We start from the raw sequence: 72,089 nt of genomic DNA, 5'->3' as shown, positions 1-72,089 counted from the left end.
TCAGGAGAGTATAATTCTATCATCTGATGGGTGTTTTTCTTTCCAGTGGCAGTGCCTGAATAAACCAGTGAAATTATTTGATTTTTTTAATCTGAAAACACTTTGGAATATAGTTTGCCTCCAGAACCTGGAAAAGGGATCTCTGTTTATTTACCGGGATATTTGGTAGTGGATAATATGATAATTTCTTGAGCTATAAACTAAACTGAATATATTAGTCTGTCAAATATCAGTATGTTTGTCATTTTAAAATACAGTCTATTATCTCCATATTTATTTTCTACTAATCCTGCTGGTCAGATTTGATCAGATCACTATTATTCTGAAGTCTTGTGTGGTTCCATGTTAAATAGATGTATCTCCTTGTGTGTGTAGGTTTACACAAAACATCCTTCTTTTCTCTAAGTTGTCACTTTCTGCACCCATCAGATGTACAATAGGTAACTGAGAACACAAAATATAACACAAAAGATACATACATTGCTTCTCTGAAAGTGGTAATGCACAAAGAAGCCTTTTACTTTATTTCATAAGGGTTTTAATTTCACCATCTCTCTCCATACATAGCCAGTCCTATCAAATTGTTTCTATTTCTAATCTGAAAATAGGAACATGCTTGTATATCTTATGAAACAAATGTGCTGTATTTCCCCCACACCCCAAAACACTCCATCTACTCTTTGTTCCAAATGTCAAGGAAACTGACTGTTTATAGGAAAGTAAGCACTATACAAGGTACAGGATGTGGACCCACAATCTGCATGCAGATTTAATGCATGCCTAGAGATGCCAAGAGGGTGTCATCCTAGTATGGTAAAATCCTGGCTCCACTGAAGCCTGTAAATTTCCATTGATTTACATGGAGCCTGGATTTCTTCTACATCATTTTCTTGTCGTATTATATAAACACTTAGCAAAACAATTGAATTTTAGAAAATTAAAGTAGTTCTTTAACTATATTGATGGGATAACTGAGCATTTCTTTGAAAAGTTAGGTTTGCAGGATTGTTTTTTAAAAAATTTTTCTTTCTATTTAGAGCCTACAGGACTTCTACCAACGTTAATGACATTAGCTAATAATACTAACTTTTACTAGAGAAAAAAAAAGGATAATTATTTGAGTTTATGGATATTAAGTTAAAATATTGGTGTATAGTTTAGTTACCTTAATAAGAAAAGAGAATTTATTATTTTTTTTTCATTAGAAAAGGATACCACTAGTATGAGTTTCTGACTATGCATGTAACAAACATTGAATTGCTCTTTTGGGGAGTATCCCCCATCACCTCCTTGACTCATCTGCATTAGTTGGGTGGACAAACAAAAACATTTTGGTAGGCTTGCTAAAATGATTACTTAATTCTTTCCAGAGTGCTTCAAATATAGCATTGCAGAGATGTGTTGTAATTTTATTGTCAAAAACTGGGATGGGTTCCCCAACAAACCAGCTGTCACATACAAGAAACACTTCTGCAGTGCCACGCAAATCTGTGGTCTTGTGATTACTTCTGAAGTTGTGTTCACCAGCAGTAGCAACAAAACAATTAATTATGGCTGATAAAATGCTTTTGCACGTGAAGCCATCTCCTCAAGAGATGGCTTTTTTGTAAAGAAAAAAAAAGCCAAAACTTTTTTGTGAGGTGATTATCTAATTCATATGCCATTTCTCTAATTTTTATATCAATTTGTCACTGAAATTATCATCTTAATCATAAATTTCTAAGTAATAGAAATTATGGTTTGGTGAGTAAAATAAATCTAAAACTATTCTTCCATAAGTTTGAATTAAAAAAAAATAAAGTGGGATATCATTTCTCTGACCCCTGTGCTAGAGAATCTGAAAAAATATCACTGAAGTGGCTTTTGTCTATCTTAAACTAGTAGCTGCTAGTCCTAAATCAATTACCTACCTAACCACCAAAAAAATTTGACCTGAATCAGTATAAAGCTTGGATTTATTTTAAAATATTTTATTTAAAATATTTTGACTGACGGAATTGCTCAGATCAAAATGATGGATTGGACACAGCTCTAATTTATTTAGAAGGACTCAATTAGTGAGGACCTGAAGACTTGGCAGAAAATATACTTAATTCTATAATTTTTCAGGAATGCTTTCATAGCCTGCTATTTTACTTGCTTGCATACTGTCTCTTTCTCATTAATAAGTTCAGAAGTAGAAACCCTCAGCCATTCTGCAGCCATAGGCTTGCAGAGTTGACAGTATTCCTATATAAATGTTCTCCCTGTGCAAGCATTCACTTTGGTTCCTTGAAGGGGGTTTTCCAGCCTGTCTGGTGACGCATGCCATGTGTTGCCAAGCAATAATGGAAATGAACCCATCAACTCATGGTTGCCTTCCCAGGATAATCTTCCACCCCATCTGCGCCTTTGCAGCAAACTTCTGCTCTTCCAACATCTGCCCAATGGTTATTATATAATCCATTTAATATATTCCTGAGGAGCCATAACCACTGCTGTGCCTGGACGGGAGACCAATGAGGCCTCAGCAGACATGCCAGAGCAACCTCTCCAGGGGATTGAACAGGAGCCAGATTCACCACAGTCAGTTAAGTACACATTCCTTTGGTACATGTGTGGCTAATCTACTTTTAATTGAGCTCCATTGTTTTCATATATTTAGTAAACAAACATGCATAGGTACAAAAGCTGCTGCTTGTTGACAACACAAACAGTATGCAGCTTGCTGGAGCTTTGAGCAGGCACCCTTGGCAGTAGATGTGGTAGAGCATATTTCATGAGCAGACATATTTCTTTGTGCTTTTTGCCTTTTTCTTTTTTCTTTTTTTTTTTTTTTTCTTTAACATTTCCTGCATCTTTTTGTCCCAGCAGCCTATTCTATGTGATTATCACAGCTCAGTGTAGGTGCAAACACAATGTCCTGCTCCATGCAGAGACATCTGTGTGCCAGCATTGTTAAAGGGTATGAAGTGGGTTTTGTCTAGGTTTGCTCTCATTTTTTTTTTTTTTTTTATTATTATTAAGCCTCTTTAGACTAGGCTAAAGAGGCAGGGTTCTGCCACTGTGGTGACTCTTATTGCCTTACTGGGAACAGAGACATGTCATTCACTTTTCACTTACCTTTAAAAGAACAAGCATTATATATATTTCCCTTCCCTATTGTAATTCACTATTCTGCATATGATATTTAGAGAAATTTTGTCATCCTTTGTTTGGTGTGTTAGATAAATGGTCAGTTGCCAAAACAACAGGGCAGCTCCAAAACTATGTTCAGGTCATTTAATTCCTTTTTTTGGCGACGGTTTTAATTTGCTTTCTATAGCAAGTAAGGTGATCTGAGAAGACATGCCTACCTCAGGGCTAGTACCTGGCTCCTGTTGGTGAGGGATGAGAGACATTTGGGGCAGCTTCTGAATCAGTACTTTGCTTGGGGCCATCAGATCTCCTTTGGAAGCCCCGGGGAGTTGCCCAAAAGCCATCCCCTTTCCTATCAAGCCTGACCCCGTTCTCACTGTCATTGCAAGGGAGGACAGGATGGATTGTTGGCAAAGACAGCGGTCTCCTCACTCCTTCCTTTGAGAGCAGTAAAAAAGATTTTAGTGGTTGAATAATCTTTGCTAGTACACATGTCTAGATGGCAGCTCTTCTCCTGGCAGGTGGTCATGCATCTGTAAGCAGTCTCATTGTGATGAATACACCCCAGTGTTACATCCTGACCAGGGGCTCCTGCTGCAAGACAGCTCTCAGCCCTTTGCAGGGGGGTGCTGCATCCGTTCATCAGGATGCTGTCCTTCATCTTAGCAAAGTCTCAAAGTGACATCTAGTGGAATACCTAGTCTCTGTGGGGAAATTTAATTAAACCACAGTCCCTTTATACCAGCACAAATATTGTGAAGGAAAACAACTCAACTCCTTTGACATTTTTACAAATAGGTTCAGTGGAAACTGCTGTGTTTACTTTAACTGACATTTGTTTTTTCAGTCAATTATCCCTCAGCCTTTTTTTCTTCCATAATTTATTACATGCTGCTCAGCCATAATAATAAATACAAAGTTGTTCCCCCTTTCTGTTGTTGTCTTGCAGGCTATGCTATGAACAAATGAAATAAAAATGAGTGTCCCTAATCTCCCTTGCTTTTTCATCTCTGTGGTAGCCTCAAAGTATTTATTATGGACCTTAGCAGTCTCATATGGAGCAGAGTTTAATCCCAAATGTGAACAGAAGATTAGTCTGAAACTCTAGTGGTTTTTTTCCTCATGCTTATGTCCTGCTTCAAAATGCATGAAAGACACTAAGGGTTGTTTGGGTTGTTGGTTTGTTGGGTTTTTTTTCATTTCAGTGGTCTTTTGAGCAAGACCTTTAACCATGACACTTAAAAACATCTTTTAGCCAGATGACATCTTTGTTCCTTAGTTCCTCTCTCTGAACTCAGACAAACACTCCATCTTTATTCAGTTCTTTACTTCCCACTTCTATTTTTTTTCCAAGAATTTCAAGAAATCTTTAGGACTCTCCAAAGAAAATGTACCCAAAAATCCAGTTTATAAAACAAAGGCCCTTATAACAGGGGGTGGAATCATAGGCTGGACTTCTGTGACTGTTTCCATTGGTTTCAATGCTTGGGATGTAGCCAAAGCTTCAATGAAAAATTATTTTTCAGGTTTTTCAATGAAAAGCTGTATGAATAGAGAAGAAACATGACCTTTCTTTTTTTTTCCTAACTTGCTTTTTAGAATGAAAAGAATATGACTGCAAGTGCAGAGCATGTTCTTCTCAACTCTGGCCTGCAGCAGCTGTGCTTTAAGTGATTTAAGAAAAAGCAGTGAAACAACAGAGTGCACTATGCACTCATTTAATCCATCAGGTACTGTCATGCTGCTAGCTTTCCTTTGTGCAGGGAAATAATCTGATCTTTAGTTAAAATCTTTTATTGAAACAAACCAAATATTTTACAACCAACATTCTTCACCTGGCCATTTTATCTGAAAATGTTTCCATTTTCTGAACAGTTATTTTTCATAAAATCCTACCAGTTGAAAACTAATTTTCTTCCTTTATTTTTCTTCCTATTGCTCTTCCTTTATAAAGAGCAAAAGGAGAACCTCAAGAGCTACATAAAGCTTTATGTTCCATCTGGGAAGCTCATCAGCCATCCACAGAAATGAACCTATTTAAAGTAACAATAAATAGAGATGTGAACATTTGGAATTTGGAAAGCTGAATCCACTGGAAATAAGTTATTTTTCAAAGTACTTTTCAATATGGCTTTTGCCAATAATACAGTGGATCTGGGACATACCTAATGATTCTATAATTTTTTTTATGTTCAGTCTACCAAATACTTAGGAAAACAGGAGAACAAAAAAAAAAAAAAAAAAAAAAAAAAAAAAAAAAAAAAAAAAAGAGGAAATTTTATACCAAATCAATATGGAAATCAGCTGTATTTTATCAGGATATGAAAATGTTATTTTTTTTTATTTCTTATGCCTAAAGTTTAGGTGCATCTTGCTTAGAAATGCTTCCTTGCAGTAAAATGCTTTCCAATGAAATATTTAGAAAACTAGTTAGGAAGAGGGATTTCCTTTAATCAGATTAGAATTTAACTGTTCACTTATGTTTTAATTGGGATATGCTGGAAAATGCCCTTCAGATTGCAATTGTCCTTTTGAGCTGTAGGTTTACTTTGATTTCTGCAGTAAGTTCCACAGGTGTCAATGGAAAGGGCTTAGTATGGCCTTTAGAGGAACCAAAATAAGGGGGAAAAAAAAACGAAAATCAAAACAAAAGCTCGAAATGTGGTATGGACTTACTGCACTGACTTTCCTATGAGTCTGTTTTTCCTGATCTGATTCTAAACCTGGGTGAAGAGCTTAACTTCTCTTACTCTTGACTGACTCTGCTGGGGCTCCAAAGAAATCCTCTGACTCACATTAATATAAAAGCAAAAAAAAAAAAAAAAAAAAATTACTAACTATGACATGTATAATTAAGTTCACCACACAGAATGCCTGTGGTCACACTTTTGCTAACATAAATTCCCAAAGGAGCTTTTTAACTGGAAAGAGAGACAAACTGTGTGAGTGCAGCACAATACCCTGGAGAAAGCTGAGATGGGTAGTCCTGCTCAGAGGAAGAGTGAATCAGCCCAAAGGCTGAGGGTGTCGTCCCAGGTAGAACACTGAAGCAGAGCAGTTGAAAAGAAGAGAAAGGGATCTATGTCTGCACTGCCATATTTCCATTTAAACACCTCAAATCAGCTTGCTTTCTTTCTCTTTCTTTCTTTCTTTCTTTCTTTCTTTCTTTCTTTCTTTCTTTCTTTCTTTCTTTCTTTCTTTCTTTCTTTCTTTCTTTCTTTCTTTCTTTCTTTCTTTCTTTCTTTCTTTCTTTCTTTCTTTCTTTCTTCCTCCTTCCCTTCCCTTCCCTTCCCTTCCCTTCCCTTCCCTTCCCTTCCCTTCCCTTCCCTTCCCTTCCCTTCCCTTCCCTTCCCTTCCCTTCCCTTCCCTTCCCTCCTTAATTCATAAAGAAGTTGGCCAGCTTCTTAAAGGTTGGTTTCATTGAAATTAAGCATTTGAACAGGTCTAAAAATGTGACTCAGAAAGGTCACCTCCATTGACATTGCAAGCAAAGCAAAATAGCTGAGATATCCTACTGCATTTTTTGTGAAAAGATGAGTTCAAACCTTGAGACTGAATAGCTAATTCTGTATTAAATTATGTAAAATGAAAGAACCTATTTGATAAGGATATTTTTATCAGTTTGAAGTTTAAGGTAATTCAATTGAATGTATTCATTGAGATAGGATTTTTAAATTGTCATTCCATGTTTCAGGTTACCTCCTGAAATAAATAAATGAATAAATTATCTTTACTTCAAATACAGATGTTTATCCAAGTATAAGGGCCAGATCTTACCAGTTCAGCCCAAATTAGAGACTAAAGACAGCCTTCTGAATGTGACTCTGGCCCTGCTAACAAAATTTGGGAAAAAAAAAAAAAAAAAAAAAAAAAAAAAAAAAAAAAAAAAAAAAAAAAAAAAAAAAAACAACCCAAGAGAGAACTAAGAGAACTACACCTGTGCTTGTCAATAAGCAGTTTCTTCAGAGAAGTTAGACAAGCATGTGACACAGACACTACTGCATATAATTTCTAATTTCCTGAGAACCAGTTTACTTTTGACCACCAGCAGGGTTTCTTTGTTTTTCATTAGGACATGGCTAAAGCTCTCTGTGTAACCATATCCAGATTGCTAATGAAAAAATATTGTCTGGAGTCACACATGTAATCTGCAGACTGTGGGTATAATGAGGGTAGGGAGCAATGTATCAACCTGTGCATGTACTGAGTGGCTTTGTTACCACACCAACGCCCCAACTGAGCCTATATTGTGCTGCTTATTTTGACAGATGTGTGTGAAAATCTGCCTCTAGGTGGAGTTTCCATAGACTAGTTCTTTTGTAGACTTTGGGCCCTTTCATCTTTCCTTCCTTGACTAAGTGCCCTATCCACACTAGTGAAAATTGAATTGAATTCTAATTAACTTAATAGAAATAGCATAGATTCTCATATTCTGAGAAATGTAATGCATTGTAACAAAATTGCCTCCATTTTTCATGTTATGCTTCAATTGCAAATGATGCTCATAGTGTACTGTAATATTTTTTGGTGAGGACTGACAGATTTCCTGAGACAGCTCTGTGCAGTAAAAGCTGTATGATAAGGCAGGCTGGGCTGGGCTATGGATAGTAACAAATCTGTCATTGCTTGTACAGCCACAAAAGCACAGACTCCTTCACAACTACAAAACCAGTGTGGTGCAAACAAAGGACAGATGCTTCTTGAAACCAGAATAAACCTGATTCTGATGATATGGGGCCATCTGAACTTACTCTCCATTTTTCCATCCGATGCCAGGAAGGCTGTAGTTATTGTAAGATACACCATGTGCTTCTAGGGTGCTATCCTGTCTTCTTATTTGCCCTCTGCTCTCCCATGCATTTCAGCCAAAGTTTTATCTACAAATGACTCCTTACAGATCAGACTTCACCTCGTTCTTATGGTGGTGTAAAGTTGATGCCCGGGGCACAGGGGGAGAAGAAGCAGAAGAGGGAAGCAATTATTCTCTCCATACGTAGGCGCTTCCTCCTTCCCTTCCACCCCTTAGAAGCACAGGAAGTTCATCCTCAAACCATATGGTACCTAGAGATATGCTGTCTTGGGGGAATGCCAAGGGCCCAGCAGCACCCTCAGGGGCCAAGGGGGTCCTTTGCCTCACCTCCTCTCCCCAACTTTCCATGGCGTGCTTTCCTTCACAAGTTCCCTTATCACGCTTCTGCCAGTGCATCTCCTCCTGGCCTGCAACACCTGTGCTGCATTACAGTGCAGAAAACAATACCCACACTGAGACAGGCAAACTGTATTTCATTTGTCAGCCTTGCTCAGCTCCAGAAAAGCCACTGGAATTAATCCACTCTGCAGCCTTTGATAGCCTGTTACTGAGAGGCTGGGTGAAAGTACTGGGGGCACTGCCGGAAGGGTCAAAGCCTTTGAATCAATGTTTGAGTGCACCAAGTTGTGCTTGAAGAAACCAGCAGTAATGATTTAATTCCTGTGATGTGCTTGTTCTCTCTGAGCTCTCCATTGGCAGTGATGTAATCAAAGTCACTTGGCGTGGAGTTGGCGGACACGATGGTTTGTCTGCTTTGGCATTTGTGATCCGCTTTGTTAGCAGGACCTGCTTATAATTTGAAATATATGATTTCCTTCAAAGTGGCATAGTTTTGAAAAATAGCATATGACACACTAATAAATTATTCAGCCTTCTGAACTGGCTACATGAAAAGCACATTTCTCCATCTGCATCTGGCTAGGCATTTGCAACTGTTTCTCTTGGATCTGTACCGCAGCCCACTTAGCCATGGTTTTGTGACCTCCAGAAAGGATTAATGCAATATGTTGTGCAGGGGCCTGCTAGTGAAGGTCACTTGGAAGTGTAGGCTGGTGTGACATGTGGCTGCCCACCTGCTCAGTGCTGTTGGCCCTGTTATCCTATGTCTCCAAACTGCAGTGAGCTGAGGCATGGCACACAACAGTCTCCTTTCTAACCATATTCCAGTTAAGTGCTACAGGACTCAGTCCTGCTGAGTTTGTTGGGGCTATTTCTCATGGGACCAGTAGTATGAAAATACCTACAGTCATATCTACAGCTACAGTTAATGCAATGCCTCTTACAAAAGTCAGAACTTGAGACCAAACCCTTAACACCACATCTTGTGGAGGAAAAGAACTTGCCGTGATTGCTGCCAGTAGGGAGGTCCTTTGTCATTCCTGTTGAACTTACACAAGGGTTTTGTACTACTCAGTCATTAACAAAACCTCATCCTTTGTGCTTTGATTAGTTCTCAATAAGTCAATTGGATTAGACACCGTTTTTGTGGAGTTCAGCTGCAGCACTCAGGACTCCAGTCTAAACCCAAGATGCTCCTAGAAGAGGGACATAAGGATGGTATTAGTCCAGGGGAACCGCAACCTCAGCAGCTCAAGACTCCTTTTTACTTTCTCTTCTGTCAGAGAAATAGCATTGTGCAGCCTGCTCTGAGATAGGAAGACTTATGGGGAAGATGGCTTTTTTAGGATTTTATTAATTTTTTTTCATTTTGTTACCTGCTTTCTGCACTTGGAGGTGTATTTCATCAATCAAAGAAGAAGCATTTGTATGTGAAATGGAGCAGTTTGCAACAAGCTGTAGAAAGCCAAAATGATCCCTGTATCTTAAGCACACTGGTTTTCATAGGCTGTATACTCTGTTACTGGGCACAGGATAAACAATGAAGATACAGGACTGAAAACAGAGCTACATAAACATTTTATTTTTGTGACAAAAGCTGCTCGGTGTGCCAGAAACATAATCATGATCATATTCAGCTAAAAAATATCAGGATTTAAATGCCCTGGGCCTTAATTTTGATGAAAGACTTCTGCATACCACCAAAAAGAGACATAATCAGTACTGCCTAGGGTCTGGCATCAATCAGGCTCAAAATTATTCCTTTGCCAAGGAAAATACATCTTCCATATCTTGGGCTAGGCTGGATGTCTGATGTGTTGGTACTAGAAGAAAATAAAAATTGGGCATGTTTAGACTAAGATGAGAAGTGTGAGTCCTACATGACAAGGAAAAGGTGCATATTCTTGTTAAGTCTGACAAAACTGAGAAGTCAGATTTGAATCCTCATTAAATGTAAAAAAAAATAAAATAACATCGAGGAAGAAAGATTTGCCAGATTATGTCTTCCTATTATTTTAATGTGTGATTTAGTAGAAGAAGGAGTATTAAGATAGGCCATGAATGAATATGATATATTGCACTTTGGCTAAACAAATCAGGGACAGATTTAAATGGAGAAAAGTAGGGGAATGAGTTATTGCTTTTTCCCCACCACGTGTATCACCACAGTAGGGGAAATGCCAACAGCACAGTCAAGATCATGCCTTTACCTCCCAGCTCAGACAACTGGTCCTCAGCACTTGCCCTCCCATGGCCCTCCCCTCCTTCTGTCCCAGCACCACGCTGTCTCTTGCTTCAGTCCCACATCCACTGTATGGAAAGGCTTTGTCAGTCACTCATATAAGTGCACTCAAGTTCCAAAAAAAGCTTCCAGAAAGGCATAGTTACCCAGCTTCCACCAGTATTACTGTCTTTCCCCGTTACAAGACCTGCCTGTGCATGGATTGATACACAGGATCTCACATGCAGGCAGAGAACACCTTGAGCCACTTGGCCACATGTTCTTCTGGAGTCTCCTGCTACTCCTTTTGCCTTGCATCCCCCCCTGCATGAAACACCCAGCATCATGAAAAGGCCTTAGCCTGGCTCACACGGACACAAGGAACATATATTTGGGATAGAAGTGGCTGAATCCAGTGAGACTCAGGAGGGAAGAAAACTTATGGGATCAAGGCTGAAGAAGGGTCTTACCCCTCAGAAGCTGTTATTGCCCCAGCAATTTTGGTGGTTGGGAAACACAACGTTTTGTTGTCTTCTGATTGGTGAGGCTTGCATTGCCCATATCACACAACTCAGCCCCTGCATGTGTGTCAGCAGATAGCCAAAGGATTAAATTTCTCAGCTCTGCAGTAGCTGGGCTAACCTTCTGCAAGGCACTTAACCTTGAGCTAATAAGTAGTGTCCTTCAAGGGGTAAAACATTTAACTGCAGCTGTTTACTATTTACACAAAAGGACTGACATGCGGGCCTTCCACTCATGCAGTTGGGCTCATGTGAACGCTGTTCAAAAAGAAAGGAGAACAAACATTCAGATTTTATTACATTTGCAACTTACAGAGGGCAGACTGTCCTCAGCTGTGTCACTTGTGAACTCTTTCTTGAGCTTTGCTCATAGTCAGAGACCATATTAATTTTTTCAGTCATTTTCTTTTCCATTTGTTGTTCAACACCAAACCATGAAAAACGAGCACTGACGTAATGATTGATCATGAAGCTGGGGGTTGAAAGTGAACACTAGAACTGTTGGGCTGTATATGAAAAGGGGTTTGGGGTTTTTTCCTTTTTTTTTTTTTTTTTAGATGATAATATATTGTTTGTGAATGGGTTATTTATTAGAGCCATGTGTAGCCTAAAAGTTTTGTAAAGATGATTACTAAAGCATATCCATATGTGGAATGTGTGTGCATATTTGTAAACTTGGCGATTTCTCCAGAATTTTTTTAAATGTTTGTAGGAAAAAGGTCTCTGAAATTGTGTAGGGTCATTCTTTTTCTTAATAGTAGGCACCATATTTTCAAAACTATTGCACTTTGCATAGCTAATACTTTAGTTCTGGTATCACATGCTTATGAAGTGTTATATACTTATAAAATAATGAATTATCTAAATATTTGATAGTCTGGCATCAACCTTAGCACAAAATTTCTTCTTTGCCAGCATATTGTATTCTCCAAATACTGTTTTCAAACAGATACAGACTTCTTAAGGCATCTCTGTTGGAAGGTAACAAAAATTGGGCATGACTAAACTACTGTTTAGTAGATTCGGAGTGCTTTATCACAATGGAAATTGTCATGGTTTTTGTTAAATTTTGGAATCCTGGAGTATCAGATTTTTCTTAAAGGAACATTTGGCCAGATCACACTCCTGTGACTTTTGTAAATAGAAACTGTGGAGGTTCAGGCAACAAACCAATATTCTTGTTTCCTGCTCTTACCTAGTGGGTCTAAATGCAGAGCTTTTCCACTACAATAAGCAGAAAAATTCAGAGATAGGCCTGGTGGGGCTGAGAGCAGGACTTTTTCTGTCATATGTTCCAAGACACTCCAAATGGTAACAGGGATGGGTTCTGTTGGGTCTGACAGCATTAAATCAGGCTTTTACAAGATCTAAGCTTTGTAGAAAGGAGACCGTCCTGCCAAGTGCCTCAGAGGCAGGCTGCTATCTATTAATCTCATTTTAAAGGAAATGAGGAAAGCAGCACAGACAGGTGCTCCCTAGCAAGGAATCACAAACATAAAAGGAAATCCATGAGCTGATACTGCAGAGAGGAAATGGGCTTGTAACTCAACATTGACAATACACAACCAGCGGAGACAAACCCAGGTACTTCTGCATGCAGCTAAATTCAGGCCCAGGGCTTTGCTGAGTCTCCACAGCCTGGAGAGTTTGCCATCAATGTGCAATAATCTCCCCTCATGGCTTTTTGGAGCTGTGCAAATGCACTTCTCTCTCCAAGGTGCCCAGAGCAGCACTGTGCTGTCACACTGTGGATTGCCCTGTGAAATCCATGTCTTGAACAGATTTGTGAATATTTCCCAGTACCTGTTTAAATTTCAAAGTAAGAAAAGGAACAGGTAAAAGCAACTTGGGAAAACAGACTTTTTCCACATAGTTGAGAGTTTATATTTCAGGAAATAGGGATGTAATTAAATTAAGCAGTTATTTAAGGGTCTTGTTTTAACAAGGCATAAATATTGATTTACATTACTCTTAAAAATGAAGGCATGGATCATTTAAATTCATTATTAGGTTGCTAGAATGCCTCTCTGGTTTGAACTGGAATTTAAGAAGATCAAAAATTCATGTCACAAACCCAGAAAATATATAGAATACAGGTTTACTAGAGAAAAAGATCTAGTAAACAGAACAGTCTGAAACTAAATGAGAAACTTAAAAGGGATTTGGGAAGTCAAGCACTGGAAGCTATGATTTGCTTCTCATGTTAAAAATAGCATCTCCTTCACATCTCTTTAGGATCAGGCTTATTTCAAACAATTCTAGTTTATGGAGACCATTCTATGGAAAAAATATTTAATATATTAATTTTCCTTTAGGCAGACATTTCAGCTGCAATAATAAACCATACCTAAATTTCATGGATGAATTAATTTCACATCAAAGCTACGGTTTATGCCCATAAAAATTTTTGTGTTATAGCTCAATGTGGAAAAACATATTTAAATGACCTGGAAGCATTTAATTCCTAAAATATGCAATAAATGTACTTGAAAAAGGTATACAATTGTTGTCAGTGATGCTGTAATTTATCTTCAGCTAACTAAAATAATTGTAGATTTTTTTTAACTGCAAGTTATGAATATATATAACTAGCTTCTTATTCTTCACCTTGGTCATAAATAGACTCTAATTTTGTCCCAACAATTTTATGGAGGAGGTTTGGAGGAGAGTTGCGGTAACTCTGTGTGTGATTGATGCCAGTTTAAAAGTCTACAGAGCTGGCTTGTTTCATTTTTGTCAAAGATCAGCAATGGTTACACAGGGTTTAAACCATTACTGAGTACTTAAAAATTTCTTACCAGATGTCTGTATGATTGTGTTTTCTAGTCTAATATTTATCTGGGCATCACAGCAGCCTCTAGGATTTTCAGAAATGAAAATCAAATCCTTACTAAATTCATTAAATTAAATCCTTGATATGTCCCATTGCTTGGTGTATTGCTCTCAATTTACTTACATAACTTTTTGCTTCATTATTGTCTAGAGCTTCAATAAATTCTTTGGATTCTTTAGGGATCATTAGTGTTAAATCATTTCAGGTTGTCCTCTGTACACTGTGATGTGAACTTGCACAAGACATATTGGTGGCTACTGTACTGTAATAGTTGATCAACTGCTCCTCCCCCAGGCTTTTGTACCTTCTGTCTGAACTTTTATTACTGCCTGTTAAATTATGGCAGTCCCATTAGTGCTTAACAAACGTCTTTGTTCTCCTGCAGTTGTCACCGTATGTTGGTCTTCTCCCAGCTGCTGGTTACGAAGTTTCCAATTTTCCCAGACCATTACCTCAAATGCAGCTCTGGCTTGACTTTGGTTAAATGCTTGATTTTGCAGCAGCACAAGTTCTCCAGTGTCAAGGTATTTTCCCATCTCTTCTACACTGTTTATTGTCTATTTTTCCTCTTGCCTAGATGGCCTTGTATGCTAGGGAAGAAATGTAACAGAAATTACTTTAGAAATGTTTTCACAAATCCTGTTATTCATTCATTCAGATTTACCATTGTTACCAGTATGAACTCTAATCACTCACTGTATGCATTTCTCCCTTACATACCACTCCTCCAGCACACATGTATGATTTATTTTATTAGTTTTGCTGACAGTTATAGCTTTCTGGCATTTGAGAAAGTAAGTGCTGGCATTCCCAGTCCTGTGATCGTCAACTATAGATAAGTATTCCCCTGTAGATATTCAGGGAGAGTTGTGTTACTTGCTACCTGAGCTGATAGGGTTGCAAATATAAATGCAATATAAATGTAGGTTTTGAAAGCATTGAGTGAGCAATTCCTTCCATTTCTAATTCAAATTATATGTGAGAATGTCTGTGCCATTGCCAGTAATTCTTGCACAAGAAATACCAGATTTTTTTTTAGACAGAAGTGGTATAGAGTAAGAAAGATAATTGAGTAGTGTTATAATCTAAGAATGCTTGCTAAAGCATCATATCAGTATTTCTCAGAAGAATGTGACTTCATTATAAGGTGGCCTTTTGGTATCTATTGTATTGCTGGTAGGCTACTATCTTCTTGCTCTGTCATTTGGCAATCTTTTTATACACAGCTGCATCTTCAGTAGAGTAACAAACACCAAAAGCAATGAAATACAAAACACATGAGATACAAAGGTTTTTCCAGTGAATTGTTTTACTTTCAGTGTCTATGATCTGTACTGCATGTTTGAACCAAAGTGATGTGGCCACACTTTTGCCTATGTCCTCATGACTGATGAGGACAGATCACTGCAGAAGATAAAAAGCAATGCAATTTTTAATTCCTGGTTACTACACTGTGATTATTTGCTCTAGCTGGTTTCTAGTCAGTGTCAGTCTTGCTTGGCTGAGTATTAGTGCTGTAATTTTAGGGCCATCAGAGGGCTGAGAATAAGAAGGAGTGAGAGGAAAAAGGAATCACTTTGCATCTTTATGGATGACTGTTTGGCAGTTGTCGTCCAAATAACCACAGAGTGTAAACTACTCGAGCTGCACCACACTTTTCTAGGCACCCCTATAAGCAACACTCATTTCATTTAATTAAATGATAAATAAATGAATCAGAGGGATAAACTGAACATGTCACCAGCCTTCCTAAGAAGCAAAATATTTTTGACCCACTTGCTTTCACATTCTCCAGTGCTAGTCGAAACATCTCATCTCCACTTCCCTACCAATAATTATTGAATCCTAGATAAGAGAAAGAGTGTGTCAGGCCCAAGCACAGCTCATATACTTTGTGCAAATGCTGGAGGGAAAACTGGAGAATACCCGAATGACTGTTTTATTACTGAACAGGACTCTTTGTTTAACCTGTCAGCTACCTGGCTGGGAATCTCTCATTTTGACACAATAACGAGAAAACCAGTATTACAAATGAATGTTCAGATGCTGAAAAAAGCAAGTCCCAACTCATATGCTCCAAATGTCACCTTTTTGTTTAATAAGGTGTAATTTAGATGCCAGTTCAGTGGAGTTTTCACCCCTTGCTTTTCACTTCCAGGTAAGCATGTCAGTGGGTTGAGATGTACATGCCCTGCAGCTGTGGCAATCTTCCCTGATGAAGCATAAAAAGGATTAACCACAAACACTATTTTTAAATATTCTTCCCCTTGGTTGTTTAATTCTCCATGTAAAGTTCTCATTTTATTCATTTGACTCGCTCAGACACTGCAGTAAGGTTTAGCATTGCAGTAAGGCATAAAACTCACTCCTGTGAGTGTGATAATGTAGATCTCACTATTGCAACAATACTGTCCCAAGTTACATTTCCCCAGGCTCTGTCCCTTCATTTTCAGGAAATCAGACAAAACTGCAAATCTTTTCTCCAAAGTCTGATGAGCCTTCTGCATGTGTCAGCTGTCTGTCAGGTTGCTCCATTCAAGTCTGTAGGATTTATATTCTTCTCTAGAAAACTGATCCCACTTGTTTTTCCTTTTACACCCTCAGTTGGAATAGGTGTGCATGGGCAATCCCTGTGATTTTAAATGTCAAAGAAGAGAGCTGTTGGATGTGGGCCCAGCTTTAGAAAAAATAGCTCATCAGTTATGCAGGTGATTGCAATGCTTATGAGGGTTTGACAGCTCTGAAGCCAGAGATCAGGTTGTGGCTACTACAGAGGTGAGTGATGCAAAAACCTTCCATCAGCCCTGCCTGGGGCAATGAATGGTGCCTACACAATAGCAGTGCCCAAGAACTTTGAAAATGGGCAGTGGTTCTCCCTTAAGGAACCAATTCTTTATCAACAAAATGAGTGGAGCTATAGAGGGACTAAGAAAAATCTGGGAAAAGCCAATGATGCTGAACATAGAGTCAGTTTCTGTGCTACTGAATGAAACAGATCAAGGAGACAGTAACAGCAGCCTGAGTCAGGGCAGTTTCTTGGAGAGGAAAGGGCATGCCATCCCAATGAGAATGACAGACTCTTGGTGACAGAAGCACTTTTCCTGACTGATTAGTTGATCAATTAGGTAGCTTTACTGCAGCTTTTCTATAGATGGATGGAGCAATAGCCCAAGGTAAATCAATTGCTGGCAGAATCTGTGTCCTTCCTTAGATGCTGGGAGACATAGCTGTGCCTCAATAGGGAAGGGAACTTTGTCAGAATTTGAATTAAGCCAGTGGCCGCCTGTTTCTCTACCTGAGAGATCTTTTCGTTTCACATATGGCCCTTACTCAGTTTTATTCCCATCTCTCAAATTTTTATTAATTGTTCTTCCACTGCCCTTCAGGTTGATCTTGGACACTACATACCTCAGTTTGTACATCTTTAAAGTAAGCCTAAAATAACTCATCTAAAGATGTCCTATCCACTAATATGTGGGATCTGTGAACTTATAAGAGGGAAAACATATTTTAATTAAATTAATTTACCTTTATAAAAATCAAAACAATCTTGTAATACATTTCCTTTCCATTTGAAATCCATTTTAATAAGTGTTGCATCCAAAATGTGAGTTGTCACTTATCTACTTTATTTTAGTTTTTTGCTTTAGTTGACTGTAGAACAATTTTAATAGAATCCAGAAAATACCAAACATTTGTCTGATCTGTTTCTGATACTGAACAGCCACACTATAGGGATTGTGCCTAGCAAATCAGGAGATGTCTATAATGATGACAGATTCTGACTTTTTGAAAAACAAGGTTAGCTTATCTGACACTAAAATCTCTGGCTCTTACACCCAAAATTGAGAAGGACACAGAATGTCTGAGTAGCATATGTTCCAAATCAGCTGTCAGTAAACGACCAAGCAAATGCATGGAACAACTTAAACATTCTTCACACTTTGCAAATGCATAGACACTTTCTCTTATTTTCAAGTTTTTCCTTTACACTCATGTTCAGATGGAAACCTCTCCAAAAGCCAGGTAATGTGGTGCACAATGGGAAAATAGCACTGAAAGTGATTGATTGCAAAAATGGAAGATGAATTGTGTAATCATATGCCAGGAGAAGGAGCAGGCAACATGATTTGGTTTCCATTTCAAATAAATAGACAGTGGAACAATCAAAAAACTGCCAAAGTAAATTAATTCAGTATGGTTGGAACACCAGCACATTGCTGCCTCAGAGAAGGTTTCTGTCACAAGTAACAGCATCAGCAGTGAAAGACACAGATCTTCTGTTTTATTTTTCACTTCCTGAGCCACACTCTGCTCTCTGTTATTCTAACTGACATGTGGAGGAATGCCTGCTGGTGAGTTCACTCAAATTAGTCACAGTTTAAATTATTGTAAAACAGATCAGACTCCTACCCACTGTCCTTGAACCCCTGAGATATGCAAAATGTGTGATGGACTCTTTCCCGTGGGGATTTACACACTGATTTAACTATTCCCAACAACTTCTTTACCACATGAGCTTTAGGCGAGAAAGAAAAAAATCTTTTAACTATGAAAAAGTGATGGAAATAAAGAAAAATTAGTAGCTCTCCATGGAAATTTTAAGAGGTCCTAAGGCGATATCAGAGCATATTATTCAAATTCTTTTAGCTTTCACCCACAGAGTTGAACTTCTCTTCCAACATATTTAAATCTGCATTTGATCTTGTAATTTGAGATACGCTAAGCTAGAGGTTATCATACTCCTTTGCTTTGAAATCTGTCACAGTGCTTCTTGTAAAAGACTTTGATTTTGCATAAGCTGAACGTAAAATCACAACATACACAACATGCTTGACTTGCACCAAACACTGTCTTACAAACTTCAACAGTCTTGCAGGTGTGAGCAAGGATTTACAAATATACAACATTATACACAGCTTGTGTCAGAAGGACAGAGCACTCAAACGGTATCACAGCCTAATACCTGACATGCTTTATGTGAAAGCAGGACACTCCTTCATTAGCTGAAGGTCACAGATTATAATAATGCTTGGCACTTACAATCCTGGAGGCGTTGTACTCCATCTAATTAAAATTGGCAGATACGTAGGCTTTTATGCATAGGGAAAATAAAGTCGAGATTTCCCTAAAGGCAGAGATAGAAGAGGAAATAATTCATAGGCACAGAATCCTAATTCTAATTCAGTTCCTTGGTACCCAGTTCTTCCTCAGATTTCTGACCAAGCTTTCTAATAATAAGGGAGAAAATTGAATTTCATTTTTAAAAAATTGAGGAATAAGTACTAAATCTATCATTTATGCTAAACCAGGGCACAATATTTTGAATAGCAAAGAGCTTTTTCAGGAAGATGAATAGAAAATCAAAGCATAACTCACCCACTGGTGTTAAAATTTTGGCCTATTACAAGCCAAAAGTTATGTTTTCTAAAAGCTTGCTTTTCTTACTATTACACAGGTTCTTTCCAGAGCAAAATCTTGGCGTATCAGCAGAAGCATTAAAGAATATTCACCCTTCTGCATTTGTGAACATCTAACATATTCATCTTATACAGAATTTGCATGTCAATGCATTTATTAATCTGGACACCATAGTATTACTCTTTAGCTTATATTAAGCATGGAAGCAGAAGGGAAACCCAAATTTGACCAATTTAATTTTTGTATTTTTTATTCTTTTTTCTACCAAGTTTTTCTAATAGATGCATACTTCATCATGAAATACCCAATTCTTCAGAAATCACAGTTGCATGAAGCTCACTTCAGCTGGGAGTACAGCTATCTGTCATTCTTTACACTGGACTATGTGATGTGAGAGGTCTCCACAAAAGTCAGATCCCTTGCTTGCTCTCCATGCTCATTTGAGGCTGGCTGTTACTGGTGTTTGGAGCAGCAATGGTCATATGCCTGAGCTGCCAACTGAAGGGACACATCTCCTTTGCTCTCCATGACATCTAGAAAAGTAAAGAAGCATTTTGGAATGTCTCTGCAAGTACAGACTCAGCTCGCTCTGGTGGAGTAACACCACTGATCTCCAGCAGACCCACTTGCAGGAGTGGGAGCAATTCCCAAGCATTCTCCATCTTTGGGATGTAACCTGGCAGTGTTAACCCATGAAAAAAATGCCATGGAACTTGGTTTAAGTACCAATGTATGTTAAGGCCTATGTATCTTATGTATCAATGAAGAGAGAGGCTGTAAAGTGCAGAGTACATGCAGTTGACTGGCTGTAGCTTGCAGTTTATAGAATCTGTTATTCTGTGTGGCAACAGCACTAACTAGAAATGTTTAAATGATCACATGTATTTTAGTGTGTCCACTTTTAAAATTGAACACAAGAAAAATTCTTCTAGGGACTTTCTCCATCTCATTGCACACTGGCTTAAAAAATGTCTCAACACTTAATAAATTCTGTGGACTTTTCAAACCATACTTTTCACTCTTAAACATCGTGCAAGTATTGTCTAGCAACATCTGAAATATATGGAGAGATCAAAGTTCAGTAAAGTGCATTATACATGCCTCTTTACCCTTATTCAGTGGCTATGATTTCAATCCTGGAGATAAAGAACATGCAAAGCAGGCTACCACCCCCACATAGTTGATTTGTTGCTACCAACTTGATTATTTTGTTCAAACTGGAACAATCAAGAAGGTAATTCTTAATAAAAGCAACAATTGTGGACATAATCAAATGATTAATTTTTCAGGAAAGCAGAATGTTCACTCACAGTGTCTTGTATGTCCTTGTTTTTAAAACAGAATAGAATATATACTATACTCTAGAATAGCTTTTCTTAATAGGCCACATGTGCTTTAGAAAATAGCGAAAATGATAGTGTGGAAAGTTGAGAAGTTTTCTTCCTCGAAGCAGTAGGTAGAAAAGATTTCATGTAAGACTTCATGTGGAAGATAGTTTCTCGGTAGAATAAGCAGGGCCAGTTATTTATACTGAAAAATTCCAAAGATTAAGCTTCTGCTCTTTAATGTCTCAGCCCTAAAATGTATGTGATAAATGTGTTCAGTTTGTTCCTTTTTACATTTGCCCTTTAAGTGCAGCTTCCATTGATAGCCATTTAGAAAGCACTTGAGTGCCATGTGTTTTAGCAAAGCTAACAAAAGAGACAGTTTAGATATAAAGACTAGTGTTTAAAACAACCTTGTGAAATTGCTGGTTTCTGTGCACTGCCAGGAGCCAACCCAGGGTGGGAGGGGAGCAGGGAAGCTTCAGAGGAAGTCTTAAAGAAATGAGCCATAGCCAATGCTGTCATCAATGCCAGTGAGAGTCAGACTGGCAGTTTAGTCAGGGTTTAGCTAGTGTCTGGAATTTGGACACCCCTGAACACAAATCCTTCATGCCAGGGAGCTCTGTAGCTTACTGGCACTTGAGCCAGACATACAGATGTGGAGTGCTTATCCTGCTGCAGATCACATGTCCAACCTTTGCAGAAAGTAAGGGCTCAGATGGATATAGAAATGGCAACTATCTGCTTGTTTCATCCTGTCACATAGGATGGCCAGAATCACATTTATCTTTCTCTAACAGTGGATTCACAGATTTATTTTTTTTTCTCCATCTTACTCCTGCAAGGGGTCATCCTTGTTGCTGAACAAGGCAGGAGACGTTGCAAAAGTATCCAGTACCCTAGACAGATGTTTAAAATGTAAGCCACCAGGTTTAATGAGGGGTCAGGCTTTTTCCAGCAGCCACCAAGTCACTGAAACTTTTCCTTTACCTTGTCTGAAGCAATACAATTTTGCCTGGTCTTGCAAGACATCTTTTATGGCAAAGGTTGCATGTAACACAAGAGTTTCCGGAGAGGAGTGCAGTGCCACATTTGACCCACTGCAGTGATTTGATTGCCGTGACTGCAGTGTTCATGGAGGCTGAGTATGCCTGAAATGCTTGAAGTTATAGTTATCTTCTGTGTTATTATCTGAATTTGTCTGCCAAAGTCATGAAATTGAGGTTGGGGTTCAGTGAGGCTTGCCAGAATCTTTATCAGCTGCTGAGGAACAGAATTCCAGAGGGATTGATGGCAATTGGTGGGTCTTGATGTTTTTTCAGCATCAGATCCACATCCCTTTCAGGATAATTATTTTGCCATTATTGATACAGCTTTCAAAAATTTAGAATATATTTGCACCCTTTTTTTTAACCCAAACTACAAGAGCCTTGGTCTGAAACACTTCAATGGCATGAGAAGCTGCCAAGAACTGGTGGCCTAGGGCATGAACTTGAACTATTAACCCATAGTTAATAGTCCCATTAGTTCCCAAGAAATGTCCAGTGATCAGTATTGCTTAGTTAATTTGTAGTAAACTGACAGGAAGTTTCTCCCAAGCATGTTACTTTCCAAACTGTGTCCTTTAAAAATCTTATTCACATTATTCTTTAGATTTTTGACCTCCCATTCATCTCTCTCCTGCCATAAAACAGATGAACTTCAATCTAGCATGAATGATGACAAGTGTTGATCTAGCAGGAGTCCTTATCAGCATTGCTCTTACTTGTTTTGCCTTGAAAATGCCATGTTTCAATAGAAATGAGAAAAATGCCTTTATCCTCATTTCTCTATGAAACAAAATTTATTTGGAGGATAAGCCCAGACCTGTTATTTTAATCATAAATCAATTATATTTATTCAAAACCTGGAAAGCAGGAAAATACCATCTTTCCTTATTGCAAAATCTAGTAAGATATTCACAGTAATTATGGCTTGTTTTGTACAAATCATAAGCTTATATCATAATCATCAGAGCTACTACAGAGTATTTGTCTATCTTAGAATATTTGAAATGTCTGTTTCAATTTCAGTGAAGGTTTGGAAATTTATTTGTTTTTGATAGCTAAAGTAAATCCTTTCACAAACCAGGTGTCCCCTTTATATTCCTCATGTAGCCTTTTGAATTTAGTCAGATTTTACACGACTTGAAGGAAGTGAGAACAGAACTTTGAGGTTAAGCCTGTAAAATACTATCTCTGCCCAGTACCATTGGCCATTGATTTGGCAGATAAACACCCTGCAATATTCCTCCTTACACCTTTAGTCTGTAAATAGATTATGTCAGTCAAGCTGTCTCCACTGTTTGTTATTATTAGCACTTGAACCATCCCTGTTTATCAGGTTCAGACCTCCCCAGTGTTAAGGAATATACAAGGAGAGTGAAAAAAAATGGAAATAAAGAAATATTCTCAATTCTGCTATATGCCTAAGTGGCTGAGATACAAAGTAAAGACAAGATACTTATTTGTCTTCATGATCCTTATTTTTTGCAGTAAGGTTTTTTGAGGGTGTTTTTTTTGTACGTTCATTGGGTAGCTCTGGTGTTTGGGGTTTTTTAGGGGGTGAGGTGGGATTTAGGGATGGTATTTATCATTCTGATCCCACCTGTTAAGCAGAGATTTTTAGCTTATAGGAAAACAGGAAAAATTGATTGATCTATAGCTTGCACATACTATTCCCCAACCATGTCTAAAAACTGGCTAGGTTCATTGTGGGCTTCTACACCCTTAAAGCAATATACCTCATTTGATACTGAGGTACTGGGTTTAGCTCACAGTGACTATCAGCTCATTGTGACTAACAGTGCCAGAGAATAAATTCTCTGCAGCTTTCCTTACAGTTTAGTTGGCAAGATATCAAATAACTACACTTCTGCTTATGAGAGTGCACATTTCATCGTCAATGTCTAGAATTCAAGCACCAGAAATATCCCTTTATTCTGTGTTCATTATTAAATAAGTGTCATGGACTCATTTCTCCAGTTCGTCTCGGACTCTGTGGAATGTAAGCATGATCTTATGGTCAGGCCCTGCTGCCCTTTCCACATTAAGTACTAAACTGTCAGAGTGAATGGAAACAGGTGTATGCAGAGAAAGAGAGATGGCTATATCTGAAAGAATGATTTTGATTGTTGTAGCCATGGTTGAAATTACATCTGGCTGAGAAGTGCAAAAATTTTCAGGCTCTTTTGTGCACCATCATGACTACTGACCATCATGCCAGCAAGCATGTTACTAAAAGAGCATTTCTAAAATTTCCTCTTCATGACAGTACCCATTTCAGTTGTACATTATTTCTTTTTGAAGCCTCTGGAATATTCTGTCTTTGTTGTGTCAAAACTTCCTAATAAGTAGGTGAAAAGACCTTTATATTTCTTTCAATTCCTAAAAAATAGCAGACTAAAATCAATCCCAGTGAGTTTGCATGGAATTGTCAGTGCTGGAAAACAGGCACCTGAAGCATCCCATCATTTCTCATGCACTGTGAGATCTGCTCTGCCTGCCTCAGGCTCTCCAGGTATAAAGTACACTTTGAGGTTATGTGCTCTCCCCACAGGCTGGTGCTATTTTGGTGCCATGCATAAAAGCAGCTGCAATTTGCATCAAAGTATAGGTATGATAATTAATTTTACAGGATATATAGCATAATGAAGAACTGAATCACTACAGATGGGTTTAAATTCACAGTTCAATGATCTTTTATTATCATTTTGGTGGGGAAAGGGGGACATCTGGTGGGAGGTCTAAAAAAAATTGGGCAATGTAATTTTCTATTTGCAGTAGGATACAAATCCATAGGGAAGTTGTATATTGTGCATAACCTGTAGACTTTGCATAATTTCTAAGCAGGAGAATTGATTAATAGATTTGTATCAAACCCACAAACAATAGGATGTTTTGCAGTGGTGCATACTGTAAAGCCCCCACTTCCTTTTATCAAGTTCACAAAGTATAGGTAAGGCTGGATGAATGTCCACTGCCCTCTCAAAATGAGATTTTCACAAAAGGTCTGGGAGAAAAGTGGTGGGATGAAGACTCATCCAGAAAAAGCACTTAATACTTTTTGCTCAGAGTTAGAAAATAAATATTAGGAATCCTCCAGCTTGCCTGAGTACATAAAAAAGCAAGACTTTGTGGCATTACTAAGCCTTGAGCAGACATCTTCTGAAGGATTGCAACCTGCTTAATCAACCTTTGGGAATGCAACAAGGCAGGAGGCAAAACATACAGTAGTACTTGGGCATGACACTTAAGAAAAGTGCACCAGATTAAAGGAAGACATAAGAATGTGGCACACCCAGGTTTAAATGCCCAGTATGCATGGGTCCATCAAGTAAATAATAACTAAATATTGCATTTATTGATAAAGAAGAGGACAACTACAATTCTTTGTTGTTTCCATCTTCTCTGATTCTTCCCTAGCAACAGTCAATCTGCAATATGCAGCTTAGCTCCTTCTGCTGCCATTTCAGAGCTTCTGTCCCATTTTGTGAACGATCCTCTGCAGAAAACATCCTACAAGAAGGTGGCTCCAGGGTCACAGCAGCCCTGGAGAGCTTCAGTCATGCTGTGGGAGAAGCAATGCTGGAAAATCATTCCTTGCACAAGCATTGCTGCACAGGGCTTTGAGGAGAAGGCAGCCAGCATGATGTGAGACCTTGTCACAGCTGCTCACTCTGCCAGGCTTCCTTGCTTTAGAGCCGAGCTATCTCACCCACTGCAAACTGGGTGAATTTAACTTCATGGGAATTCTGGGACAGACACATTTCTTTTCAACAAAGTCAGCACAAGGGATCTGTTGCAAGCTGAGAATTGAAATCAGTGTACTTCTTTTTCTCCTACTCAACTGCTATATTTCATTTCTTTGTTTAAATCATTTCATAGTCTGTGTCCCATGGCAGCACTGTTACAAATTCAGGGTTTTTTTAATATTTGTCTGTTCTCACTAAAAGTTTTTCTGAGTGCATTCCAGATTTATCTGCAGCCTTTAAAGTGCAGTAAGGGACTATCAGTGCATCTGATTTATGCTTGCATTTATATTTAAGTTATCATTAGCATAAGGTATTAAATCAGATTATGATTAACTTGCTTTTGAAAAGCTAAAGCAGAACTTTCTAAGATCAAATGTAACTTACTACTCTCCAAAAAGTTATTTCCATATAAAGTATGTTTATTAAATGTGCTGAACTGTTATGTAGTTCCTTTAAATTTATGAAAATGCTCAGAAACTGCTTGGCAAGACTACTTGAAATTACAATATATATCCCAAATGCCTTTCATATTATATAAAGAAGAACATGCATAAAGAACAACTAAAAACGTTTAGCATGTTCACTTATGCTCTGAGTATAATATAAGCCAAGCTAACCTCATTTTATATGAGGCCCTTTTTCACTCAAATATATCACTAAGCTTTATTTTATCTGTTGCATTTTCATTATTTTTGGCCAAATCTGAAGTGTGAGCATTCAGGCTTCTAAGCCGCCTGATAGACAGGAATTTAAGAATGGAACAACATTCAGAACTGATGGATACATAGCTTATTTTAAAAGATGGGCTCCTGAGCTAGCACAAAGAAGCAATGCTAATCTGAAATGCACATTGTAATTGTCTGGACTTTCACTGCAAGCAAATTTTCACTTCTCCCTTTCAAAAGCGAGTGATGGCATAGTTTGTTAATTTTGGCAAACACTCAGAGCAGTTTAGTTTTGAAACATGCTACAACTGGCAAGATAAGCCATGAGGAAAATTATTAGAGCTAAGTGCCCTTTTACTGTCAAACAATGAAGAATACAATTTGCTGCACTAAATCTTCAATTCCCACTGGTTCCTGTAAGGTTTTGTATCAGTAATGCAAAGTCATTTTCAAAGGCAAGGTCTCTCAGCCAATGGTGGACAACAAAGCAGCCCTGTGAAACACCATTACTCAACAGTTACTGCATTGATGACTCTTCATCAGTGCTGTGTGACAATGGTTGTGCAACTAACTTTTCCATTTCAAGATGGGCTCAAACCAGTATTCTGGATTTAAATGACCATTAATCAAAGAATAAAGTTTTAGCACTGAATCTGAACTCACTCCCACACTTGACAAGTGAAAAGGGAATGATAGGTTATCCATGCTGTTTTTGAGAAAATCTCTGTGAGATTGTTCTCCAGGGGAGAATAGATTGGCTAAGCTGTATAACTACATTTTCAAGACTTGACCAGTTCAATTGCCTGTAATCATGGAGTTTTTCATTCTTAGAAGGATAGTTGATTTTCATGAGCAGCCTGGTGTGTGCTTCTATGTCTATCCCGTATTAGTATAATGGGATTTTCTACTTTTCTGTGGGACATTGAGATTATTTATGATTTGCTAGCTAAAAATACCAGCCTTGATGGAAAAATCATCTAGTATCTTGTGGTAGATCTGCCTTTCTGAGAGCCACAGTAGCTTCACATCCAGGGTAACTTCTTGCACTACCAGAGGCCAAATGAAGGATCAGCTAATGCTTGGTGAGGTGTGTAAATGGCATCATCCCTAAGGATTGGTGGGAGTTTCCTTACAGAGTCCAAAAATTAAAAGGTTTTCATGACTCTCCATTGTGTATGTGAACATACAAATTTTCAAAATACCTTCAGATTATTTTTGTGGAAATTAATCCATCTGTAAACCTGTTCTTTGTCTTAGTTGTGCAATCTTAATTTTCCCAGACTGTTCCATGAAATAACAGGTGGCGAAGATGTAGTCGCATTAGGAAAAAAATAGGTCCCTTGTGGTAGTAGATTGCAGAAATCTCCAGCACAAAAAATAAATGACAAGTGTTTGCAATAGACAAGTTATGGATATAAAAGAGATATTGTTAGTGAGTTGGGTTTAAATGATACTAGAGTTAATGCTTACCCACTCTTTTCTTAGGAATAGGGCAATAAAGAAGATACTTTTTTTAAAATTTGAGATAATGTGTCAAATCTTGAAGAAACAAACTCTGTTGAACTCTACAAGGAGAATCCATGCCACATTAGGTTTTGGTACGGATTCTTATGAACATCACACAGAACTGGACCCTCTTTTGCAGACTGGCTGCCCAGTGTAAGGCTGTTGACAAATTACATGACCTGTGTGCAACATGCACACTGCTGAAGATGTGCAATGCATGCATCCATACTTTTCTTTATAGACTCTGCATAGGAGTCTTCCATCTTCCTGGAGACTTAACTCTTTTTCTTTGGCTGCAGAAAGGTAAAAGACACCCAATGGGAGAATTCAAAAAAAGGAAGCATTCATTTGAATTGAAAGCACAGACAGGAAAATACATGACATCTATAGCACAAGAGTTTATTTCTAAAGGATTAGCTGATGAGATTTTTAGGAATAAATACAATGTACATTAGGTTTAGAAAAGGCTTTTCCCTAGATTACTATAAAAACATTATGCCATTGATTTTTGACACTGGATTTGTAAACTTAAAATGTAGTGTTGAATCAGTAAGCACAGCTTTCATGGAACTTAAAAATCATCTCATGCAGTAATTGCTGTAATTCTGACACCAGTAGATGCGTGGGAAGTGTGTTTGTTTTTTTTCTAATTGTATGACCATTTGGCTGAATGTATTAGTTTCAATGTGATTCCATAGAATTAATGAAGGTGCACAAGAAGAAAATTCTTTTCTGGTCTAATTTTCAACTGGATATTTGTTTTCTTTTTTTTACCCAAAGGTAATTGTGAGATGGCTGTACTGGTTGCATCTGCAAACGTTCATGCTAATTTAACACCTGTATCATATTCTGCACTCATGTTTTTTATCAGGAGGAGGAGAACTCAAATACCTTTGAGATAGTCTTATGGTAATTATTTGTCAAGAATTAGGATTGACACATCAGATTGTTTATGAGAGTGCTGGCAAAAGGGCTTGTGAAAACATCACTGAAACCACTTCTTAAAGCTGGAATAGTTTTTTGCAAACAGGTCTGCTTAACACATTTTAAGCTCTCCTACTTGGCAGACCAAAAACCCTCCCTTGCTTGGTCTTGGTTCAATTTTTTTTTTTTCCATTTTAATGAAAAGAACAGTCATTTCCACATCTCATGTGGAAGTAGCAATAACAATTCAATATTTCCAGTAATACTACCAGCAAAGGAGATGCACGAATGATGTCCTGACACTGAAAACTCTCTTATGATGTTTCTGTTTAGATAGTGCATAGTGAAGAGATAAGGTTCAAAGTATGCACCCAGCTCTCTTCCAGCATAGGAACACTAAACACTGTTCTTACTGGTCTGTTTCTCAGGCTTATCTCATATTGGAAGAATATATAGGAAAATGTGCTGTTTATAATCTTGGAACTGATACAATGAAACAAAACCCTGATGTTTCCCACTGTTGCCAAGTCTTCACTGTCAAGACAGAGTTGACTTTTGGAAAACCAGAATCTGATATTTCATCATTTTTTGAAATATTTCTGTTTCTTTCATTTCTCCTTCCTATTCCTTCCCTCTTTCCTTTGGTCACTATAGAAACAGGTATCAATCTATATTTCTACGTATGTATATGAGCCAGCCAAGAAGGCCAGTGGTATTCTGGGATGCATTAGGAAGAGCAATGCCAGCAGGTTGAGAGACATGATCCTGCCCCTCTGTTCAGCCCTGGTGAGGAACATCTGGAGTTCTGTGTCCAGTTCTGGGCTCCTCAGCACAAGAGGGACATGGAGCTCCTGGATCAGGTCCAGCAGAGGGCAACAAAAATGATGAGGGGACTGGAACATCTCTTTTATCCAGAAAGGCTGAGGGAACTGGGCTTGTTCAGCCACAAGAAGAGACAGAGAAATCCCCTGAGAGGGGATTTCATCAGTGTGTATAAATATCCGAAGTGGGGGTGCCAAGGAGATTGGTTCAGGTTCTTCTCAGTGGTGCTGAGCAATGGAAGAGGCAATGGGCAGAAACTGATCCCACGGGAAGTTCCACTTAAACATGAAGAAGAACTTCTTTACTGTGTAGGTGACCAAGCCCTGACACAGGTTACTCAGAAAGGTTGTGGAGTCTCCCTCACTGGAGATAGTCAAGAAGCCTCTGGACACAATCCTGTGCCATGTGCTCTAGGATGACTCTGCTTGAGCAGGGTGATTGGCCCAGGTGACTACAGTTGTAGCCTCTTCCAAACTCAGCCATTGTGTGATCCTGTGATATGTGTTTAAGTCTATGTATAAATAACCTTGCAAAATCATCAGTAACTGATATTCACTTCTCTGGATCAGCTATGCTGAGTTCACCCATCAGGAATGAGTGAATCACAAAGCATAAGAGAATTGACAGACTCTTTGAAGGCAAATCAGTCAAAGCAGACCATGCACTCTCTCAGTACCAGCTCCCAGGATACAGACAGAGAAGGTGCTGGAGTGCCTTGCCCTGCCTCAGGATTCCACCAATGCTCTGAATCATTCTGACTTGCCAATACATTGTTAGGAAATATTTATATTTCAGTGGTGGACAGGGGCACAACTCAAGATAAGGCACTATTGCACAAGGCTCTATGGCAAACTTAGCAATAGCACACAGACTGCTTAGGAAAGCTCACATCAATTTAGAGAGCCCTCAGGAAAATCACTCCTGTAACAGAAATTACTCATCCTCTGAACACCAAATGCTCCGTTAAGCTCTGAGATGTGCAGTAAGACACAGTAATCGCATTTTGCCCTGAAGCATTTGGGAGTTAATAATTCTTGTAGAGAAAATCCACCTCATTCAATTCTCAGAGGAGCTCACTGTCCACACAGCCATCAGATCAGTCCAGTTTTCATCTAGAGATGTTGCTTCAGAGGGACAGCAAGTATTTCATGCTGTATACTGGAATGTAATTCTGCATCGCTCACTCATAAGAAGATAATAATCAACAGTGACTTAAGTGACAAGGACAACAGCGATGGATAATATTGGCCAATACAAATGTGGGGTACAGAAGTCTCAGTAGCTCCAGTTTTGAGGGACACTCTGCTTTCCATGTACACAATGCTGGGTCCTATTTCTGACACTCCCAACTGCCCCCAAAAGAAGCAGGAGCAGGCACAAGCTGGGGGCTACTCAAATCTCCCACTGCTCTTGCTGTGAACAGGAAGCACTTTCACATCCACGACTCTGTAATTGTACAAACCTACTTGAAGGGAAATGGAAATCAAGCTTTCACCGGCCCTGTAGCTCAGTTCCTTCTCTTTCAAAATATTGTGAAGGTGTATTTCTTTAAGTATTGTTTTAAGTGACAGAAGCTTTTGACACAAATACTTGGAAGCTCTTTTTATGCAAGCTTTTAAAACTTAACTTCTCTTAGAGTACTCCAGGGGTCCAGACAGATTTATTTCCTCCACATATGCTTTCTTTCTCTCTTTCTCTGTTCATCTCCCCTTCCCATGTTCTGTAAAACATATTAACTTCTTTATCCTGAAAGGTATTTACTTTCAACTTTTCCAAGAGATGGACCCTAAACTCCACAGCTACATCATCTAGTCTCTGGAAGCACAAATGTTGCTATTGCTGCCTTGAGTGTTACAGAAAAGATTTTTTTTCCTCCTTTCCAGTGACTCGTTAGGAATTACTCTGTATTAAATATCTCCACCCACTGACTTGCATGTTTTATCAATAGTTATAAATATCCTGAAACGGTACAAACCAATCAAATAAATACAGCTGTTTTCTGGCTCTTGACTGAGACAAAAGGACAACCATAATCAACCACTTTAGAGCAAAAGTAGGTTTATGCAACTGACCCTTGAATTTTCTTTCTAGGTATTTTGTAAAAAAAAGGAAATGCTTTTAACTCACACTGCCCCAGAGTTGTAATTATTGCACCACTTCTTTGGATTTAAATGGTGTTTTATGTCTCCATGTATCTAGTTCATAAATTCTCAGACATTTTTTCCCCACTTTGGATACCTTTACCTCCTTTTGGAATGGGAGACCTCAGTACCATGGAAGTAAAAAATAAGCTGTTGCAGAAGAGACTGAAAGATTGATGAAGAACAGGAACTAATAAATTACATGGAATGAGCATATCCTGCACTTACTTCACATAATTCTTTAAAATTATTATGATGTAATGATTTTTTGTTCCATAAAGAGGGTTTTTGGCAAGAACTTGCCTAGTGAACACATCCTAGCATTAAACCTACACCCACCTTTTTTTCTTTTTTTTTTCTTTTTTTTCTTTTTTTTTTCCTGGCAGGTACAGGCAGAAAAAAAAAAGCCGTAAAGCCAGAATAGGTCTGCTGGAACTCACCACCACTACTCCTTTAGTGAGTTCATCATCTTCAGGTAACCTTCATGCTGTCTAAAAACCCAACCCCTGCAGAGCTGTGTTACTTGAGTTATTTTGCTCAGGTGACTGTTTCAGAGCATTCAACCTCAGTAACTTCATACCTTTCAAGCATAAAGCATCAGATTCTGACAAATACAGTAACCAAAGGAAAATGAAGCTGTACTTGAAAAAAAACCCAAAACTAACCATAGAAATATCAGAGGTGGGTACCAAAACTGATTGTTTTCAGACATGGAGTAATCCGTAATAACAAGTTAAACTAACAACTCATAATGCCATAACAGGAACTGATCTGTGCTACAAATGATAAGCAAATAGCAGTGGAAACTAAGCCTGAATGGGTTTATTATGTTCAGCTGTAATTTGTGTAACTCCATGATCATTCTCTCTGATTTCGGGAGCACTATCTCAGTTCCTCTGTCAATCATGCAAACAGGGGCTTTGCATTGTTTCTGATTAAAGAAGCTTCACACATTGTCTCACAAATCTCACCTTTGAAGAAATTATGGATTGAAAGGCAGGCACAAAGGACCTCAGCTCCAGAGCACCAAACAGGAGGTTTACATTGAATTAAGGGTGGAAATGGTTTGGGTCCTTCCAGAAGCACCATCTGTTTCTACGGCTGGTCATTGTTTAGATTATTTATGACCATAATTTTAAATTTATCTGGTTAACCTTTGGATAGCCTCCTAAAACAACTATTGACTCATTGAGTTTTCAAGGTAATATATTAAGATGCAAGGGTTTAATGTTATTATTTTTTGGAAAGAACCAAAAGCATTTTTATGTAATATATCAATACCTACAAACCCAGGAAATAGCTATACTATCACACAGCAAAAAGAATTGCAGCATCACATATTTGTTGTTCATACCGTGACCTATTCAGACTGAAATTTCTTCATGAGAAAAAACAAGCGAAAGTGCTTTTTTGCGTGTGTGTGTGTGTGACTCCCTCTCCCCTACAGTATCCATCTTCATGTTATAGTTCAACAGAGTACATGGGATGAAGTTCCTCCAAAAATAATAGAAAAGAAAAAGAAAATGGGTCTTGAGGACTCAGGACTTGCATCAGATAAAAATGGATGAAAGAAGATGAAAAAAAAATCACTTACATATTAGTGTGTACGACCTCATCCTGAACTATTAGAGGTGCTGGGAGTCTTTCCATTTCCCTGGAGAGATCAGGTCCCATAATTCAAGAACATTGTGTAAAAATAAGAAATGTACAGAGTCATGGTTGGCTTGGCAAACATTGATCAAGGATGGTTCAAATTTATCTTGAAAATAAGCTAGTAGAAATCAGTATCTGTGGGAAAGGTTGTGTAAGACTGAGATAGGTTTCATTGGAGTATAATTACAGTTTTTATGCTCACTAGGTTATGCATACCAATATATTGACTTCAGAATTAAAGAGCATCAACTTTCATGAATTTATTTGTATTTAAAGGGCAGAACTCCAGCTAAATGAGAACATTTATAGAGTTTATTCTTCAAAAGGGGTGAGCCTACAATCTCATGTAGCTTTTGGCTCCTCTCTGTGTAACAGGCTAAAAACAAACCTTGAGATTAAAACACCTTACTGTTTTACTTTGGACTTCATGGCTTGTTTCCAGTCTTGGTCTAAAATTCACTTTACGGTACTATGGATCCAAACAGCCTTGTACAAAATGTACATTGATAAGGATATTGGCAACCCTTAAAAAAATTAAAATATACTGCAAGTGAAAGTTAGTCTTTTCTTAGCAAAATAAGGATAAATCAAGGAAAGCTTTTTAGTCTTCCTAATAAAGTACTGCAATCCTCTTCTCACCAGAGAAAATACTTTTAAATTATGAAAATCAAGAAAAAGGCTTTCTTCCTGATTATCTCCTTGCATTCCCCCATTATTAAAAAATAAAACCAAGAAAGAGATTGCAGCACAGCCCTACAATAAACAGCAGTCCCAGGTATTTTAGCAGGACCTATATTTACCTGGTAGAACAAAAGAACACTAGATGAGGATCTCAATAAAACACGAATTCAGGGCTCCCAGGTGGTATTGCAGAAAGATTGGATTGTTTCATTTGTGTGAAAAGCAGCCAAAATGCTGCATACCTATTCTTTTTGTTACTTACCCAAATTCACTTTGCCATATCCTTTTTAGCAGTCAGTGAAGGCATTCAACTAACCATATTATCACATGAGCTGCTGATGCCAAACACAGCAGCAAACCAGGATGACTAATTTTATTACAGCTTGTAGCTTCCCAAAATGCACTCAGTATTATAGCCTGCGGTCATGGAATCTTCCTTTTTATCATTCTAAACCTATAAAATTAATTTGACATGTTAGACACAGATTGAAATTTCCACATTCATCTATAACACTCGCAAAAATGAAATTAAATTATTTCAATGTATATTAACACCTAATGAGAGGGAATAAAAAGGGAGCCAGGCTCTCTTCAGTCATGCCTACTGACAGAACAAGAGGTGATAGTCACAGATTTTAAAAAATACAAAATCTAAGCACAAAGAAGTTTCTTTTTACTCCAAAGTTGTCCAAAAATTGGCACAAGTTGCCCAGAGGTGTTGAGGAGTCTCCACCCCATCCTTGGAGATTCTCAGAACCAAGCTGGACTGCTTGACCAGGCAAGGACTAGATGACCTCTAAAAGTGTCTTTCAACCTCAGCCATTCTGTGATTCTCTGAAAAGGAACTTCTCTTATAATTAGTTCACCTATTTCAGCTCCAGTGAAATTCACAGCACAGTGTGAAGGATTTGATTATATTGTAGTTTTTTATTCTAAATAAGATTCCTCAATGATTAAACTGAATTTGGTGAACCTTACTAATCACAAAATGATAAGGAGTGGGAAAAAAAAATCAAGGGAGGTGAGGCATGTACCCATTTTCCTTGTGGTTCATCAGTTTTGAATAATTCATTTGATCCATAGTTAAGTGAATCTTGTGAGCCATATTTTTGTTTAGTGTCTTGCTGATTTGATAAAGAAACAGAGTGTTTTCCAGTATTTCCTAAGGTGCTGGCATGTGTTTTGAAGTTTAATGCAAAATGAAAACAAAACTACCAGATATTGTTGCATGACTTAATCTTATACTACCGCCTAGTGGCTAAGGTCTAAATGAATCACAGTGAAACTCCACTGCATTTCACATACGGATAGTTACATAGTAGTTGTGTGTGTTAATATTATTTTATCCATTTTAAAATATTATATTATATTATATTATATTATATTATATTATATTATATTATATTATATTATATTATATTATATTATATTATATTTTCCACACAGTAACTGTGTTGTCAAATATAGTGAAGAGCAGGGAAATTCCCATGTTCAAGGACACTAATATTCATGTTGAGCATGACCAGGGACCGAGCACGGTCTTACTGTGAATAGTATTTCCATTTTAACATAGTTACAGTTTGAGATAGGATGATTTAAAAAATAGTCTGTAGTGAAGGACTTCAGCCATGGTATTTGAGATATCTATCAGTTGTCATCGTTAGGAAAAACACATTCTTTGGGTAGACTGTATTACAAATGTCCCATGAAGAGTTTCTTCCATCTTCCTGGATAGCTCTTGTCCCAAACATTCATAGACTTGGCAATGAATAGTTTCTTGTGCTCGGTTGAATAGATTCACATATATTAAACCTTCAGGCATTTGCCATTCACTGCTGTAATTCCTGTACCAGGCTAAGTTCACAAAATAAAACCCATTAGTGTATTGAGCTTGAACAAGTAAATCCTTCAGGAGTCCCAGGTTTTCCCATTTCCTCCAAATTCCATGCCATCTTTAGCAGGACTATACAACTTAGCAGGACTTAGCAGGATCTTAGCAGGACTACACAACTTAGTAAAAAATAAGGCTTTTGCAGAAGCTTAGAGGAAACCAACAGTAGTAAAAACTACTTCTGCAGCTGACAGTGACAACAGCTAGTTGGAGGAAAGGATTCCTCATCAGGAAAATAAGTTTCCAGCTGGTTGCACTACATGGCTTTTAATTCTTGGCATTCTGTGAGCCTGCCACAGAAGCTGCTCCAGTTACAACTTTGTGGAGGCAAGAGTTAACAGGGACAAGAAGGAATAGATGTGCACATTGACTATGTCTGGGGGGGGGGGAAGTAAAGACAATGTATATATATGTAGAGCTAGATATATAGAGATAAATTTAAAATTAATAATTAATTTTTTGATTTAGGTCTCTTCCCAAAAGGCTTCTGTAACTTGCTGGAAGAGGAATTTTAGCGCACAAGGTTAGATGAGGACAGGAAAAAATGCCATTTTGTCCACAAGGTGGCACTTGGGCATCGGTCTTCTACATTTAAAACTCACGTGAAGGCAAAAGATAAACTTCGGGTAATGATTATAAGAGCTGTAAGGTATTATTGAGCAAGGATCTCTCTGTTTGTAGAAATGTAATCTACCCAGTTCTCTTCTGAGGAGATAATTTTTATCTTAACTAAGGGAATGGAATTCCTGTCATTGACTTAAAAGGAAAGTGACCTGGCCTCCAATAAGTGGAAGTATTAGGTAAGAAAAATCTCTTCATAGTGTTGCAGGACAGACTGTTTTTCTTCTCTCTATTTGTTAGATGAGCTACATGAGTGATGGTGGGTGATTTGTATCTAATTCAACAGAGAAGGGAAATGGAAAAGGTGACAACCACTGGGTGGCACAAACTCAGAGGTTTGGACAAAGAATATGCCAAACAAGCAGGACAATCCATCCTACAAGACCTTCCTGCACTGGTGTAAAACACCCAAGCACAGGAATCATAAACGTTTATTTTCACGCTGTTATAATCCAACACAGAGATTGCTTGATGTACCTTCTCCACCATACCAGCTGAGAGATAGGCTGCAGAATTGGTATAATATAAAGACATTTGTATGGTGTAAACGAGGAAAAACATTATTTGTGGTGAGGACAACACAGTTGGGGGTTTGGAAACTGTACTTTTGCCAGTCATCTGTGCAACAAGTGTAGTTGAATGGTTTTTTAAAATGTTTTATTCTATTCTGTGCATTATTAATATTAGTATATCTAGGTAAATGTCAGGTGTGACATACTGATGAAAGCTGAAACTCTCTATCCAGTGAAATAAATCCACCTCATGTGTCAGCAGCTAGTGCACAGCAGAACCCCCAGCCAATACATCCTGGACAGACAACTTCAAGACCCTCTCAGTTCTCTCCTTGCTTTCCACAGCAGCTGACAGTAATGACTTTCTCAGAAGCAACACAATGAGATCATAGAGAAGAGTTACCAAGGCCTTTGTGCTAGGACAGGTCTGTGACACTGTTTCAGTTGGTAAGTAAGGAATAGTATATTGATGACATGGAACTAGAGAACAGCTTTTATTTCCTGACCAGCCAATCCACTTTTTGGCCTTACATTTCTGTTCATTTCCCATCAAGGATCACTTAGAACCATTGGAGTTTTGCTAGTCCATCTACTTTCCAGGCTTCTCAGAGACCTCAGTATGCTCATTTCTGTTTGGTAAAATAAGGGAACTTTCTGTCTCCTTAGTGCAATACATGTACAACGATTGAGCATTTCTTCAACTGGTCTCGTTTTGTTCTGCTGAAAAGCTTGTAAGGGAACTGAAAAAGGACAAGTAATGATTGTAAGAGTACTTAAAACAGTATATGAGGTATCTATCTCTCCTTCTTAGAAAGAACAAAAGCATAAAACTCAATGCATGAAAGTCGCTTAAATGCATGAAACTTACTCATTTGTTTCTGTTAAGGAAAACTTTTTTCAGGGAATTTGTCTAAATTGGCTGTTCTAGGAAATGCAATTGTGTGCTAATCAACATCATGCAGGAGGACTCTGCCTGACTCTGTTCCATCACGGGAAGCAGACACTGAAGTGGAAACAATAGGTTCAATTCGTTTGCAGTCATAGAAACAAGCAGGTCCAGTAATAAGCAATTCCCAGAAACATAACAGCATGCTGGAATCATGCTGTTGCTATTTCTGATCTGAAACATTTTGCTAGAGTTCTCATGATGAGTTTTAGCTGAGTTGTTAAATACAAATTCTATAACGAAAACTGCCACTCATCTTGCCCACAGAGACAGGGTACTTCTCTTAAAATCTGCTTTGCCTGCAACACCTTGGAACCTCACAATGTAGTTGTATTATTCTAATTATCCAGCCACACTGGAAAGTGTTTGAGGGTCTCTGCACAGATCAAACCTTCATTATACATCTCAGAGAAACTTCTTATATCTTTCCACAAAGGAACAATTTCTAACCCTCTCTTTGCTGTCATTTCTGCCTCCATTCATTCCTCCCTTCCTGCTAGTTCTACCCTACTTCTACTCCTCCCTCAACCCATAATTAGTATTAGAAAGCTTTACAAAAGGAATTAGAGGGGAAATTTTCTTGCCTCTACCAAATAAATTCCAAAAAGTACTACAAGAACAGTACTCTAAAACTGAGAATAAGACTATACTTTATCATTGTTGCCATGGTAACCAAAACTAGGCCAGTCACTTTTTTTTTTCATACTCCCCAATTTTTCAGCCTCTATTTCTGATATGCTAAAGAACCGAACAGGGATCTGATTAACTACAAAATACTAATCTCTGAACCATGAAAAAAAAAAAAAAAAAGAAATTAAGTAGTTGAATTTTATGATTGTTTCTCCAAAGAGGAAAGAGAGATGAAAAAAAGCCGGAGACAATAATATGCTCCTACCGAGAAAGGAGGAGAGGTGACAAGAGAATGAGGATGAGGCTAAGACATGAGCATACAGAAACATTCTAAGGTTATGAGAAGCAAGCAGTCCTCTTCATGTTTTGAGACTACTCCTAATGCCACTCAGTGCCAGACTCTTGACCTAGGATCTCAGAGGAACCACAATATTAAGGAATCACAGACCAATTTTCTTGACATTGATTTCCAGGCATATATATTCCTCTTTCAGCCCTCCCTTCAAAGAAAAGAGATCACTTGGTTCCAATTGCAGTTGGAAGCTGCTAATGACAATGTATTTTTCCATGAGAAGGCAAGGACTAAAAGCAAAATTTAAGCTTACATACATTTTTTACAAGACTAGAAGTGTATCAATATTTTGCATCTGTAAGTGCAATACACTAGTGAGTTTCATAATTTCTACTATTTTGTCTGCCTTGATCAGCAAAGGGTTTTCTATAGTGATTTGCACTATTTGATTGATATTTTAAAGAATTCAGTGGTTTCACAGAAACCGCTCACATGAATTCTCACACATATGCCATAGCAATTACTAAACAACTGCATAAAACAATGATGACCATAGTCAAAATTCAGTGCAGCTTCTTAGCACACAACCTCATGATTTTATACTGTGGTTTGCCCAAGTGCCTCTCTACCAAGGTCATTATGTTACAAAATCTCTCCTATGGCATAAAAAGAAAAAAAAAAAAAAAACAATCAGACAGGAAGGATAGGGAATTCTAATTGAAAAACTAATGATCATATAATTTGATGAGAAACTCAAAATGAAGAAAATAACCAGGAAAGGCATTGAATTGCACAAATATATTAATTTGAATGCAGTTTAGTTTAATATCACAGAACTTGCATTTCCAAATGTTGAAGATCAGAAGCTTTATTAAATAATATACTTAGGAACAGTTCAGCATAACTTAAATTTTCTCAAAATTTTTGACATTTTCTCCCTAAAAAATAAAGTAATTTTTGCTTTACACAATCAGGCTTTACTGGTTTGGAGCAACACAGGTTCTCATTATTCTTTTGCTTGATCACACCCTCACTCATATGACAGTGATGAAACTGACTAGGAATTTCTAGTCAGTGAGTTCAGGTTGAGGTTCCAGGTGTAGCATTGCAGGTAAAGTAGCACATTTCAAATGATCAGTGTCAAAGGCAATGTCACACCAGCCTTGTGTGACATACATAGTTTTTAGTGCCAGTTCTCCTCTCTAACAAACGCACTCCAAACATTCCCTTCAAGCCTCAAAGTGCTGTTTCCTACCACCTCCTGACTGCTATTGCTGCAGCCATGTGCAGCACCAGCAGCACGTTCCATCCTGAAAGGTGGCTTTTGGGTCGTACTGGAAGTGTGCTTAGGAGGAAAGGCTGCAGGATGCTAAATTTGTCCAAGGAAGGTGATCACATACTTTAAACAAAACTTTGAATTGAAAACAGGCATGGGTTCAACAGCTTGCCTCTTTTTTGACTAGTTGTCTTCATTTAATGAGCATCTCTCTCTTAGAATCACTGCCCTGAGTTGTCTAAATTGGATGGATATTTGAGCATCTGTTAAATGAGCAGAGCTGGTCTGGCAGGCTGGTGTCCATGAGGTTGGTCTGGATTAGGCTGTCCTACTATGACTGTTCCAGGATAACTGTCCAGAATGAAAACCCCATTAAAAAGGAATAAAATAGTTTTACTCCAGTACTATTACGTTCTGATATTTTTTGAAGTTACAGACCTCCATTTTTAGTAATTAAAAAGGGAGGAATGAGGACACAAACAAGAACAAAGAAGAACATGCAACAGCTTTTAGAAAAGCTTTTAGTAACTTCCCTTTTCCATTGTTTTTCCCTTTGGAATTAGACGTTTTCTTTTCTTTTTTTAACAGTCATGCAGCACCAGAACAGATTTGCACTTCTTTGGGAACGATAAATTTGCTCTGTTCTGTTTAGCTGTTTTCCTGAACATGAAGTACAAAAATAATCTGATAAGGGAAAAAGTCATAGGGTATTTTAAAAGCTAAATACTTCAATTAGGTTTTTTATTAAGTACACCAGCTCTCCATAATTAGGCAATAAGTCAACTAGGCATTCACTGAAGCCGAATCACGATCCCTGAGCAGCTTTAACAACTTAACAGCTGCTGCTGTTAATGTAGGTCCATAATTATATTTTACACTTATCCTCCAACACTGATGTGAAAGGAAAAACAAAGTAAAATAAAAAATAGTAGTAATTTCAAAGCAGAATTCATTCACTATTTTCGATATCTTAGTATATAATATTTAGGCCAATTTGCTCAGGAGATAAAGAACAGAAGGCCATGGAACAACATGATAAGGAACAACAGCCGTGAAAAACTCAGTTATTCAGTATTTGTTTGGGGAGGGTTCCTTCATATTTCAGAGTTTCTCCTTTCCTGCTTACTATGTTTGTCTTTTGTTGCTCCAAGGAGAAATTGTAATAGCAATAGTAGCTTCTTTGCATTCCTTTAATTAAGCTCTGAAAGGTGCCAGATGCTTCCATTTTGTAATCTCTCTTTCTCTTACTAAAGCACAGAGGAGTTAATAATATAGTAGTCTTTAGTTTACTCTGAACCCAGTCTGGGGCAGTGTAATTAAGTCTTGCCATTTAGCTGAAGTTTAGCCTGTCATCACAGCAGGTCTCTGTTGCATTGCTTTGTGTTGTTTTTTAATCCAACAGAGAAATATCAGATTTTATTACTCTCTGTAGTTTAAATTATTAAAGACTTGATTTGTAATTATTTCTTCTTGTCCAAGAACTAAGTGCTATAATTTGGAAGGGCCTGGTTCAGTCATTATGAAATTTAGGTAGTTAATGCTTGAAAAAAAGCAGAAAATTTTCTAAGTATGATGGTTCATATTAATTTTAATCATATTCAAAGGTTATTTAGATGCCCAAAGGTACCAGTAGGTGTTCCCTGGCACTTTCACAAACATCTCAGGACACTTTTAAAAAGCCTGATGTTGCATTATCTGCAACCTTAGCTGTCGAAACATTCTTTGACCAACTTCATGACTCTTGCATCCTCTCTTCAAGGATATGGCAATGTTAAGCAAGGCAAATATTTTGGCAAATACCCCAGAAACAGCCAATGAGTTCAGTCTTTACCTTTCCTAATGGACATTTTATCCAGTCAGTGGTGCAACTGGAATGCGGTTCACTTCCCAGATACATCTTCAGGTTGACCATGTGTGGTATTGATCACTTGAGCTTTCTCCTCACCTCATCTGGTGGTCGCTCGAGTCAGAAGAGACCCCCAAAGTACTTTGAGAGAGGTCCCCACTTGAGGGACTGGATATTCAGTAAACAAGGGACCTTAGCCAGGAAAACATATCCAGCTCTACCTTCCTGTCTCACAGGATGACTGTCACGTAGTCACAGAGACTTAGTCATGAATTAACAGCAGATCCAGAGCTTTATTTAAAGGAAAGACTTTACAAATAAATTTTAATAACAAACACTTTTGAGGGAAATTTTCTCTGCTTGGGGACAATTAGCAAAGAAGAGAGGCAAAATTAATCAAATAAATGATCCATTGTGAATTATTCACATAATTTTATGGAAAGTCTTAAATTAGTCCAAGATAAAAATCCTAATTTATTACTCCCTTCCCTGAAGCACAAGAATATGTGACAGCTTCAAATAATCAGGCTTTGTTAAACAAAACAAAAACAAAAACAAAAACAAAAAAAAAAAAAAAAAAAAAAAAAAAAAAAAAAAAAAGCAAGTTTAAACTAAATCACTTAGGTCTTTCTGAATTTTTAATATCTCTTTTGAATGAACCTTGTCAGATTTGTAGTCACATTAAATTAATTACAGCAAATGAAACTGGAGCCACATAAAATCAAGTCACCACCAAACATAGCTCTGACTCTTCAGATCAGCTCAAGTCTTGCACACATGCACACACACATGGAGCTTTCTCATAGGCTGCTATTGTCAGAAAATAAAATACTATCTCTATTGCCAGGCTAAAAAAAAACCCATTAATTGTATGGGGATTCTGCCAGTCTTTCTCCCTGTGTCTGTTCATCTGCCCACTCTGGAGGGCCAGAAAGCCTTTTCAGTGAAGTACTTTGAGTAAGGCCATCCCTTTCCTTATCATGCACATAGATATTCATTGATATTTCTTTGAGAAAATCATGGTACCACAATCACTTGTGGTTGCCTGGGTGCTCAGGATTTTAATCAGGAACTGACATGATCTTTCCCAGTTTTAACGAAAGGGCCTCTTCTGCTGGCTCATATCCCTTTTGTTCTTTCTGTAGTTTAGTTTTATATGCTCAGAATTGCTCAAAATCCTAATTCATCTGTCCACATGAGATTTAACACACATGCACATGCAACCCCCCCAGACAGCAGCCTACTATAGCAGCCTACTATTCTGGCCTGTCCTTACTTGCACTTGGACAAATGACAGCACATTAAGGAAAGCTAAGGGTTTATTTTAGCCTAACAAATTTTGCATTATGAGTCCATACTTATTAAAGTACCCATTGGCTGAATGTCCTTGTCCTCAAAACAAAAACAAAAACAAAAAAGAGGCTTTTTTTCATGTAAACACAAAGAGATTCTCAGTGGAGGAGAGCAAGAATAAATAAATATTGGGGATGAGGCCGTAGATTCAGAATGTGGAGTGTTCAGCATCAGCGCCTTATTAAGAGTTTTCCTCTCCCTTCTCTTTCTCATGCCTCAAGCCGTTTGTCTCTGTTCCTGTGACTCAAAGCTCCATCTTGGCTTAGTGGCAACAAAACTGTTTATGGGACTGGGCTAGGAATTATTACAAGCTCTTTGTTATATTCGGCCAGTATGTTTCTCTCCAGGCCCACAGCAGGGTCCTCCCTGCACCTGCAGCTGCAGGAGGGCAATGGGCCACTGGGATGGACGAGAGAGGGAGAGGCAGAGGGAGGGACTTGTGAAACCGGTGTGGTGGCACTGTAAAGATAAAGCATTGTGTTAGTACCCTGTCAGATTTATTTCAACTTACGGATGAACTGAGAATAGTTTTATTGCTATGGAACACAGCAAAAAAAGGACTGCAAAAAGAAAAGGGCTCTATTCCTGTGGAAAATTGCTGGAAGCACAAGAGCTTTGTGAGTGGCAGCAAGCAAACTGGACCCATACTTTCCACATCCTGAAGTAATAAATAAACAAATAAATACCCCAATGTAAATCTGGACTGTCTATACATTTTCAAAATATTGTTGTCTGCCCTGAGCTTATACTGCAGTGGAGTAAATGCTTATAAAAGGATCATGGCAAGATAAAAAAATAAAAACTCATTTTTGAGGTGGTAGCCAAGAAGAAAGGTAATAAATTACAAAAGATCAGAGCAATTGAAGTAAGCAAATTTAAGTTTTGAAATTTTGTTTTGAAAGCCTAATAATTCTAATAGGGTGGAGGTAAATATTGATCATTCAAGCAGGCTATGCAGAAAATAAGCTTCTCATCAAGGATGATAAATTAACTTAACCTAAAAATAGAATGAAATAAAAAGGAAAATTTTGAGACTGGACAGCCAGGAAAGAACCTTTTGTCAGATTTTTTTATACTGTGAAATCATATCCAAGGGAAATGGCAGAATTTACTCAAAACATTTTTAAAAAATTACACTGGCAAATGCATTAGAAAAGGTACTACAGGAAACCACCCTGCAATGCCTAGGAGTGCTCCAGGTGACCTTTTGTAATAGAACTTCTCCATTATTGTTTTGCTTCTGCCTTTCTGAGCCCGCGTATATGAGCCAGTGTATACTTTGCTTTGACCCTGAAATGAGATTGCATGATACATACCAACTGCTGAAGAAAGATATTGCTAATGTGAGGTGATCTTCAGTGTCCTTTTGTCATTATACATGGAAGAAAAAGGAACCAAATTAATTGTTTCATTTCATTTTTATTCAGTATCCTTTAATATATTTTCATGTTTTGAATTCCAATTTCTTCCAGTTCACTTTGTATCTGATGGCGGAAAAGCCCTTTCTTTTATTTCTTAATATGCTTGAAGGATCTAAGGAAATTACAGAATTTAACAGCTTTACTTCAAAAATCCATGTAAGATCTGCAATGGCCATTATAAGCTGCATGGTCGTACTGGACAAATTGTCTGAGAGTTTAAAGAATTTACTTATATTAACATCTGGAATATAAAGTAGATAAAGCCCATCAGAGAGTTCAAAATGTTCCATTCATCAGTAAATCCATTATACTGTATAAAACCACATTGACCTTTTACCAGTTATGACAAAAGTTTCCATTAACCAAGGTTTAAAGAACCTCTGTTTTTTCCAAGCCTTTTAATATTTAGATGAACTCTGGAGATGGAAAAGATTTGGATTAAACTGTGCAGTCAGCAATCTGAATGAATCTCATACTGAAGTCAGTTACATCTGTTGGATGCATATAAAAAGGGGAAAAAGTTTTGGTTAGGTTGTTTTTCTGAAGTTCTTAACCACATACTTATTAAAGGAAGTTAGCTGAGTTGCCACTGATGGGAAGTGGCAGGTAGCAAGCAGGTGAGAACTCTGGTCATTCACTGTATCTAATTGCTGTCCCTTCTGAGTCTCCACGAGAATGAGTTTTGTGTAGGGAATAACTCCAAAGGCTTGGTCTGGAACAGATGCAGGCACACAGATGTGTGTTTATGGTGCCTGATTTTAGGCTGACGGTGGCTGTTCACACCAGCTTCCTACTAGGTGAGAGAGAGGACACACAGTGCCTGCTCTGGTATAAGACCTTTATACACACTGCTAATCCATCAAAAATATTTGACCATTTGAACCCGGAAGGAGTCTGTGTGCTACATGGAGATGTCCTTTTCAATCTGGAATTAAATGGCCAAAACCTGGTTTTGTTGTATCATCAAACCACAGCCTGCACTCTGGCAGGCTTCAGCTTTGTTTCATGCCCTTAGGCAAGTAGCTGGGATAGGCAAGTCCTGAGGGGGCCTGAGCAGATGATGTCCCTAGAGAGAAGGCTCACTGCCCTAGCCATGACAGCAGCCTAAGAAGATGTGACTGAATGCTAGGGGCATAAAAATAAAAGTGCAGGATGAATGGGATACATTTCCCTGGGCAACCAGACCAAAAGAAGCACATTGTGTGACTCAGCTGCATGTGATCCCTGTGGTAGTAGGCCTTCTTCTGTTGCCTTTAAAATGCTGTTCTCATTACCCAGCTCTGCACCCGGGATCAGGAAGTCTCTGAACCTCAGACTACCACAAGAATACTCTCAAGAAGTATCACTGCAGCAACTGTTACTCTCTCCCCATCTACTATTTGCTTTGGTCAGAGCCAAATAGAGGGAGTTTAGTCCCACTCATTCCAGCTGCGTCTGTGTTTTGCAGCCTAGAGCCGTGTTTCAGCAAGGCCAGAGGGCTCAGCCTGTCCTGCCTGTCAGCAAAGCTGCAGCATTCAATCTTCCTCCAGCTTCAAGCACCTGTTTTCCACAAAACCCCTTTAATTACAGATGTTTAGCATGAGTTTCTGGCTCTCCTTAGTGACCCCCAAATAACAGTTATGCAAGGTGAGCTCTCTTTATTCCTTGGGGAGATATTTTGTCTGTACACATATTTACAAATCAACTAGAAGCTGCCCCATGAAAAACAATTATTTTGCAGAATCTGTCCATCTGTCCTTCTGTCCTTTAGCTTCCGTCTCTGCTTGCTGCCTTTTTTTTTTTCTTTTTTTTTCTTTTTTTTTTTTTTTTAATATTGCTTTTTTGCCTATCACTTAAGTTACACTGAGATTTATCCTCACATTTTCTGAAAGTATCACTACTGGGAGAAGGTACCATCAGAAGAAGGTCAGCCATGTCCAGAGGGCTTTGGCTTTGAGGGGTAGGGAACTTCCCTCAGACAGTGATCTTGAAAGGAAAGTTGCTAAGTTGTGGGGATCTCTTTTGGTGACAGATCCTTCAGCTTGTTCTTGTGATTAGATCGTTTTGAAGTTACTAGACACTTCCAAATGTCAGGAAAAAAAATCCAAATTTCAGTAAGACAATGGAAAAACAGTCAGAGCAGTTTGCAGCAGCTCATCTATATTCACAGATCCAAGCACCAGTGCACAGAGTACATGAAGCCTCAGAAAGTTCACCATAAGAAAAGCTAAAGGTTGTCATGTGAGCATTTGCTAGGAAGGGGAATGGGTTTCTTTAAGGTTAGTGAAGTTGCACAGGCTGCAATGGTGAATGCATCCTGAGAGATCTCAGTGAGGGCTTCTGAGTCCCTGTTCTTTCCCTGACACTGGATCTGTTACCTCAGAGGCGCTTTCACACATGGAGAGTGTCAGAGAGACCAAGGCACTGCACTGAGTTGCTCAATGTGAAGAAGCAGTCAAAGGCTGGCAGCTGCAGTAGGAAAGAGTGTGGCTTTTTAAGAAATATGACAAACTTTCCTTTGCTGCAGAATTAATGGAGGAATCTTCGTCTACAGGGAGATAACATCAGACCAGTGGGACTGCAAATAAGTGATGAAGAAAAAGTAGCACCAAGCCAACCAGCACGTTTTACTACTCCTGGCAGGATGGTCACTGGAGGCAGTGTGGTCAGGAGGCAGTGTGGTCAGAGGCTGTGCTGTGAAGATCAGTGGTGGCCTCAGCACAAATTTTTTCTAAAAACTTTCTAATGCGTGTTTTTGTGATCTACAATCCTGCAAAGGTTTATGGATATAAGTGTGCTTTAAAAGCTTACTGAAATAGACACCTTATCTATGCTTAAACTAAGACTTTTTTTCCAGAGGGCTTTTACAGAATGTCAGTACTACGTGTGACACTTCATTTCTTCAAAAATCACCCAAAGAGCAGAGAACCTCGGGGATGTTTTACTACACTGCTGCTGAGCAGTCATATTGTGCACAGAGATGTATCACCACAGTGCTTAGCGGTGAAGTCCATAGGCTTTTTTTTCTTGCGCCCAGTAATTTTGCATGCCAGCAGGACTGCAATAGTTTATAGTCCCTGTCTAAACAGTGTGATATTTCTTCAAGCCTCTCCCTGTTCCTAAGAAAAAATACTAACAAACAAATGGGTCATGGATGGTTAAGCAGTTAGTCAGGTCTTCAGGGCAAAGTGCTTTTGGCCTCCTTTCACCCTGGGGAGCAGACTGGGCCAGTTGTTCCATCAGGATGAGGAGCAGAGCAGAGCAGGGTGTGCAGAGCAGTGGCCACTTCCCCCAGTGCCCAGTCCTGGCTGTCCCTATGTTGGCCTCAGCCCCTGCAGCCAAACTGAGGGGCCTGGCAAGGGCAGTGGCTTGTGTATTGTCCCCCACTTATGAAGAACACTTGCTTGTAGCCTGAAGGTGTGACTATGCCACAGTACACAGAGTGATTCTTTGTGACTGTTTTAGATGTGCTACAGCTGGTTGTTGCCCAACAATAATGACAGGCAAAGCAAACAGCAGTTTGCTCCCCCAATTGCTTATGGAAGGAGAACCGAGCCAAGCATACCTGCCACCAATAGTGCATATGAACTGGATGAGGAGAAAAGATGCATAAGTATGACAGCAGTGGTCCCACCACACTGAAATCCAGCTCCACTTTCAGGCTATGTCCTTGCTGTACTGGGGTGGACAGCATGGATAAGGCGTGCAGGGCTGGCAGGAGTGAGGCCTCCTTACAGAAGGGCAGGGGTGCTCAAAGCAGGAGCCAGGCACACCCTGTGCAGAGGCACTTCATTAACACAGAATCAGAGAATCTCTTGGAAAAGACCTTTGCGATCACTGACTCTGTTAACCCAGCACTGCCAAGTTCACCACTGACCCGTGTTCCTACGTGCCACATCTGTGCATCTTTCAACACCCCTGGGGACGGTGATTTCACCTGGGCAGCCTGTTCTAATGCTTGGCCACCCTTTCAGTGAAGAATTTTTTCCCTAAAATCCAATGTAAACCTTCCCTGGCATTGTCCATCTTCGGGGTCTGCTGGTGTGTATTAATTCCTTTTAAAGAACAGAAGACATGATCCAAACAGCTTGGGAAGAGCGAGGCCAGTCTTTGCTCTCCCCTGAGGGAGGAACAGCAAAGGCCACACCTCACACGGCCAAGGGACACACCGACGGGGACTGGTGCTAAAATCAACGCTTTATTAACACCTGGCACTTCCTGCTTTCAACAATAGCTTTAGAGATCGGCGGCTTGGGGTGGTTTCTTTTCCGCTCTGACGAGGCGCAGCCGGCAGCAGGAGGTTCCCCGCCCCGGGCCCCTCATCCCCTCACGCCCGTGGCCTCCCCCCCTCCCGCGGCGCCGCCCTCCCTCCGTTCCTCCCTCCCTCCCTCAGTGCCGCCGCTCCCCCGGACCCCGTGACGGGCCCGTCCCGCCCCGGCAGGCGGGAGCGCGGGGAAGGCTTGGTCCCGCTGGGCTGTGCTGGGAGCAGCCATGGGCTCGGCGGCACAGCTCCCGCCGCCGCCGCCGCCGCCCGGGGAGTGCGAGCGGGAAGCGGGGCCGGCGGCCGCCCGGCAGCGGCGGCGCCCGGAGGAGCAGGTGGGTGCCCGCCCGGGAGGGGTCTGGGAGGGCGGGCCGAGGCTGCCCCCGCCGCCGGGCGACAGCGGAAAAGCGGAGACGCCTTTTGGTTATTCTCCCGTGGCATTCCCGGTGCAGCCCACCCGTGCGAGCCGCTCCCGGGTAACGCTCCATTGCGGCGGGGCTTATGCAACCTGCGTGGGGCTGCCCACGCCTGTGCTAGAGTATCCCTGGGGTATCCCTGGGGTATCCCTGGGGTATCCCGCCGCTGGGCCCGCCTGAGCCCCGGTGTTCCCTCCGGGACGCTTGGTCCGCCTGGAGGAAAATGGGAGCAGCTGTACTCGGGTAGTCCCGGCGCGGCATCCACATGTGTCCCGCTGGAAATAACCGGGGTGCTTCTGCCATCCCTGGAATTCCCCCCCAGTAGTTCAGCTCTTGTATTCGTTCGCTTGAGTATTTTAAGCTTATAGTCTCTGTGATACTTATGAAACCTAATGTATTGTAATTGGATAATTGGAGAAGAACACCAACTCTTTTTTTTTTTTTTTGGCTGCTTCAGGGTTTATATTTTTTATGGCATGGAAGTGGGATTTTTCCTTCAGGAGCCGTTTCCCCATTGTTAGCTGTAAACTGCCTTTCCAGGCGCTCTTTTGTTTTGCAGACAGCATCGTCCCGGTGTTTAGACAAAGGCAGCGCTCTTAATGCACCTTTATTGACGTTTCATTTAAAGGAAAAAAAGAACACAACCTTTTTCATGCACAATAGTAGGATGCAATGATCTGCTCTGAAATGTACCAGCGCTCATGATTGCACAGGGGCAAACAGAGCTGCGGGAGCGCATCCCTAAGGATGGTTTTGATTTGGTTAATCATTTTTCGTTGAAAATTCTTACAAGATGCTCTGCACTTAACCATAAATGGGCCATGTCACAGCTGCAATAGTTTAGTATTGGAAAGTGCCTGACATGACATCTTGAAGCGGGCCACTGTGAAAGATTCTGGTTCTTGAGAATTCCCTAAGCAAGTCAGCACATCTTCTTGCCCCTTTCTCTAGAAAAATGGGTCAGAGCAGGGCACACGCCTGAATGTAGGGTAGGTGAGGACAGATGCACCAAGGGAGGCTCAGAGTCCTCTCAATGTCCATGAGCCCTCCTGCAGGATGTCACAGGAGGCAAGTAAGGAATACTTGCTGGTTCTGCTTACTGTCCTCCCTAGAAAGAGAGGTTAAAAAGTTGCATCTGGTCATGTCGTGTATTACTGGGCTCAAACTGGTTGCAATTCCTCGCCAAGGAGCTTTTTGCTGCAGTTTACAGCTGCTTCTTAGCGACGGGTGTGTTGTGGTTTCAGGGGTTGGGGCAGGCTGAAAAGTCCCTTCCAGTGGTGCCTGAACACATTTCCAAATGAAACTGGTAAAGGTACTGCTTGTGTGGCCACAACCACTCTTGGCTGACAAACTCTCCGCTTTTCTCAAGCACAAGTAGTGATTCTAGCCCTTTCTGACAAGTTGGTGTAACAATAGGATAGCAGAAATTTTAAATAGGCCACAAGGAAGAAGGAGAAAAGCCTTCCTATTTATTGGATATGTTTCACTGTCATAGCACAGAGTGGTTTTTCTGCGTACTGAGGTGCAGTCAGCTGGGAAAATAGTAAACTAGATTTGGAAATAAGGATTATCACTTGCCTTTGTTTAATACACAGAGAGAATTTAGATATTGGACAAAATAACAGTAAAAATAATAATAATTGCATAAATAAGCAGTATTATTTTATTTTCATGTGTAGGGAAGACACAGGGAGTTGGTGGTACCTACACTTGCTGCAAACTTTTGACAGAACGTCTCAGATTCTCTTGTTCAAGAGAAGAACAAACTTGTAGCTTGATTTTGAGGGGCTCCTGTGTCAGCAAGCTTTGTCACGCTCTCTGCCTTTTTTGCTTTCATGAGTGTGTTCAGTTTTCTCTCAAAATAACCAGTTTCCCCTGCCCTTTTTTCTCTCATGGAGGAATTGTTGCTGATCTCTGCTGTTCCAACGGGCAGGGTTCCTGTTTCCAGGCTAGGTCCTTATTGGAGTCTCTCGTGGAGGCCCTGTGCTGTTGCTGTGTTTGCTGAGGGTATTTGCACTGCTAACACAGACTCTGGTCCTCAGCCTGTGTTTTCCTGTTCCCTGCTCTCTCCTGAGCTATAAATGTGTGTGCAACTTTAGTCATAGGTGCAATGCAAAAGAAAGGAGTCAAAATCTGCTTTGGTCTTGGTATAAATTCTTATTTCTCTCATCTGGTGTGAAGTAAAGCCTGCATGAGAGAAAATCCTTTGGCCTTTTTTGAGAGGGACTTTTAGGAGAGGATCTGGGGCTTTAAGCCTGGGTGTGATTTGGTTTTTCCCATTTCCTGCAAAGTAAACTGTGTAAGCTCATACCTCGTAACATAAAACTAAAAGAATACCTTCCTGACAAGCAGGACCTAAGTAAAAATGAGTACACCCTTTATTTATTTTTTTTTTTAAAGAAAGAATATTCTGTAGGAAATAAATCTATTTAATGCCACACCCTCTGGCTTAAATTTTTTTATTGAAGCTTGTTATTGTGTCAGCACAGGCATGCTTAATGAAATTACTGACAGGTACATTTTTGAAAGAATGGAAGGATATGTAACTAAGTGTTATACATAGCCTTTGAAATTCATTATTGCAATAGACTGTAGAATCTAATCACTTCTGTGATTAGATTTGAAAGCTGAACTGGATGATAATTTGATTTGTATTCTTTGTAGATTTGCATGCTAAAAGGTAATTACGCCTATTTTAGTCTTCAAAGCACTACAGGACCAAGGTAGTTTCTTCCACCTCTCCTGTATTTTGGTGCTGGGGTTCAGAAGAAGTAACTGAAGGCACCCAAAGATTCAGCTGCTCCTGAATCCATGGGAGTAGGTTGCTGGTTTGCCCCTCAAAGTCACATCTTTTTCCTAAAGGTTGATAATTATTAGTTAGACACGTAAATTGTCCTGTATTTTCAACATCATTAGAGATAAGGACCTCAAGCCTCCTTCTCTAACCCACTTCCTAAAATAGGTTGGCCACTGTCACATTACTGCATTCTAGTAAATCTCATCAACACCTATAAATTAAACTATGAAATAAGAATAGAAAAGTGCGAGTGTGTGTTAATAGAAGTTGATGCTGTGGAAGTCCTGCATTTGCATTGCCTGCATCCTGCACATGCCCTACAGCAGGACATGAGGTGATATTAGTGGGATGCACAGCACCCTGTCTGTCTATTGGGACTTTGAAGCCAAGCTGTGTGTCACAGTAGAGCTCTTGACAACTGTGGCACTGTGGTTGCCTTCTGTACTGAGAACTGTGGGCAGTTCCCTGTCTGGGCAAGAATGGAGTTTAGTTCCTTGTAATCAAAATCAAAGGCAATAACAAATTGGTTCAGTGAGGCCAGGATTTCCACATCATGCTGGTTTAGGATACACAAAATCCACAGTGCTGCTCAAGTGTAAAACCGAGGATTCTAGAAAATGTTTAAGTGCAGAGTTAATATGTACTACATGTATTTCCTTGTAGATTTATTAGCATAGACTATCACCTTTTCATTAACCCAAGTCTGTAAGCCTTTGGGATGTTTTATTATTATTTTGAGCAGTGTTTTATGGCTGTAAGTGGAGTATTCTATCTTCTAATAGATGGCTTCAGATTGAGAGGTGCTGTTACAAAAGGGCTTTGAGAATTGAGAACTTTGGTGAGGGGGTATGGGTGTCTTAACTAAGTTCAAGCCCTTAAGTTTTTTAGTAACTTTACAGTATCACTAGTATTTCTCCAGAATGAGGAGGATGAGCAGAAACAGAACTAGAGAATATATAAACAGAACTAGAGAAAATATGAACAGAGCTGTGGTATGCCTGGTGTAAAATCTTCACTAGACTGTGGTTGTGTGCTGTGTTTCTCAGAATGGTATCATTTCAGTTATAAGTCAGTAATGACCAAGAATGTTTTAAAGTACAGTTGTATACGTAGAACTTGTAATGCCTACGGCTGGAAACCTATTTCTAATTTATTCCACACTGAGATAATCTGAAAATTGTAGCTTTCTCCTGCTCACAGTTGTTGAAATTTGTTTCTGAATGAAGTCATGCTTGACAAGTAGGACTTAATCCCAAATTTGTTATGGCTCTACGCATAAATTAACTCTGTTACAGAGGTTAATAAATATAAAATAATAGATGATAATAGCTTTCTTAAAAGCATTATTAAGTTTTCTGGGGCTTAACAGCATTTGAAGAAAAAAAACCCAATCCTTCAAACATACCTGTAGCATCTACTATACATAGGATGTTATGCTCTGTTTGAATGATGGGAAGATCCCCTTTTCTTAAGGAAAAAAGTATTCTGGAGATAGAAGCGAATGGAAATATCCTCTCTTTAAAAAGCAAAATTAACAGCTGTTGCTTTTCAGCATGCCAGTGCATTTGATACCACGCTGAACGTATGGGGATCGCAAACCTTTTTGCTGAGTCAAGCTGACCAGTTTTTGTGGGGAGATAGAGAGCGTGCTAAAGGCAATCCTGCCTCTGATACATTGCAGCTCTGTTAATTATCAAAGAGAGGGAACAGCCTTGCCCTCCCAGCCGTGGGTGTGATAAGGAGTGAGTTAGCTGGTAGAGAGTCAGTTGGTGTTTGCTGGCTGTGCTGTGAGGAGGAAGGGACAGGAGGTCATGTTAGGGACAGGAAGGAGCAAGTTCAAACGGCACAAGGAAGAGAGAAGGAGCCAAAACCGTGTGGAGTTGCCCAAGGGAGTTGCCCATGGGAGGGAAAAGGTATGAGAGACTTCCAGGTAACAAGGTGCTGACAGTTGAAGCTTTCTGAAGTTTTACTAAAGCATTCTGAGTGTCATGACTGTCTTGACAATGACAAGTTTTAGTGGGGACCCCGATAAATTAAATCCAATGGAAATTAAATGTTGCAGGTGTAATGAAAAAATGGATTAGATACTACATTTGATCTAGTCTCTAAAATAGCAGTATGGATAGAGTCAAGTTACAGGGACAGTAGCAGGAACATAAAGAGTGTAAGCAGCATCCTGAAGTGGGGGACTCAGTAGATCTTGACATGGGGGCAGGGTGGTTTCCTCTCTAATGGACCCTCCTCTGCCAGGTTACTGTCTTTCACACTTTCTCATCTGGTGCTGTATTAGTGGGGAATTTACTCCTGAAATTATGGCACTTTTTTGGTCTTTATTAAGGGAAGCTTCTATTCTTTTTGAAGCTATCTCTGGTCCACTCATACACAAGTTAAAGTATCTGGAAAAGCCTTTTCATCTCTTTGACGCAAAACTTCTCCTGGTGTTTCAGAGTTTGTTCCAGCAACTGTTGATTCTAAACTTGAGTTGCTGTGAAAGCTGACTAGAGGGAATCCAGCAATGTTGCTTTTTTTATGTTGTTGCTTGTTTCTATAGAAACATCTTGTCTCAATTTTATAAATGACTTCTAGAATCGTGTTGTAAAATGCATGTTAACCCAATCCTTGGTTTACAGTCTTTTGTTTAAACTTCTTCTAAGTATGTCACTTCTATTGGTAGCTGCTGTAAAGTACATCTGGTATTAAGAATTTCTCTAGTTTTCTTGCATTTGCTTCTTTTTCCCCGAGTAAGAAGTTAAACTTAGTTTTTTTCTGTCTTGTGTTTCATCTGGAATTGATTTTATTTTTTTTTTCATTTCCCAATCTATTGATCTTTTCATAGTTAAATATCAGATCAAAATTAGCCTAGAGAAATGAACCTGGTTGGTCATTGTTGTTTCTTTTTTTCTCTCCAGACAGCTGAAATTAATTTTGTTATCTTTTATAGTCTGTTGGCTGAATATCAAGATCTTTTTACTGCTTACATTTACAAGGTTAAATACTAATTGTTAGTTTTATGCTAGCAAAGGATGCAAAGGGATACCAGTCTCTTGCTGTAATAAAGAGGAAGAAAATCAGAAACATTTCCAATAAAATCATTTGTCCTTCTTAAGGCAAATTTCACTTTCTTTTAATTAAGCGTAAGATATCTTTTAAGTACAAGAAAGCAGGGTGAGATCCTGATCAGATGGCAGGTGTTACTCGTAATGAAACTGTTTTGCATATGTGGAGGAGTAGGAGGCAGAAAGGCGTCACCCACCAGGCCAGTGTGTCAGCAGGCTTTGTGCTGGTGCCCTGCAATGGGGTGAGGCTGTGGATTGCACAGAGAGGAGGCAACCAGCTGGGAACCTGCTCTTGGCTGCAAATCTCCTGAGCCTGTCCATGGCAATACACTGGGTGGTCCTATGGCTGAGTACCAGTGAGATTGGATCATTCAGTCCCTCAGGACGTCCATGTCTGGCTACCCAACTATTAAATATTTGTAGCTGTGTGTTGTGTTGGCTGGTGTTTCCCTATCTGCACCCAGCAGAAGTTGGTCTCTTATTCTGGAGGGGAGGGAACTTGTGATTTCTTCCATCCTGGTGTCTGTCATCTGCTTACTTTCTTCTCTCTCTTTTTTTTTTTTTTCTTTTTTTTTTTTTTTCTCTCTTGAGAGTGGTCTCAAAGTATTTTCAGTTTTAGTTTGCATCTTCTAAAAAAGATAACTCTGACGTACTCTCTTCTGAACATTAACATCCCAACTTACTGAAAAATACTCCTATGTTTTTGAAAGTAAGCTTGTTCTTAAAGTCACATCTCACTGGCTTTTTTGACATTTAGGTGTCCGTGGGCTTCAGATAGCAGACACACCACCTGTTCCCTGGAGTAAAAATAACCACGACTGGAGTAAAATAGTGAGCAGTTAAATACTGCAGGGAAAACATCTTACTTGGAAAAAAAATGAAGTGTGCAGATGGGCATGTAAATGTGATATCTCTGCATTTCTTTATTAGAAGGTTGGGGTTTTTTAACATCTCATTCAGAAGTCATCCCTGTATTCTTTATTACAGAGGGGTTTTAACAATTCATTCAGATGCGATTAAACACGTACTTGCTATGAAACTCAAAAGGGATTTCTTTTCTATGTAATATGAAAATAATTCTCTTAAATATGCCATTCCTTTTTTTCTTTTATAACGGTATACGTGATAAATTGTGATCTGAGGTATGTCAAACAATTTGGAGGCACTGCTGCTTTTCTGTGTTGGAGGTGAACATTGTGTATACCTTTGTGTTCTCTCTCATAGCTTTCTTTGCCCAGCAGCACTTTTTTGATTGTAAAATCATAAGCTTTTACCTAGAGAGTAGCTATTTTCCCAATTCGTTGGCCTTTTCTCCTCCATTGTTGGAGTTCAATGTTTGTCTAATGCCTTTTCAGGCAGTACATGCAAGAAAAGAGGTAATTATAGACTTGTACTCAGTCTGGTGCTGTTGTTAAGTCTGTGGTGGGAATTTTTCAGGTTTTTTGAGTAAGAGAAGACTGTTGAGGTTTCTTCTATTCATTAGTCATGACCAAATAGAAGAATGCTACTTGGTTTACTTTAATGGACCTTGTACCTTCAGAGTGGTTGAATGGATGGGGGTTTTTTAACAAAGCATCCTGAATCTTCATATAGAGCAGATTCCTTGTGTTCATCTATTCCTTCCTCTCACAGAGCAAAGGCTCTTGAACTTTATCCAATTATTTCACTCAAGTCAGTTGCTTGGGGTGTTTTTTCCACACATACACAAAAATCCCAAACTAAACATACCATATCAAGATTTTTAGGCTAAGTGTGGAAAACTGTGGATGAAGCTGCCTGAAAACCTTTAACTATGCCTATTTTCCATGCAGCCACATCAGAGGTCAGGTTACAGAACTGAAACTTGTGTTTACTTTAGAGCTGTTCAGTCCTCCCAGCAGAAAAAAAATAAATGTTAAATCTGTGCTCCCATTCTATTTTTGATTAGCCACAGGAGAGTAAGTTCTCAAGTGTGTCCCCCTTGGGTCCATTTGTGTTCTGTTTCCTCCAAGAGCAAGGCAGATTTCTTGGTGTGATCTGCAAATGGTCAGGTGCAGGAACTGTGTGCTCTCAGCAATTTGAAGGGAAAAGACCATAAACGGGCTACATTACACATAGGAGATGCAGACAGGATCAGTCATAGGCCATTGTGAAAAGTTCAGTGTTAACTTTATCCTTCTCTCCTAGGAAATAGCATATGACTCACTGCAAAGATGGCTTCTTTCCGGGGGGAGGATATTCTGACGTGATCTCATGTTTCACTGCCTGGTCAAAGCACCCTTTGATAGGAAGGGGGTAAGCAAGAAGAAGATTGTCCTGTCAAACTGGTGTGGCACAGAGAGACACTCAGCCTGTGCTCGTGACATACCATGTGTTTTCCTGAGTTTAGGAAGCAGTGAGTTTCAGTGAATGTGTGGAAGTTTGCCATAAGCAGGGGTAGTTAGTGGTCAGAACACAGAGAATTTTGTGTGTTGTGTTGATGACAAACATAACTGGAAAAGCCACAACCGGATGTTAGTTGGGATCAGTAGGATGAGTAGGACTTTACCTTCTTTGTTGTTTTAAAGCTAGTCAAGGAAAAGATTCAGTTACATGGGGATTTTGTTTCAGAAGCACTTCAGGGATGTAGGAGCATCAGCTGTTCTGGAAGCAGACAGAACTTGGCACTTAATAGCTCCTCTGCGACCTCCGCTTAGGATTTCATTCTGAAAAAGGTAATTTTATGGCATCCTGCATCACATCTGCAAGGGCCTGTCATGGTTCTTCTTGAAGCATCAAAGCCCCGAAGTCATTTGGCCTTAACAGAGAGGAAAATTTAGTTCCAGGCTTCAGTATAAAAGGTTTTCCGAGTTTGGATCTTCACATTCTGCATTTCTCCCAGTAAACAGTGGGAGACAGCAGACTGTGGCTTTGCTGATGAAAATGTGCCATTTTGAATATGGAGGGAAATTTTACAGTACCAAACATCTGAAAAAAACAGAGGAAATGAGGTGGGAACCTGCAGGTACCAGTGGGTTTGTGAAGGATATTGTGCTGAGCAGCGGAGCAGATCAGATGTTTCCCTTTCTGTTCTGTACAATAACTCTGTTTTTAACTTTAAATAATTTAAAATAAAAAATTAGAAACCAAATTCAAAATTGAGTATGGAGTGCTGCAAGCTCTGAAGCCCTCAGCACAGAAAAAAACATGGACCTGCTGGATTGAGTCTGGAAGAGGGCCATGAAGATGCTCAGAGATGTATGAAGATGCACCTCTCCTGTTAAGACAGGCTGAAGGCATTGGGGCTGTTCAGCCTGAAGAAGAGAAGGCTCCAGGGAGCCATTATAGTGTTTTCCAGTGCCTAAAAAGAGACAACTGGAGAGGGACTTATTGCAGGAACATGTAGAGATAGAACATGAGGGAATGGTTTCAAACTGACAGAGGATAGATTCAGACTAGGTCATCCCAGTAAGTCTAAAATAAAATTATATTGATATAAAATTAATTTAAATTACAGTAAGAAGTAATTCATTACAGTAATTTCATAAGAAACATTAGGTTAGGAAACAAATGCAATCAGCATTTCTAATACATTCTGGTTTAGACTTATTCACTTAGGAAAGCCTCGTTCTCCTTTCTCCTTCAGGAATAATGTATTTGGTGAGTGTCTTTCGGCCAGTTGGAGGAAGGGGGGAAGAGAATTCTAGTCTGGGAGGCAGTGCTGCTGTTCCTCTTTTTTCCAGAGATATTTTGGGCATGTATTACTCTATATCCATCTAGATCTCTGGCTGCACTGCTGTTCCCCAGTCCCTCTGAATTTCTTCATCACTCCTGTGTTTCAAAGAGTGAGGAAAAGCAAACAAATGAATGTAGATGAAGTGGCCCTCTTGCATTCCCTCCTGAACTCTGTAGCAGATTAAGTCGGGGAGTGCCCCCTGCATGGCACCTGTTAATTATGAGGAGAAGAGCAGCTGGGAAGGGCCTGGAAAGCATGTTTTCTCTGGGGCTAGTACAGATCAAGAAATTCCTTCTGCTCCCTCCTGATACACAATTGATTCTTTAAAGTTATGAAGCCTAGGCTGGGCTGTTGATTTTTTTTTTTTAAACTAGCAACTTTGAAACGGGCACTTCTGCTTTTACAGGAGGAAGCTCTGGTTTTGCAGAGGCAAGGGGGTGCAGCTGCTTGGAGTGGGTACATTTCTCTCTGCGTTTTGTCTGTTTTGGTAGTGTCTGTCTAGCTTCAGGCTGATTCAGCAAGAATAGTATGAATATAGCCCTATGAAAACAGTACAGTAAAAATTAAAGAGTCAGCTGGGAACTGTGTGTTCACTGAAGACGGCCAATTCTAAAATTGTTTAGAGAAGTATTTTTTAATGGAAAAAAAAATGATAACTTGGTTCTGAAGTTATGATTTGAGAGCTATGGCTCATATATGGGACTGCATGCTGGTTTACTGTTTGTTGCCCTGAAAATTAGTGAGAGAAATTCTAGCTGCAATGTTGAAGCTTATTTATTATTCCTTAGCAGTTTGGAGTATTGTAACATTACTGGCATTTGCCCTAAAGGTTCTGTTTTAGCTACACCTCTGAAGAAATGTATTTGTCCAACATGCGAAATATTTTTCAATAGTAAAGAAAAATATGCCATAAGTGTTTCATGAGTGTTCATCTGTTCTCAGCTTCACTTGCTTTTTGCTGAGTTGCCTGAAGCAAGATATACTTAGCCTGAATTAACTGAAGCAGACTTTGAAGTCTTGAGAATTTCCATGATCATTCTGAAAGGTTTTGTAAGCTATTGAAAAATATTTGGAAAAATAACTTGACGCTTGTTCCGTAATTAAACATACGCTTGTCAGTCTCTGTGCCTGGCAGCTCCCTGTGTGTAATCGCTTTAGAATCCATGAATCTACCCTTGTTTGAGAAGGTGAGGGAGGGGTAATGAAAAAATCAAAGCTACCTGGACAGCCTAAGTGAGATGGAATTCAATGTTTACCTTGTTTAAGAGTCAGTGTGCAACTTCTTGCTGTTTGCTTATCAAAGCAAGCGGGGCTGCAATCTGTGTGTCCTACAGCTGCCTCATACCAGGAAAGACATTGCTGGCATGGACACGTGTGGTTAATCCTGCTTAACCTGGTGGGAGCTGCAGAGGAGCTTGCAGACCTGTGCCTGCTGGCAGCCTCTTGGCCAGTGCTGCACTTGCTCAGTGTGAAGGCTTCCAGGACCTTGCTGAGTACCCCTAACGAGCCAGGGCCAGAGAAGTGATGTGTATGTTTTCCCCCTCCTGGCTGCCCTGGCCATGGCTAGAAAATGTACCGATTCCTCAGCTGTTCTGTCAGAAGTGGTCTTTGCAAGGCTTGACGTGAGCTGTGCTCTGATCCTCTCCACCATCATCTGTCACCTGCTCCTTCTGGTCTCTGCATGCAGGAAGCAAATAAATATATTTTCCCTTCCCAGCACATCCCTTCTCTTTTCCTCTAGTTGTTGTGATCAGTGTACACTTAGACTAAGAGTCTGTTTGTCTCCCTGTGCTCTTTGGGAATGGAGGGATAAGAGTTCCATTGTGTTCCCAGCCCCACTGACTTTACAGGCAATCACAAGAGGCTCTGCTTTTCCAGAAGAGACTGATCTTGAAACATTGGGGTTATTGATGAGTTAATGTTTCTTTGAATTAAATAAAGCACAGTTAAAGTCAAAATGCTGAAGGAAGTCCAGTAAGGTGGGGAAAACAACCTGGGTCTCTGAAGTGAGCTGAAAAGAGGCAAGGGAGGGTCTCTCTCTGCATAACCTCCAGTACTGCAGTTTTCCCCTCTTGGGCTCTTCTGTAGAACCACAGAGTGAACAGAATATTAGTTATGAATTAGTTATGAACACATTACTATTTAGGCTTCCTGCACCTGTCCCTTTATGGGATTCAGTACTGAAGCTTAAACCAGACTCTTTATGAATAAGTAAATAAAATTTAAAAAAATCCAGGTACTTTCAGCTGGGGGACTGTTGGGTTTTTTTTCTTTTTTTCAGCAGCAGCTGTAGAGCTTTACTCAAATCATTCAGCCACCAGGTTCTGCCTGGTGTCCTAAAGTCTGCCTTAGAGAAACAATATTGGCTTCCTTTGGTCTTTGCTGGATGTTTTTCTGTAAGAATGGTAATTCACTTCGTTATTTGCTCTTAAATGGAGAGCCTTGCACTGGTGTGGAAGGGAGTTTCTGTTTCGCTACCACAGCCATGCCATGGAACAAGGGATGCAGAATATCATTTATCCTTGAAGATGGAACATGTTTGCTTTGAATCTGGGAGTAGACTAATTGCACATAGAGCTTGCGAGCAGTTTATAGGACCTATTGATCAGTTGACTGAATTATTTATGAGTACCTGCACGTGTTTTCACTGCTGCCTAACAGAAGCATTAGAAAACTCATGTTCCTCATCTTGAAAGCATGTTTGCCCTGTCATATCCAAACACAAGGCAATAAGGTTTTGTGCAAAGAATCTCTGGATACGGGAAGAGAGATGGGATCTCAGGCTCTAATCTAGTTAAAATTTACATGTTTACATGAAACATTCATGTTTTCTGCAGTGATATTTACCTGTGGCATCTCCATTTAAAGACTGACTGAAGTGATATTTACCTGCAGTGATGTCTACCTGTGGCATCTCCATTTAAAGGCTGACTTCTGCCTTCCTATGCATTTTCTCTGCCATTTTTTATTTCACAAAAAGTCCAGAATTTGTTTCTTCTTCCCTTTGCTTTTTTATACCACCACTTTGCATCTGTGCAGTTCTTGGGTCTGTCTTCCTTTGCCTGACTTGCATGGCTTCCTACATCGACATCAGGACAAGTGTTTATCACTTTCTTAGTCGGATCCAGTCCCCTTCCTTTTAGCAGTGATTAGTAGCCCTTCAGTTCCCTGGGCTTCAGTGCAAAATACTTCACAGTTCATGTTTAATAGTTTGATATCATTCCTTTAGTTCTGGAGATGTTCTGGAAATAATTCAGCCAAATCCCTCCCCGAAATTAGAGGCATCTCATTCCATTGTGGTTGCCCTGACAACCACAGGCAGGTTGCACAGGTAAGATGTATGACCTGCAGGAGAGTTTTACACCTCCTCTAGAGTAGCATCTGGAGGGGAGGGAGGCTGTCATGTATTTGTAGCACCACCTCAGATGTCCCAGGTTTGGACTAATGACAGTATTGTACCAAGGTCACAAGCTACGTAGCATTTTCAATCTCTTGATTAAAGGAGTAGATTCCTCGCATGTTATATCTTAGTTTTATGCATTCAGATAGAAACAGATGAGAGACTTGTTCAGAATCACAGTAGTAAAATTGTACAACATGTTTCCTCTTTTTGTCTTCCCTCTGCAGGTCCACCAAGAGCAAAGGAACCACACCACAGAACCTGTGATAGATGACTATAAAAAGATGGGGACTCTCTTTGGAGAACTAAACAAAAGCCTTATCAGAATAGGCTTCACAAGGATGTACTTTGGAGAACGGATAGTAGAACCTGTAATAATTATATTCTTCTGGGTTATGCTCTGGTTTCTTGGCCTACAAGCTCTTGGACTGGTGGCTGTTCTGTGCCTTGTCATTATTTATGTACAACAGTAAAATTTTATAGATACTATTTGGATTATGTATTTCAACACTGTCACTATGTCAGTGGATTTATGTGTTTAAGTAAATGGTGGTATATCAAAAGCTGCAATGCTTCAAATTGCTGAACTTCTGATGAGGGGGACTAAAATCACATTTTAAGCCGAATCAGCAATGCCCTACTACATCTTTGAGGGGGAAGAAAGGAGATGTTTGTAATATAATGGTGTGAAATGTACTGTTTTCTGCACTCTTGGGGCCTTAAAGGATTGGCTTTTCTTTTTCCCCTCCCCTCTCTCCATGTTCTTGCTTTGTGTAGTGAAAATTTCATGTCTGATTTTAAGAGGATACTTGATGTGAGTGTTCTGTTTCACTGCTGAGGGGGGCTCATGTGCTGTTTGTTCCCTGAATCTGCATAGTTTGATAGTGTTTTGCTGAAAAGCTAAATCTGCACAAGAGAGGTTTGGTAGCAAACCTTCAGTGACAGACATTTGTAAGATGAATACAATTTCCAGACACAAAAGCAGCTTTGGTTGGTGTAGTTTATATAGTAAGCTCTCCCCCAGGAAACAAGCTGTACCAGAAAAATGCCCTGATACTAATGTTAGTGACTTCACACAGGACTTGAACTGTTGTTTAGGAGAAATTGCAGTCCTACATTGGCCAGGGGGTCTAATGTAGCACTGCCTTGTTTTTTGGAAATGTACTCAGCTCCTGCTGCTGTTTTTCTTCCTTTATTTTTTGTACTTGCTCTTTCCCCCAGCCCTCCTTTTTAAGATAAATATTTGGATAATTCATGAGGTTTGTAGGTAGTTCCAGCTGCAGTGTTGGACACTTGCCATTCCAGACAGCAGTGCTAGAATGTTGTCTGCTTCCTCTGGGTGGTGTAAGAAATGGCTGAACAACCAGCTATCAGAACAGAATCATATCAGAATATGCTTCCCGTATTTGCTGCAGTGTGGGCCCACACAAGCTAACACTTTGTACACCTAAACAGACTGGACCTGTTTCCTCATGCAAGGCAAGAATGGAGTTGACCAGGTGGTCATTTTATTTAGTAGTCTTAACTGGTTCCTTTCCATTCTAGGCAGCAAAAATGCCTACCTATAGGTATTTATCATGGGCCACATAACCTAGAGAATAGGTTCTATAGATTCAGGAGTGTATGCAAAATTCACTCAGCTCCCCAGTAACCACCCTAGGCATGTGCTGGGTATTCCCAAGTTCTCTTCTTCTTGTGAAGAGAAACAGAAAAATGGGACAGAATCTTTACCAGTATTACTGCTAAATAGGCTACCAATTTAATATTTGCTGTATATTACTTTTAGCAAGAAACTTAATTGCAAAATTGGCTTCATCTGTGGTAGAGTGAAATTACGTATTTGCTCAAAGAGATGTAATAGGAGATGTGAAATTTACAGAAAATTACTTAACCTTTTGCAGTGACTTTTTTCCTAAATGTTTTTACAACAATAAATTAAGAAGAAGATGCTGTCTTACTCAAAGACTTTTAACATTAAGGGAGAGCTCTCTACAGTCCCAGTCCTGCAACTCAAGTCCAGTTTTATTCATGGATCACTTTGTCTGTTAGGCTCTGTTTCCAGGCCTCCTGGCCCCAGTTCTTACAGACTTTCCTGTTAGGGAAATAATTGTTACTTAGGCAGTGAATGTGAAAGCCCAGCTCCTCTAGAGTCTTTTGTACTGAAATGCCATCTCTAGATGTGTCTCTGTGCTTTTCTAATGAACAAGTAGTATCCTTCTGAGGAGGCAGGTCACCTCTCTGGATCTTCAGATGACTCCATGTGGATTCAAGAGACTGCTGAACCAGAAGGACTGCAGGACACTGAGAGTGAGGCCCAGGCAAGCTGTGTTGATTGGCACCTGGTTAATGCTGGTGGCAGGGAAACATTGGACAGCAAAAGGTGTTTCTGGATACGGGAAGTTTTATTGTTCACAACTTGAAGTCCCAAAGCAAACAGCAAGTACAGGCTGAGCTCAGAGCCAGGAGCTCTACACTCAAAACTGCCTAGGGGAAAGCTTTGGGTTTGTTTCAAGGCCCCTAGAAGGAGAACATCTGTTTACATCTTTGCCTATTTGTATAGATAGAATGATGGGTTATGTGTATTCTCCTCCTGTATAAGGGCTATATTACAAAAGCGTCCTGTTGTTAAAAGTAAAACCAAAATTCGTTCTTTCTTCCCACAATCCAGTTACTGTACAAAGGATCTCATCTAATTACTTTCATCCCACAGGAAAGAGTGTGTCTGTGATATCCTTGTTGCAGTAGTTCTCTTGTGTAAAGACGATGTGCTGTGAGGTGGCATGTGGTATTTCCTTGAAGTGGTGATTTTGTTCTGTACATAAGGAAGGAGGAACAGTGAACCAAAAGTGTGACCAACAACTTCAGTGAGAACATTGTTTATATGCATGTGACCTTTCCGTATGAGCAGAACTGTGACTGTTGCACTCATGAATCCAGTTCAGTTGTTTGTTCAATGTTCATGTTTGTGTACATGTACTCTGGGGAACGGTAGGGTAGCTCTGGGGCTGAGATTGTGTTTAGTAAATGTCTTAGGTGGTTTCTCTTAAAGATAACTATGTCTTGTTCTTTATAGAAGTTCTGCATTTTTAAAAACGTGAAAAAATAGTGCTAGTGGTGTAAGGTTGGCTGAAAATGGACAAAGAAGAATGCATTGCATGGACGATCCCCCTCTCCTGTTTGGTTTCGTACATTCCCTTGTATATAACAATTTGTACTGAAGCGTCTCTCCTAATTTTGTGCCATTACTGTACTATGTCCCTCTAATTTGCAGGGAAGGCAGGGGAGGAGCTGAGGAAAAAGAGGAGCTGGGATAGGATCAGACATAAAGAATGGGAAGTGGAATGTGGTGAAACAATGTGTATATGTGTCCAAAGAAATCTTATCGTAAATGTGTGCCAAAAGTGAGGGGGGAATGGGTGAACAGTCCTTGCTTATGTTCTTTATTCCATTCAGACATAATAGGAAAGCAAAGGAAGCACCAAATGTTCAAATGATGTCTCTAGCTAAAAAAGCAGGAGGTTAATTTTAAAAAAGAAAAAGACAATTTCACTGTTGTTCATATAATAAAAATTGATAATGTTATTTATGCTGTTACTTATTATTATTGATAGAACCGAAAGCACCTTTATGCATCTGTGTGTAGGACTGTGTGAAAGGTTTATGTTCCTTAAATCTGTGTTAAATAACAACATAATTTCTGTTAGTCAGTGTGACATTGCAAGCATTTTACATAACCTCCATTTTTTAAGGGATGGACTCTTCAGTACTGTTTCACATCTGCCAAATGCATAAATGGCTGAAATAGTGTGTATAGAGAAGCTCTGCAAGAGGATCTTGGAGAACCCTGTTTGCACTGAAACATCATCACATCAAAACTGTCCATCTAAAAAGGAAAAAACTCTGTATTGAATGAATCCTATGGGAAGCACTTTGTTACTCTTTCTAATAAAAGGTATTGCCATCAATGAGTTCTGTGAATTCTTTGTGGTGCTTTGTTCAAAGGTTCTTTGATCCTTTCAAAATGTCATGGTAGGCCCAGATGAAATGGGAGATTGTTCAGATATCCACTGAAATCAGTTAACTTGCAGCTAGTAGAGACAAAAACTGCAGTGCAGGTGCTGAATAAACTGCATCGCGTCTCTGTGGTTGCATGCAGCAAGTTGTACTAAACTAAAAGAAAATATATAGTAGAGCTAGATCTTAACAAATAGTGGCAATGTTATGGTGTAAAGTAGATTTTATTTCATAGCCTATATTTTGCATCCAGAGCAGCCTCTGAAGGGAACCAGATGTAGTCAGGGGTGTGAAAAATCCTTTGAAGTGACAATTGCTGTACCACAGAAAGGTCTGGGTGTTTTCAGTTGGGTTTTTTTTTAGGTACACATAGAACATTATGTGGTTCAAAACAAATCTACTTCAAACTCTTGTTTTGTTTTGCTCCTGCAGGTCAGAAAGGCATTCGTTCTGCCACATGCAGCAGACACTTAAATGTATCTCTGTTGCTCAGGATGCCCAGTGCATTAAGCAGTTTATGGTTTTTTTAAAGTAGCAAAGTTGAATTTTAGTCCTTTAAGCTCTTACTGGTGAATGTGCATAAAAGAAATAAGGCTCATCCCTGAATAAATTCAAGCCTTCAGGTTTCATTTCACTTAAAGCATCTTTGTCATGCCTTTTATAGGGTGCATGTGAATTCAAAACAGGCTGTATTTGATTCTTTACATCCTGGGTTTTACTCTAGGGTTTGGGAACTTTACTTAGCCTCTCCCCTCTGCCAGAATTGACAGCTTTATCTTCTTTGTCCATTCCTCCTTTCACTCTGGCATTTCCTTCTCTAGAGGTGTTCACTTTGAACAGTCTCTGTGCCAAGGGTTCAGGCTTTTTCATCATTCAATCTTCTTTAAAGCTACCTAGACAGAAAATCTATTTTTAGATTGGTGTTTTGTTTGTTTTACTGTGTGCCTGCTTAACACCAGAGGGGAAAAAATCAGGACTTTTTAAAAAGATGTGTATGCTGGTCAGTCACTTCTTTTTTACAGTGCTTACATGATGGTTACCAAACTGTGATTCGTGATCACCAAAGAGAGTACTGGAAATGTGGAGGGTAAGGCACTGTTGGGAGGTTGGCACAAGGATTTTGAGAATAGACTGGTCAAGCAGCATGTGGCTTAAGAGTTGTTTCAAGCTTAAACAGGCACATGGACTTTTAATTTCCGTTAACTCCTGCCAATGACTTGGTTGCTTCTGGGAATATCTCCACATGCATATAAAATCAGCAGTATTCATTCTGCTTTTACTTGAGGCGGAACTGAGTTTTCACCAGATCTGTTTTACAAAGAGGAACCGAAGGGGATGAGAATAGGAAAGGGGAATTGGACTAATAATAGCAAATTTTAACTTGCATGCAAGCTTTTGGTCTTTTCAAATTCTGGTCTTGTACTATCCAGATAATATTTGTGTCTTGTCTGCAGTTGTCACAAGTCTTTTTTGCCCCCCCCCCCCCCCCCAGCCTCTATATGTATTTTTCTAATTAGTACAAAAGTGAAGCTGCTGTGATATGTCTTTCCCAATTTACTGAGAACCACACACCCTCTTTTCCCCCAAGTGGCAAGAGGGGTGTGACTGGATTAAAGCCCTTTTGGAGACAGGAGCTGGTCTTGCTGCAGCCTCAGGGTAACTGTCTCCTTCCCAGGGTACAGCAGGCTACCAGTGTTGTTGAAACACCTGGGGTCCAATGGCATGGAAGGGGAAGGACTGTTACACCACAGTCCAAGGGATTTGAGCAGGCAGTGTTTGAGACAGCTGTTACAGAGTATGGTGTCTAGGTTTTATGTTCCTTTAATGAAATTTAATTAAGCCCCATTCTTTCTTGTCCTAGTGCATCACCTCGTGTTCGGAAATAACGTTGCTTGTGGCAAATTGTTCTGCTTGTGGAACCCATCTGTGTGTGTCTAGGCATCTTTCAGCTGTACCATTTATTCTTAACTGCATTTTAAAACATTACAAGGAAAAAAGGCTTGTCTTCCAGTCCTCATTTGGATGAGGGTTTAATTAATATATGTGAGAAGGGAGCCAAATTAGTCTCTGGCACTGCTGAGAGCTTCCTTTCAGAGGAGAAAGTTGCTAACTGATGTGTGGGTAATGAATGTACAAGGTACATGGATTTGCATACTGTCCGGAATGGGTTGTAGAAAGTGACCATTCTTCTGTCCTAGTTCACAAATTAATTGTTTTTTACTGTAGCAATCTTCCTCAAGCTAGCTGGAACATACTTCCTAGGTGCAAGAAGTTTGTAGCAAGGAAATGAATTATTAATTAAGGAAAATTCTTTGTCAGCCAAAATCCTGGTCTGTAACAGGAAATCTCTTCTTGACATGAATAAAATTTGAGTCAGTGCTTTGATTATTAAATCTTCATGTTGAATATTTTGCCTGTTTATTGTTTTAAACCATTCTTTCACTCGTGTCCTTTCTAAAAGCTGGTAATGTCAGTCCAAAATTCTTGAAAGCCACTCCTCTCTCAATAGCTGTTACCAGTGGGGCTGAAAGTAGCCTGTGAATATGGAATGGCAGGTCACTGGACAAGACTGATGTATCTTTAATGCTACCTGGCTGGTGTTACAAAGCCTTCAAGCAGGTTTTTGGCATTTCCTTTGCTGTCACTTTCTGTATTTATGCATCTTGTTGGGTGCTGAATGAGAGCTCACATTAGCCAAGTACCTGATTTCCTCAGGCATTTCTCTTAGCGTGTTCTGTGCTGCTGAACAGGCTCCACAGAGCTGACCATACGCATAACTGTCCTTTGCTTCCTGCTAAGAGTGGAAATACTGTCTGACATCCCACAGCTCATCCTAATAAGATTAGGAAAAGCGTAATGATGCAGTTTAACTGAGGGAATCAACATTTCTATGCTTCTCTGAATCTTCCTGTTATAGAAAGAGGAAAAAAATAATAGTTTTTAATTTATTTTTGATGCTTTGTAGATAAGAGAACTAAAGGCGGGCAAGAGTTTGAGTAACTTTCTTTTTTTCATTTTGCTTCCTAGTTTCTTCATTCTGACTGATTAGAGAGATAAGGCAGTATTTTTACCTTTCCTTTCTTGTTCTAATGAATTACTTTTTTTTTTTTTTTTTTTTGGAAAGAAAGAAAACCAAACACACACTTTGGGGAGCCTGGGTGCTTGTTTTGGATGTACCTCGTTTGTAGTGGGAGTGTTGGACAATTTAGTGTTTTGAGCCTGGGTTATTACGACCTGCCTCTCTTGTCAGCTGGGCTTTACCAGCTGCAGGGGAGGGGGCTTAAACTTTAATTAAGACTTGAGATTAATTGAATTTACTTGTGCACTGGTGGCTTTGCTCCAGTTTCCCAGGAGACTAAGCCATGTGTTATATATGACAATGTTTTGCAAAGAACTTTAGAAACTGAGCTAAAGATCCTATATAAAGAATTGAGGTCTTAGTGAGTAACTATTCTGCCATTAATGCTCCGTTCTTCCTTTGTTACTTAAAAAAAAATAATTAATGAATTCTAATGTCCTCTACTTAAGTTCTGAGACTGGTAACACAGATCCTTTTTGGTGTTACCCTTCTCCCACCTTTCCTGAAAGCTTCTTTCTTAATTGCCACCTTTCTTTCTTTTTCTCCTCCAAATTCCTATGTGTAATACAGACACTAGAGGAGAAAAAAAAAAAAAAAAATTTTAGCAGTTCCCACACAGAAGGCACTTGCTTCCTGTGTAGAAGTAGTACAGGCTGATTTTTCCTCCCTAAGTGCTTCAGAGTTCTCCTGGGGAAGCTCAGTTAATTCAGAGTCAGCTCTGCTCCTGTATCATATGTGTTGTTTGTTTTTACTTGTTTTGGTGAGTAGCATTTAAAAGCAGGTTTGTGACTGAGCTTACTGGGGCCTGCTGCTGAACACTCCCTTTGAATCTTCACAGTGATTTTGCAGAGAGGGGGTTCTGGATGAAATCTTAAAGAAGAATAAGAGGACAAGAGTAGTTAGAGCAGAGGAAAGAGTTGTGCCAGGGTGTGGGAGAGGCGCCTTCCATTCTGACTTTAATTCAGCCCTGGGGATTTTTTCAGAAAGCTGAAGACTGCAGAATAGCTGTGAAGATTCAAAGGGAGTTTTCAACCTTCAGTAACCTTCCCTGTAACACAAAGTCATGAGGAAGTGTGCCAGAAATAAGATGTTTAACTGTCATGGGATCTGATAAGATTCAAAGGTTTTTTTGGAGTTTCCCATGAAATAGGGAAGTAGTCGAATCTTTTATTCCCTTAACTTTCAGCACTGTTAATTATTTATTTCCTACATTCCTGGTGTTTGGGTTTTTTCCATGTTTGTAGTCAGTGAATATTAGAGTTAATTTTTATCTTCTGAGCTCTAACATTCTCCATCTTGACATTTTTGCGCAATGTTTTTATTCAATCCATTGTGATTCATAATGAGCTGAAAGCTTGTTACATGCTGCTGTTGACAGGGGATTTTGAGCCCTGCCCAGATAAATACCCTTGTGTTGCCCTGTGTCAGCCTGGGGCCCAAGGTGTGTTTCCAGCAAGGCTCATTGTATGGCAGGTTTGACCAAAACCTGCACCCTGGCTTTTTGGAACCCTAGGAGGAAATCCATCACGACTGTTTCATGACAGCTCTGTTCTGAAGAATCACGTGTTTTGTGATAGAAGCCACCTGCATCTCCAGTGACCTTCAACAGGGCAGGCATGTGCTACCCCTCCTTGCATGGGCAAGGATAAATCTGGCTCTCTCTGGGATTGTAAAGCATTTGCCTAGATTTTTGACTGATGGTTTAGGTGGAATCCTTTGCCAAGTGCATATTTGCATGGACTAAAATAGAACAGGCTCTGAACTTTAAAAACAAACTAAGGGTAGGTTTCTAATGTTCTCCTTTAGGGCTTTTTATAGGGAATACATAGGATAGTTTATTTCTCAAATAAAGAAGTGACATTTGACCTATTTTTTGTAAAATGAAAACACAGAGTCTTTAAATAATGCTTCCCATTTCACCTGCCAGAGCATCCTAGGGTTTCCATATGTCCTAACAGTTGCCTGAAGGGCCATGCCACAGCCTTGTTTCCTGGTGGTGGCTGTGTTTCAGCAGATACCATGTGATGCCAGCTGAATGTGTGTGGGTGTCCTCTGTGTGTTGCTGAATCAACATTGTTTACTTGCTGAACTCAAAAGTACTTTATTGTGAGGAAAAGAAATAGAGTTTACTGCATGAAAAATGTATACAGGCACAAAGGTCCCTGCCATGTTTACTGTAAAAAAGCACTGAAGCATGCCACGGAAAAATTTCACAGTTAATAGTGCCTTACAGGGGGATGATTTTCTTTGTTATCTCTTCCTGCTTCAATGACTTTACTAACAGCAGAAATTTGCAAAACCATTCTAGCATTGCAGTTAACAGATATGTAATATCTGTTCCCTTCCCAGCCGGACAATGAGCTGTCACAATAAAAAATAATTAAATGTTTGATTTGTTTCTTTCAGGAGTGTCCTCTTCATATTCTGCTACTAATAATACACACATAAATAGAAACTACTATATTATTTAGAAAGGTGATGCTACAAAACCCAGTTTAAAACACCTCTGCATACTGCACACAGTACCTTAATTTACATAGAATCTTGAAACATACTTCTTTCATCTTCAGCATCTGTGCAGGGGCCTCCTTCTTTGAGCTGTGCCTGGCAGCTTCCTGGCTCCCATTCTGGTCCCCAGCCCCACAGTAAGTGGGGGGTTCTGCACTTCTCTCTTCATCAGTCACATAATATGCTGGTCTTGAGAAAAGTCTCTCAGACACAAAACTAAAGCTCACATGAAGATGGGAAGGAACTATCAAATTTTCTTAAGGGTCACAAAGGGGGGTGTTCAGCACTCAAAGGCATCAACGTCAGAAGGCCAGTAGATTCTTAGG

At 39.5% G+C, this 72,089-nt stretch overlaps 1 protein-coding gene and 1 long non-coding RNA gene across 4 annotated transcripts; both read left to right on the top strand.

Moving 5' to 3' along the window:
• The first annotated feature begins 36,352 nt into the window (after positions 1-36,352).
• Positions 36,353-47,339, top strand: LOC310909184. Its single transcript, XR_014590029.1, has 3 exons — positions 36,353-36,462; positions 37,141-37,242; positions 47,093-47,339. It is a non-coding gene; the product is annotated as an uncharacterized lncRNA (long non-coding RNA).
• Positions 47,340-48,992: 1,653 nt separating this feature from the next.
• FAM241A (family with sequence similarity 241 member A) lies at positions 48,993-66,127 on the top strand. 3 transcript variants are annotated; one of them, XR_014590028.1, is made up of 3 exons: positions 53,651-53,925; positions 57,658-57,761; positions 62,390-62,498. XR_014590028.1 is itself a non-coding variant. In XM_083860772.1 (2 exons), the coding sequence occupies exons 1-2, from the start codon at positions 49,030-49,032 to the stop codon at positions 62,633-62,635; spliced, it is 351 nt and encodes a 116-aa protein (XP_083716898.1). In that variant the 5' UTR covers positions 48,993-49,029; the 3' UTR covers positions 62,636-66,127. The 3 variants fall into 3 exon arrangements, 2 of the variants coding, with proteins under 2 accessions (XP_083716898.1, XP_083716899.1); XM_083860772.1 differs by lacking the exons at positions 53,651-53,925; positions 57,658-57,761 and adding an exon at positions 48,993-49,134 and having other exon boundaries at positions 62,390-66,127; XM_083860773.1 differs by lacking the exon at positions 57,658-57,761 and having other exon boundaries at positions 53,758-53,925; positions 62,390-66,127.
• The last annotated feature ends 5,962 nt before the right edge of the window (positions 66,128-72,089 follow it).

Source organism: Zosterops lateralis (genome assembly GCF_965231275.1).
Source record: "Zosterops lateralis genome assembly, chromosome: 5".
Lineage (NCBI taxonomy): Eukaryota > Metazoa > Chordata > Aves > Passeriformes > Zosteropidae > Zosterops > Zosterops lateralis.
The sequence above is the reverse complement of the archived record's forward strand: the minus strand, read 5'-3'. Positions and strand labels throughout refer to the sequence as shown.

Excerpts from the sequence above, each read along its gene's own strand:
- FAM241A (XM_083860772.1), top strand. The coding sequence starts at position 49,030 with ATGGGCTCGGCGGCACAGCTCCCGCCGCCGCCGCCGCCGCCCGGGGAG. Across the intron at positions 49,135-62,389 it reads GGCGGCGCCCGGAGGAGCAG|GTCCACCAAGAGCAAAGGAA; the intron begins GTGGGTGCCCGC and ends TTCCCTCTGCAG.